This window comes from Nicotiana tabacum, chromosome 2 (genome assembly GCF_000715075.1).
Source record: "Nicotiana tabacum cultivar K326 chromosome 2, ASM71507v2, whole genome shotgun sequence".
Lineage (NCBI taxonomy): Eukaryota > Viridiplantae > Streptophyta > Magnoliopsida > Solanales > Solanaceae > Nicotiana > Nicotiana tabacum.
In genome coordinates this window covers 114,588,076-114,656,110 of record NC_134081.1, presented here as the reverse complement: position 1 = coordinate 114,656,110, position 68,035 = coordinate 114,588,076, and the positions used below count along the sequence as shown (strand labels likewise).

At 36.8% G+C, this 68,035-nt stretch overlaps 3 protein-coding genes across 3 annotated transcripts; 2 read left to right on the top strand and 1 right to left on the bottom strand.

Annotated features, from left to right (window-relative positions):
* The first annotated feature begins 30,957 nt into the window (after nt 1-30,957).
* On the top strand, nt 30,958-35,433 carry LOC107818683 (laccase-7-like). The gene is made up of 6 exons (XM_016644720.2): nt 30,958-31,129; nt 32,121-32,272; nt 32,692-32,936; nt 33,515-33,643; nt 33,744-34,700; nt 35,116-35,433. The coding sequence occupies exons 1-6, from the start codon at nt 31,031-31,033 to the stop codon at nt 35,244-35,246; spliced, it is 1,713 nt and encodes a 570-aa protein (XP_016500206.2). The 5' UTR covers nt 30,958-31,030; the 3' UTR covers nt 35,247-35,433.
* A 17-nt stretch (nt 35,434-35,450) lies between these two features.
* On the bottom strand, nt 35,451-46,291 carry LOC107818684 (uncharacterized). Its single transcript, XM_016644721.2, has 5 exons — nt 46,032-46,291; nt 45,839-45,911; nt 44,604-44,668; nt 36,310-36,416; nt 35,451-35,845 (listed from the first exon to the last, which is right to left on the bottom strand). The coding sequence occupies exons 1-5, from the start codon at nt 46,164-46,166 to the stop codon at nt 35,644-35,646; spliced, it is 582 nt and encodes a 193-aa protein (XP_016500207.1). The 5' UTR covers nt 46,167-46,291; the 3' UTR covers nt 35,451-35,643.
* A 1,778-nt stretch (nt 46,292-48,069) lies between these two features.
* On the top strand, nt 48,070-53,198 carry LOC107818685 (DNA-directed RNA polymerases II, IV and V subunit 11). The gene is made up of 5 exons (XM_016644722.2): nt 48,070-48,228; nt 48,301-48,390; nt 48,506-48,584; nt 50,519-50,614; nt 52,826-53,198. Exons 1-5 carry the CDS (start codon nt 48,176-48,178, stop codon nt 52,856-52,858), a joined length of 351 nt encoding a protein of 116 aa, XP_016500208.1. The 5' UTR covers nt 48,070-48,175; the 3' UTR covers nt 52,859-53,198.
* The last annotated feature ends 14,837 nt before the right edge of the window (nt 53,199-68,035 follow it).

Here is a 68,035-nt window from a genome sequence, read left to right as displayed (position 1 = left end):
CATGATATTGACTCATTTTGAAATGACTTTTTTTTTCTTCATTTTTTTCAAACATTTCGGTAGAGTTTCGGGACTTTTTCAAATATCGGGGTTTTTAGAACCGGGCAAATTTCCCTCTCCTACCTCACTCTTGGTTTTCTTTTGATTTTGATTTTTATTTTTATTTTTTAGAAGTCGGTGAACATGCACAAACTGAATCAAACATAATGTACATGTAGCACATAAGATGCATCAAGATAGTCTTGTAATTTTCAGGTACTCCTGTCCTAGACGGAGTCAACTCTTGTGTTGAGTCCCCAAAGTCAAATGCACGTGATACAAATAAACGTTCCTACTAGGGATCCGACATGAGGCTATGTTATTCTAGGTTTAAAATCCTTGGGGAGTGTAATAGACATGGCTTACTCAAGCGGACAGCTCGAGTCGAGGTGGGGGCAACGTACCGGGAGCACGAAAATCTACCCGGCCTAGTTACTGATTCAGCTTCGTTCTATTTGGTATGACATCTAACAGAAAAGTGGGCCACGCTCACGTGTGCACCATAAATTCAGAAGACTCAAAGGGGAGGCGTAAGAAGGCAGTTTATACAGTTCAAATAATATCAAAGCGGTAAATGAGCGGCAATTAACACATTAGGTTCACAAACACAATAATATCAACAATCAAGAAAGCCAAGTATAGATCACATTACAAGCTCGAATTCTGAACCCTGAACTAGAAGTTCTACGTTCTTGTCCCCAGCAGAGTTGCCAGAACTATCACACCTCCTTTTTTCCGAGGGATAGAGAGTTTTTCCAATTAAAGTGACATTAATCGAAATGAGATTATTTAATTTAGTTTAGAGTCGCCACTTGGAATAATTGTTATGGTGTCCCAAGTCACCAGTTTATTTTAGAATCCCAAATCGAGGAAGCTGACTTTATTTATTTTTTGGTCCACGAACACAGAAGACGGGTTAAGGAATTCTGTTAACCCGGGAGAAGGTGTGAGGCACTCCCGAGTTCCGTGGTTTTAGCACAATCGCTTTAATCATACTTGGCTTAATTAAATTGTTTAATTACTCATTTTTAAACCTATGTACATTTAATTTTTTACTCGCTTTTAATTATGGCGTTATAGATTTAATCTTTGAAACAGATCACGTGTGCGTAAATCCGTTTTATTTTGGGGCGCTTAAAATTATGTCACGCGTACGTGTACACAATTAATCACGCTCTATTAATCATCAAGATTTTTTTGGCCAAAGTCGCGTGAATACCTACTTTGATTTTATTTTTCGGGAATCGTAATCATGTCACGCGAACGTGTATATAATCACGATAGATTAATTAAAACGCCATAGGTTATGGAAATTATTATTATGGAAAATGTATTACTTTGCTATTATTACAGTTAAGAGAATTATCTTCACTGCAAGTCATGGATGGGCTAATAGTAGCGGAGTTTTGGAGTTAGGCCAGCTTTGTAGGCCCAAATCTGCTTTCTTTCCTAAGAATTGGAACCAAACCCACTTCCCATTGTTCTTCTTTATATACTTAAGGGATCAAATTTTTATTAAACAAATTAAAAAAATGATAGCTAAGATAATATTAATCACGATTCAAGAAATTAAAACAAAAGATCCAAACAACAAAACATCAATTAAAGGAACCAAACATCACGCCATTTTTTCAACCAAAAAAAAAAAAAAAATACAGAAAGGCCGAAAGAAACAAATCTTCCAAATAACAATATATATTATCCCGAACTTTAATGCTTAATCAAACAATTAATGATCTTTAAATTTCAATATGTCATAAAGACAAGATCTGAAAAATAAAATACCTCTAGCGAATCAACTTTATTCTCAGGACCGTGGTGACCTCGAACCAAACCGACCAAAAAAACCGATACTTTTTGGTTTGGTTTGGTTTTGGTTTTGAATTTTAAAAACTGATCAAATTTGGTTTGGTTTTGGTCTTAATCAAAAAATAACCGAAAAAAACCCAACCAAACTGACTATAAAATTCTCTCTCTCTATATATATATATATATATATATATATATATATATATATATATATATATATATATATATATATATATATATATATATATATATATATATATATATATATATATATATATATATATATATATATATATATATATATATATATATATATATATATATATATATATATATATATATATATATATATATATATAGTTCTTTACTATTATATTAATCTAATTCTTTGCCTTTACATTCTACTTTGATTGGTAATTTTATTTAGCTAAGTATAAGAATTTATTTCATGTTAAAAATAATCGAAATTTAATTGAGTACTTAAATTATTCATCACTATTTGATTCAATTGTCATCAATATATCTTGGTAAATGATAGATTTCTCAAAGAGCAATTGATTTTATAGTGTTACGTTGAAAATGTAGTCATTGGAATATGCGTTTGGTAGTGTGTCTCACATTTTTAAAAAAAACCCGATAAATTACCGAAAAAACAGAAAAACCGAACGATAAAAAACCGACTTAATTGGTTTTGGTTTGGTTACAATATTTGAAAAACTGACTTACTTGGTTTGGTTTCTTTTTCGGGAAAAACCGACCCAAACCGAATCATGAACACCCCTACCTCTAGCGAATCAACTTTATTCTCAGGACCGTGGTGATCTCGACGAAGACGGAGAGACGAAGTCGGAACCTTGTTGCGTTTATTAGGATACTTCAAATGTGTTTTTAAGCTTGAATTTGGGGCATTTTCGAGTCTTAAACGGGGTGATTAATTGCTGGATTTTGCGAAAGAAAGAGGAAGAAAGAATGACACGAGTAGAAATTCCCTTAGCGTAGAAGAAAACAATTTCGCTCAATTCCCTCCTCCCTTTTTTTTTTCTTTCTCTCCTCTTTCTCCTCACATTTCTCTTCTATTTATAGAAAAAAATAGGATTTATTTTCAGATTTTGTTTTATTATTTTATTACTTTTTAATTAAAAACAATTCCCACTTACCATTTTTCTTATTTTTTAAAAAAACTAAATTCCCCACTTTCCTTTACTTTTATTTTTTAATTTCCCACATTTTTTACTTTTCTTTTTTTATTTTCCACTTATTTTACTTTTCTTTTTTTTATTTCCACTTATTTTACTTTTCTTTTTTTAATTTCCACTTATTTTACTTTTCTTTTTTTTAATTTCCACATTCTTTTACTTTAAATTTTTTAAATTTTCCACTTTTTTTTTACTTTTTTATTAAATAATTTTCACGTACTTTTACTTTTACTTTTTTATTCAATAGTTTTAATTTTCCTATTGTTGTATTCCCATCCAAAAATTAAAAACAAATATTTTTTTATATTTTATTTTATTTAAAAATAAAGATAAAAAATAAAATTAATTCTAATAGTAATAATTTGACCTTTTAAATTATTTTTAATTATTACCCTATATAAAAAATGTAACAAAGCTAAAAAGAATATCTATTAAAGTTTTAAAAATATTTATATAGTAGAAGGTGGTAAAAATTCAAATATAGTCAAAAATTAGGTGTTCACGGCTGCCTCGCTTTGCTTGAAAACGTGAAGAGTTTTCAGGCAAAGACTAGGTGAGCCATGTGACTAATTTTTTGACCTAACCGTTATTCAAAAGGAAAAGAAATAAAAGATAGAGTGCAACCGAGTCTTGATTTTGGACAGTCTACATATCCCGGGTTATAAGGGAATCAAATTGCGTGTAGTTCAAGGAGAATGGTGGAATGATGAGTTGAGGAGTCGAGTGAGGTTCCGTCGAGGCTCCGGTCCGCAATCCTGCTATTATAAAAAAAAAAAAAAAACTAAACAAGCCTATTAGCTATGAGTTACAAGATTCCTATCTATGAGTCTTCTGAAAATTTGATCCTGAGCCTTAACTGGTTATTCATGCAGACTCTGATCTAAACCTTGATGCTCGCTAGTTGTAGGTGCAAGTTCATTGTTCTATAGATTTTTCTAATCAAAACATGACTCTAATGCTCATGGATTCAGTCATGTCTTGAGCATTCCACATCTTTTCAACTGTTTTTGCATTTTGGATTCACCTATTTTTTCTTTTCTTTTATTATGAATTGAGACTTCTTCTTTTGGTCATCTCAAACCCTGTGCCTCGAGGTAAAACCTACTCATACACCAAAATAAACAAACGAACGAAATTTTTCTGCCCCAGATTGTACTAGAAAACTTTCGTGAGTTATTGTAATAAAATTCTAAACTACTTCTTTATTGAAAGCAATAAAAGGTCGGGAATGGTGTACCCCGAAAAAAGTCAGAGACTAGGGAATGGAGACCCTATGTCTAAAATGAAAGAAACTAGGGAGTGGAGACCCTATATTGGAAAAGTGACTATGGATTGGTGTACCCTGATACTGGTTAGGAAATGTAACCATGGATTGATACCCTATATTACGAAAAAAGAATGTAATCAGGGGTTACTGAAAAAAATGTAGCAATGGGATAGCGTCCTGTATTACTGAAAGGAAATGTAATCAGGGGTTGGTACCCTGTATTACTGAAAATAATGTAGCCATGGGATGGCGTCCTATATTACTAAAAGAAAATGTAACCAGAGGATGGCACCCTGTATTACGGAAAGGAAATGTAAACAGGGGATAACACCTTGTATTACGGAAAAGAAATGTAACCAGAGGATGGTGCCCTGTATTACTGAAATGAAAATGAATCCCCTGGGCCAAAAGTTTCTACCTAGGTTAAACTGCGAAAACCGAGCCTGGGTGAAGAGTACTTCTACCCGGAACTATAAGTGGGATCCCCCTAGGCGAAAAGGTTCTACCTAGGTTAAGATACGTAAAACAACTTAAGCGAAGAGTACTTCTACCCGGAACTATGAGTTGGATCCCCCTAGGCAAAAAGGTTCTACCTGGGTTAAGTTACGAAAAAGAACCTGAGCGAAGAGTACTTCTACCCGGAACTATGAGCTGGATCCTCTAGGCGAAAAGGTTCTACCTGGGTTAAGCTACGAAAAACAGTCTGGGCGAAGAGTACTTCTACCCGGAACTATGAGCTGGATCCCCCTAGGCAAAAAGGTTTTACCTGGGTTAAGCTACGTAAAACATCTTGAGCGAAGAGTACTTCTACCCGGAACTATGAGCTGGATCCCCCTAGGAGAAAAGGTTCTACCTGGGTTAAGTTACAAAATACAGCCTCGGCGAAGAGTGCTTCTACCCAGAACTATGAGTTGGATCCCCCTAGGCGAAATGGATCTACCTGAGTTAAGATACTGTAAAACAACCTGAGTGAAGAGTACGTTTATCCGGAACTATGAGCTGGATCCCCCTAGGCGAAAGGATTCTACCTGGGTTAAGCTACGTAAAATAACCTGAGCGAAGAGTACTTCTACCCGGAACTATGAGATGGATCCCCCTAGGCGAAAAGGTTCTACCTGGGTTAAGCTACGTAAAACAACCTGGGCGAAAAGTACTTCTACTCGGAACTATGAGCTAGATCCCCCTAGGTGAAAAGGTTCTACCTGGGTTAAGCTACGTAAAATATCCTGGGCGAAGAGTACTTCTACCCGGAACTATGAGCTGGATCGCACTAGGCGAAAAGGTTCTATCTGGGTTAAGCTACGTAAAACATCTTGAGCGAAGAGTACTTTTACCCGGAACTATGAGCTGGATCCCCCTAGGCAAAAAGGTTCTACCTGGGTTAAGTTACGAAAAACAACTTGGGCGAATAGTACTTCTACCCGGAACTATGAGCTGGATCCCCCTAGGTGAAAAGGTTCTACTTGGGTTAAGCTACGTAAAACACTACGGGCGAAGAGTAATTCTACCCGGAACTATGAGCTGGATCCCCCTAGGCGAAAAGGTTCTACCTGGGTTAAGCTACGAATAACAGCCTGAGCAAAGAGTACTTCTACCCAGAACTATGAGTTGGATTCCCCAAGGCGAAAAGGTTCTACCTAGGTTAAGCTATGAAAATAATCTATAATAGTGATGCATGCTGAAAATAAAAGAAAATAGAGATTTTGCGAAACTCACTTTCGGTGACATTCGTCCTTTAGGAATTGTCATTCTGCACCGATTTATTCCTACTTCAAAACAAAGAAAAATTGTGAGTTTTAAAAGTGGTGGTCGGTTTGTGGACTTGATGTCTTTGGCAACTTGGCTTTGTGCCCATCTTCTTTTGATGATGATTTCAACCTGCCACTAGATGTTTTGTGAATACCACTTGCATTTCTGGCCCCGGAGAGCCTTTGACTTTTTAAACTTTTACATGATGGTTAGTCGTGTGGGACTTAACCTTTTCAGCTTTATTTTGCCTTTGTGGCATTTCACTTTCGACTTCTTTCCTCCAAAACGTTCAATTTTAGAGCATTGGGGAACTTTTGGCTTTTCAAACTTTGCCAAAATGGTTAGCCACTTGGGACTTAACCTATTCAACTTCATTGTTACCTTATATGCACTTTCAATTTGATTTCATCCTCACAAGAGTTTTTGATTTCTAAGCATCGACTGCCATGGCCAGTCGGGGTCGACTTGATGCCCCTACCGAGTGTGGGTGCCTTTTTTTCATATTAGCTTGTATCAAACAAGAGCCCTGTAAATCAGTCTTGACATCCCTTCTCTACCTTAATTTTTGGAATAGAGTTAGACCGAAAGGGATTCAAAGAACAACAAACAATAGAATGGACAATGAATTTAGATAACAGGTATCCCTTTTGGGGAAAGGAAAGGACTTATCTGAAGTAAATGCGGACTTCAATGAACATGACATGCCTTTGGACTGGATGCCTGATCTGTGTAAACCGTCCGACTCTCAAAATTCATCACAACTTTTGCCTCGAAATCGAGAAACCTTGCTCGGAACTGTGTCGATGCCAATGACTGTAAGGATCCTCTTTTCGATCAATGGCGCCCTTTGTGGGTTTTCACCAGTTGACCTCTCTCTTCTCACCATCGCCTTATAGTGTTCTTTGCGAGTTTTTACTAACAAGACTCTCTCATTTTAAATTCTCTGCTTACCATCGCCTTACAGTGCCCGTGAGGATTTTTACCAATAAGACCCTCTCATTTTATTTCTCTCATTTGATTGCATCAGATTCAAGTAACTGCATCCTCCCATTTTGAACCTCTTTGCCGATTGATCGGAAGGACTTGAACAAGATTTGGGGTAAAAAGAATTTGGATTGAATTACAACTTTGGAACCTTTCAGGCGAAACCATCGCCGAACCATCATAACATCTGCCCTAGTTTCACCTTTGGGGGAATTTGGATTTTTATTTTGGTGTGACTGAACCCCAGAGAGAGGCTGCCTACGTATCCTTTCGGAATCAAGTCGAACGTAGTTCAAGTACATGAACTGTTTTGATTTTTGTTTTGTTTTCTTTTCTCGTTATTTTTCCTTTCCTTTTCCTTTTTTTTCATTTTTCATTTCATTTTATTTTTGTCTTTTCTTCTTCTTTTTTTATTTTAATAACATATTCAGGTTCCAAAGAGAGTAATCAAAGGAAGGTAACCGGCACAAAGGGTTGGCAAAAGGGTCAATGGTGTTTGGGTAGCGAGAATGAAAGCCTTCTTCATCCCAATCGGAGAGCATTAATGCTATATAGAGGATCAAACATAGTACCTTTCGACTGCACCTACGTTGATAGTTGTTTTAGGGACATTTCCTTCGATGTTTCCCAGGTACAACGCTCTCTTTTGGCAGTATTTTCGTTACCATGTATGGATCTTTTTTATCTGGAGCCAATTTTCCTTTAGCTGCTATGAGTCTTTATTCTAATTCCTTAAACTTATCTTCATTACATCATGCGTCTTGATTCATTATTTCGAAGTCTGACAGCGTTTTAGGATCTGGGCATGAAGTCCGCAATCATGTCATATTATTAAACTTTGCATGAACAGAACTTAAAAGTGAATAAAAAATGACAAGATTAAGAAAAGAGACATTCGTGGACAATAAAATATTAATTTCATTTGGGTTTTTAAAAATATTGTTATAGATAGAAAGGTTTATATCAGAAATTAAGACAATAAAGTAAAATCCGGATCACACCCTGAAATAATCCGAATGTAGAAAGGACAGCAAGACCGGCTACCGGGACTCCCGTCTGAATGGGAACGTTCAGGTTTGGTGACAGTTTTTTGGATTTTCTTCTGCCGTGGCAATGGCTACTATGGCTTTCAATGTTGGATCAAATTCCTCATCATCACAGATCATTCCAATGATTGGCCCAGTGTTGTGAGCCGGTAACGAATTGTTCGTCACATCAGAAGCCTCTTCGTCCCGAAGTACGATTCTTTCGACTTCAATCAAGTCTTCAACTGCCCTCTTGAGGGTCCAAAAGTCCTTTGTATCATGTCCCATTTCTACAGAGTGGTATTCACATCTAGCATCAGCTTGGTGCGAGGGGGACTCGGGGTTTGGCCGGTTCGGGGCCACTGGATGCATCAAACCTAGCCTGATTAGCCTTTGGAACAAGCTCGAGTATGATTCATCAATAGGGGTGAACTGATTCCTTCTGGAAGGCACTCTTGGCGAGGAATATTTTGTTGGGGATTATAAAGAGCTTGGTATGGACGGGCATTTCTGTGAGGTGGAGCTCAATTTTGTAGATAATGTTATGGTTGTAGGTAAGGTTGCACGATCATTACCGCATAGTGAGGTGGTACCACGGCGTATACAGCATCATGATGAGGGTAATAATGTTACAGGGTTCTTGGCGGTACATATGATTGGTTGAAAGACCTGCGGGGCCCCTCGAGCTTGAAGCCATCATGGCTACCTCTTTTCTCTTGTTTCTGTTTATCAAACCCTCTGAACCATTCTGAACGGCCTGTGATGTGGCCTTAAAGGCATCATGACTCAAGATTCGGCCCGTTTTTAAACCATTTTCGACCATCTCCCCAATTTTGGTAGCCTCAGCGAATGACTTACCCATAGCAGACATCATGTTCTGGAAATAATCAGGCTCTTGAGCCTCTAGAAAAAAAGTAATCAACTCATGATTATCCATGGGTGGCTTAACTCTAGCCGTTTGCTCCCTCCACTTGATGGCATACTCCCTAAAGTTTTCCGTCAGCTTTTTCTTCATATTGGACAAGGAATTGCGATCTGGTGCAATATCAATGTTGTACTGGAATTGTTTGACGAAGACTTGGGCCATGTCGTCCCAGGCATACCAATGAGAGATATCTTGGTCAATGAACTATTCAGAGGCTACCCCCACAAGACTTTCCCCAAAATAAGCCATCAATAATTTTTCTTTTCCACTTGCACCCCTCAGCTGGTTGCAATACCTTTTCAAGTGGGTGATAAGGTCGTCGTGTCCATCATACTTCTCAAATTCTGGGGTCTTGAACCCTCGTGGCAAATGGATGTGAGGGAAAATGCATAGATCAATGAGCTAAACACTTTTGTGACCACCTAGTCCGTGTATGTTCTTTATGTTTTGTTCAAGACTTTTTATTTTCCTGGCCATCTGGCTCACCTATCTTGGCAGGCTTTTCATTTTCCACTGGTGACTCGTACTGAGGAGTCTGATTGTATGGAGCCAAGACCCTGAAATCCATATTTGGAGAGTTGTATTGGCCATCATAAGCCTGAGGTGGTGGCTCGTTATTTGGCCTCATCACAGGAAGGGGTGGTGGGATTGTATATACTGGTGCGCCAGACATGACGAGAGGTGTGTTCCTGATCGGTGCGATTCGAGGTCGCATATTAGAGGTACCAGGGGCAGCATGGAGGGTGTAGTTTGGCACATACCCTGGTGGTAGAATGTGATCGGTCACTGCATGGAGCGGTGGTTGAGTAGCACAGGGTACGGTGGAAGTTCCCTCTAAGGGACCCTGGGGTGGAGGCTGACCGAAAACCCAAGCTTGATATACATCAGACAGTTGTTGTCTCAATTTTCTTATTTCCTCCGACTCTTGCTCAACTGACGGACCTTGGGGATTGTCACTGACCAACTCGATTTCATCATTGTTATCCATTACTACTGTTCCCTTTGATATGGTGAAGTAATGATGTGTTGCCAGTTTCACCACAAACTAACCACCTTAAGCTTACTATATAAGAGAGAACAAAAGTGTTAGGGTTAGGCATTTTATAGATATGAATCACACGTAATATGCCACGCTCCTAACAGTATCACCATTTTTTTTCTTTTCACTCACGCCTCATTTTGATCCCTCATCTTAGAATCGTTGAAAAATATTTTGATCGAACCTTTTGGGGGTTGCCTACGTATCATGTCGCCGCATTATTCAGATCATTACGTAGTTCAGGGAGATCGGGAATAGACTGACCCATTTTTTTTTCTTTTTTTTATATAAAGACTTTTAAATATATATTTTTTGAGTTTTTTTTTCTTTTTATGGAATATTGAATTTTTTTTCAAAGAAGGAATTTTAAAGAAGGAAGAAAATATTTTGGATTTTGATTTGAAAATTGTTTTTGTTCTTTTTTTTTTCGAATGAAAGACTTCGAAAAAGAAGGAAAATATTTTTGGATTAATTTTTTTTTTTTTTGGATTTTCTAAGGAAAGAATTCTAAAGAAGGAATCAAGTAAAAGGGAAATATTTTTGAATTTTTCATTTTTTAAAAATTGGGGTCGGAAGCGATGAGATTTGCATACGTATCTCACATCCGGTGAGAATTAGACCTGCGTAGTTCGGTCAGTTTTGATATAACCGGGAAAACATGATATTGACTCATTTTGAAATGACTTTTTTTTCTTCATTTTTTTTTTCATTTTTTCCAAACATTTCGGTAGAGTTTCGGGACTTTTCCAAATACCGGGGTTTTCAGAACCGGGCAAATTTCCCTCTCCTACCTCACTCTTGGTTTTCTCTTGATTTGGATTTTTATTTTTTAGAAGCCGGTCAACATGCACAAACTGAATCAAACATAATGTACATGTAGCACATAAGATGCATCAGGATAGTCTTGTAATTTTCAAGTACACCTGTCCTAGACGGAGTTAAACCCTGTGTTGAGTTCCCAAAGTAAAATGCATGTGATGCAAATAAACGTTCCTACTAGGGATCCGACATGAGGCTATGTTATTCTAGGTTTAAAATCCTTGGGGAGTGTAATAGATATGGCTTACCCAAGCGGACAGCTCGAGTCGAGGTGGGGGCAACGTACCGGGAGCACGAAAGTCTACCCGGCCTAGTTACTGATCCAGCCTCGTTCTATTTGGTATGAAATCTAACAGAAAAGTGGGCCACGCGCATGTGTGCACCGTAAATTGAAGCAGTTTATACAGTTCAAATAATATCAAAACGGTAAATGAGCGGCAATTAACACATTAGGTTCACAAACACAGTAATATCAACAATCAAGAAAGCCAAGTATAGATCACATTACAAGCTCGAATTCTAAACCCTAAACTAGAAGTTCTAGGTTCTTATCTCCAGCAGAGTCGCCAGAGCTGTCACACCTCCTTTTTTCCGAGGGATATGAAGTTTTTCCAATTAAAGTGATATTAATTGAAATGAGATTATTTAATTTAGTTTAGAGTCACCACTTGGAATAATTGTTATGGTGTCCCAAGTCACAGGTTTATTTTAGAATCCCAAATCGAGGAAGTTGACTCTATTTTGTTTTGGTCCGCGAACACAGAAGACGGGGTAAGGAATTTTGTTAACCCGGGAGAAGGTGTGAGGCACTCCCGAGTTTCATAGTTTTAGCACAGTTACTTTAATCATACTTGGCTTAATTAAATTATTTAATTACTCATTTTTAAACCTATGTACATTTACTTTTTTAATCGCTTTTAATTATGGCGTTATGGATTTAATCTTTGAAACAGATCACGTGTGCGTAAATCCATTTTATTTTGGGGCGCTTAAAATTATGTCACGCGTACGTGTACACAATTAATCACGCTATATTAATTATCAGGATTGTTTTGGCCAAAGTCGCGTGAACGCCTACTTTGATTTTATTTTTCGGGAATCGTAATTATGTCACGTCGACGCGAACGTATACCTAATCACGATAGATTAATTAAAAGTGCCATAGGTTATGGAAATTATTATTATGGAAAGTGTATTACTTTGCTATTATTACAGTTAAGAGAATTATCTTCATTGCAAGTCATGGATGGAATAATAGTAGCGGAGTTTAGGAGTTGGGCCAACTCTGTAGGCCCAAATCTGCATTCTTTCCTAAAAATTGAAACCAAACCCACTTCCCATTGTTCTTCTTTATATACTTAAGGGATTAAATTTTTATTAAATAAATAAAAATAATGATAGCTAAGATAATATTAATCACGATTCAAGAAATTAAAACAAAAGATCCAAACAACAAAACATCAACTAAGGGAACCAAACATCACGCCGTTTTTTCAAAAAAAAAAAAAAATACAGAAAGGCCGAAAGAAACAAATCTTCCAAATAACAATATATATTATCCCGAACTTTAATGCTTAATCAAACAATTAATGATCTTTAAATTTCAATATGTCATAAAGACAAGATCTGAAAAATAAAATACCTCTAGCGAATCAACTTTATTCTCAGGACCGTGGTGACCTCGACGAAGACGGAGAGAGGAAGTCGGTACCTTGTTACGTTTATTAAGATACTTCAAATATGTTTTTAGGCTTGAATTTGGGGCATTTTTGAGTCTTAAATGGGGTGATGAATTGTTGGATTTTGCGAAAGAAAGAATGAGACGAGTAGAAATTCCCTTAGCGTAGAAGAAAACGATTTATCTCAATTCCCTCCTCCCTCTTTTTCTTATTTCTCTCCTCTTTCTCCTCACATTTCTCTTCTATTTATAGGGGAAAAAATCAGATTTTTTTTCAGATTTTGTTTTATTATTTTATTATTTTATTATATTTTAATTAAAAACAATTCCCACTTAAATGATGTGGGACCTTAAATGATGTCTCAAGGGCACTATTTGCTAAACTATGGTGGAGGTTTAGGACAACAAAATCTTTGTGGTCTAATTTCATGTAGAATAAGTATTGCAAGAAGGAGCCACCAACTGTGGTGCATTTTAGAGGAGGGTCTCATGTTTGGAGACAAATGCTGAATGCTAGGGAAGAAGTAGAACATGAGATCGTATGGGAATTGAAGAGTGGAACAACTAATATTTGGCATGAAAATTGGACTGGATTGGGTGCACTTTATCATGTATTACCTGAAGACTTTCCAATCAATGAAGGTCTTCAGGAGGTGGCAGAACTGCGGCAAGGGGAAACATGGGATGATCAGCTGCTAGATCAAACTTTCAATGAGGAAATTGCAGAACATATAAGGCTAAATGTGCACTATGAAGGCAGTGAAGGATATTGGGATAAGCCATAATGGATGCCAACTCCTTCAGGCAAATTCAGTGTTAGCAATGCTTGGCAAATATTAAGGCATAGGGCAGATCCTAATCAGGAATACAAGTTAATGTGGATTAAAGGTTTGCCATTCAAGATATCCTTCTTATTGTGGAGATTGTGGAGGCAGAAAATAGCCACCGATGACATGTGGAGGAGGCAAGGGCAAATGGTGATGTCTAGGTATTGGTGTTGTCAGCATCCCCAAGAGGAATCCATTGAGCATATATTTGTCACAAGTCCTACTGCCTCTAAGGTATGGAACTTGTTCATGGGGGCTGCTAGAATTTCTGTGCAATTGATTCAATTGAAGCAAATTATAAGGCATTGGTGGTATGTTCAGTGTTGTCCGTAATTAAAGCCACTATTTCAAGCAGTACCAGCTATCATCACTTGGGAGCTTTGAAAGAGAAGAAATTCAGGTAAACATGGTGGTTCAATGTCCACAAATAGGGTGATTCATGAGATAAATAGGACATTGCATCAACTGGCAAGGGTGAGGTATGATTGGATCCCTAATATTCCATTGTTATGGCCAGACATGATTCAATACTTTGAAGGATATAAACCTATATTGATCACTACAAGAGTAACATGGTAGCTTCCTTGTCATGGTTGGTACAAATGTAATACTGATGGAGCTTCAAAGGGCAATCCTGGACTTAGCTCCCTAGGCTTTTGTGTGAGGGATGATGAAGGTGATGTGATGTATGCTAGGGCAGTAGACCTGGGAGTGACAACTAATGTGGTGGCTGAAGCTAAGGCTATTCTTCAAGGGTTGAAATATTGTGTGGAGCATGATTTTCACCCTCTCATACTGGAGACTGATTCATTAGTGATGAAGAAGGTGATAGAAGGGGAATGGGATCCTCCTTGGGTAATTACACAGGATGTGAAGAAAATTATAGAGATGAAGGACAACTTCAATGTGATCTTTCAATATGTGTTCAGAGAAGGCAACTCAGTGGCGGATTTTATAGCTAACAGTGCGTTCTCTTTTGCAGGTATATCTGAGTTTCATTCATTCTCTGAACTGCCTAGTGCAGGGAGGGGGTTGATCAATCTAGACAAATCTCAATCACCTAACCTCGGGATTAGGATAGCAAAGAGAAGAACCTCAGGTATTAGCATGCTTTCAAGCTCAATCTGAGGATGGTTTAGTAATATTTTGAATGATGACTACACTAAAGGTTCTATTAGGGAAGGATCTGAGCTTACAAGATCACAAAAAGGCACATTCTCAAAGGCTGGCCTTTGCCTTGCAAAGTCTTCTTAAAGCCAGATCATTCCTGGCTTTTGCCTTGTAAAGCCAGCCTAAAGCCAGATCATGCCTGGCTTTTGCCTTGTAAAGCCTGCCTAAAGCCAGCTCAAGCCTGGCTTTTGCCTTGCAAAGCCTGCCTAAAGCCAGGATCCTCTTCTACACATTAATCTTGATGAGTGAGCACATGATTAATACTTGAACAAAATTAGTTCACTGCATATGGAGATCATATAGTAGCGAAACTTGGAGGACGATGCGGACTTCAACTCTGAGGTGGAGATGTTTGGAATTCATTTTAGCCTATGGACAATATACCCTGGCGCCTGGTGAGAGCTTGATAGGTGATGCTTGGTATTTGCCAATGACAATTGAATTCACATACACTAATAGGAGAAGGAAGCATTCAACTTATCATGTTGTAATAGTTAGTTTATTAGATTTTAGCTTTTCAAAACAAAAAAAAAATATTTCCACTTACCATTTTTCTTCTTTTTAAAAAGAAATAAATTCCCCACTTTCCTTTACTTTTATTTTTAAATTTCTCACTTTTTTTACTTTTATTTTTTTATTTTCCAGTTATTTTATTTTCTTTTTTTTTATTTCCACTTATTTTACTTTTCTTTTTTTTAATTTCCACTTTCTTTTACTTTTCATTTTTAATTCCAACTTTCTTTTTCTTTTCATTTTTAAAATTTCCACACTCTTTTACTTTTATTTTTTAAATTTTCCACTTTCTTTTACTTTTTTATTAAATAATTTCCACCTACTTTTACTTTTACTTTTTTATTCTGTATTTTTAATTTTTCTATTATTTTATTCCCATCCGAAAATTAAAAAAAATATTTAATTTTTTCGGTTTTGTTTTTTATTTTATTTTAAAATAAAGATAAAAAATAAAAATAATACTAATAGTAATAATTTGACCTTTTAAATTATTTTTAATTCTTACCCTATATATAAAAAAATATAACAAAGCTAAAAATATATATATTAAGTTTCTAAAAATATTTACATAGTAGAAGGTAGTAAAAATTCAAATATAGTCAAAATTTAGGTGCTCACACTTACGCTTCATGTTCCACTCCTCAGGGAATGGCATCTGCTCGGTCAGAATCAGATCGGAGGTCGTCACTCGAACGAACCTGCCCATACAACCCCAGTCTTTGTCCTCGTCTATGCTCGAGAAGAGCACTTTGTTAGCCCGGCGCTGGAGTTTTATTATCCCACCTCGATAGAGGCGGGGGCTGTACAGTATGATAAGATGGTCGAGGGTGAAAGTCATCCCCTCGATCTTGTTCACAAAAAAATGGATCAGAATAATGATCCTCCAAAAGGAAGGATGGATTTGGCCTAGGGTTATTTGGTATTGGTGGCAAAAATCGATAACGACAGGGTCGAGGGGGCCCAATGTGAAAGGGTAAGTATACACACTTAAAAAACCTTTCACATAAGTAGTAATATCTTCTTCGGGAGGCGTGATTATCACTTCTATTTTCTCCCAGTTACAATCTTTTCTCAGTTGCTTGAGGTGTCCCTTAATTATCGAGCACATATACCTCGATACTGATTCACATCGACCAGGAACCGACGAGGCTTTATCGACCTTAAAATCGAAGGTAAGAACACACGCCCTGTCACGATCCAATTTTACCTATTAGTTGTGATGGCGCCCAACACTACAGCTAGCCAAGCCAACTAGTAATTTAAACCCATATTAAATTCTTTAAAAATTAACTGAGTAATTAAACTCTTCTTACTCACAGGAATTTAGTAAATTAAAACAACCATGAACAAAATTTAAATCCAAACATTCTACTAGTGTGTGTACCAAGACCTGGTGTCACAAGTGTATGAGCATCTAGTAGATTATACAAAACTCCAAATACTGACTGAAGTAAAAATAGACAGAAAAAAAATACAAGGAGAGGCACTGGTAGCTGTAGAACGGTTCTGAAAGGAAGCTCACCACTACGCCTTTAGATAATGTGGATGTGCGATGATAGGTCCTCCACTAGTACCTGCCTCAGATCCTGCACAAAAAGTGCAGCAAGTATAGTATGAGTACGTAAACAACGTGTACCCAGTAAGTATCAAGCCTAATCTCGAAGGGGTAGAGACGAGATAGTCGACTTTGACACTCACTAATGGTCAACAATAATAAATAGAATAAAATAGAATTATTTAATTCAGCATGATTAACAGAGTTAACAATAATTTTATTCAATTAGAAGAAATAATAAAAAATCCTTCAAATGCAACAATTTCTAACATATTAATTAAATCCACAAACTGCAATTAAAATGGCAAGGTATCGTGTAATTATTATTATTAGGCACGATTTCTGTCGAGGTCGTACGGCCCGATCCAGAGTGTCGTGTACACTGCTGAGGGACATGCAATGCGATCCATAAATGCATCTATCCTGCCGAGGCATTCGGCCCTCTCCACAAGAAAGGAGGATATTTTCTTATGTACCTCCGGAAGGAGAGTATATTTATTATAAGATCAATTCGAGAGGATGAACAATTTCTTTTAACAATTAATTAATTTAAACAGAAAATTAAGCATATTAGATTTTCATCTTTTAATATTTTTCCCTAATAATTCACAATATATACCAAATAATTTAATTAAATAGCGGATACAATTTACATAAGTAATTCATGCTTTGAGTCCTAAACTACCCGGACTTTAGCATTAATAGTTGCTATGCATGGACTCTCGTCTCCTCGTGCATACGTAGCCCCCCGCCCCCACAATTAGCAACAATTATTAATTTAATTACCTATGGGGTAATTTTCCCCTCACAAGATTAGACAAGAGACTTACCTTGTCTGAAAGTCCGCTCTCCGATCACCACATTGTGTTAAATTCTCAATTCAATGCTGAAAAATCTGAAACTATCCAAATGTTCTACAAAATAATTAATACATGTTCAATAATCCGAATTTAGGTTGTTAAATAAATTACCCTAACCAAAACGGTAAAAATCCTAAAATTTACCTCGGGCCCATGTGCCCGAATTCCGAAAATATTTGGATGAAAACATTACCCATAATCTCAAGAACTCAAATATATAATTTCTATCCAATTTCATAATCATTTTCTTGGTTAAAATCTTATTTTTATAAGAATCTAAGTTTTTCATCTAACCTATGATTTCTAAGATTTTCTAGTTATAATCTACCCATGATCTATGTATTTAACTCAAAGTGTGTAGACTTAACTTATCTTCAAGTTGCTAGTTGAACTCCCCTCTCAAAAAGCTCCAAAATCGCCCAACAATGGAAGAAATGGGGTTAAAAATGGTGAAACCCCATTTTTAAGACATTCTGCCCGGAACAGTAGGCTCCTTCTTCGCGAACGCGACAGGGGTCTCGCGAACGTGAAGGCCTACGCTGACTGAGCATCGCGAACGCGACAGCTCTTTCGCAAATGCGAAGAGTAAAGCTCACTAGCCCTCCATGACCTCATTTCCCTTACGCGAACGCGAGTGGGTTTTGCGAAGGCCTAGGCTCATAAGGCTTCACGAACGCAAAGGGAAATCTGCCATTGCCCCAAATCCTTCTTAGTGAACGCGATTTCCCTCTCGCGAACGCAAAGAAGGAAAGCAGAACTGGAAAATCCGGTTTCTCAGATTTAGCTCCAGGCGGTCCGAAACACACCCGAGCCCCTCGGGACCCCGTCCAAAGGCACCAACAAGTCTGTAAGCATAATGCATACCTACTTGAACTCTCGAAACACGTAAAACAACAACAAATCAAAGAATCACGCCCCAAAACGAAATTGGATCAAACTTTGAACTTCAAGTTTCTAACTTCCTTCGAACGCGTCGAATCATATTTATACTACTCGAAATGACACAAATTTTTGCGTGCAAATCTTAAATGATATAACGGAACTATAAAAAATTTTGGAATTGGATTCCGACCCCGATATCGAATAGTCAACTCCCCGGTCAAACTTTCAAACTTAAATTCTTGTTTTAGCCATTTCAAGCCTATTTTAACTACGGACTTCCAAATAAAATTCTGAACATGCTCCTAAATCTAAAATCACCATACGGAGCTATTGGAACCATCAAATCTCGATTCTGGGGTCGTTTTCTTAAAATGTTGACCAAAGTCAAACTTGGCCCTGTTAAGGCTAACTTAAGGAACCAAGTATTCCGATTCCAACCCAAACACTTCCAAATTCCGAACCGACCATCCCCGCAAGTCATAAATCATTAAAAGTACATACAGGGAGTTTTATTTTAAGGAACGGGGTTCTAAAAGTTAAAATGACCGTTAGGGTCATTACATTCTTCACCTCTTAAACAAACATCTGTCCTCGAACGGGTTTAGAATAATACTGGAGTGCTAAATAAGTGTGGATATTTGCTCCGCATATCCTCCTCGGCCTCCTAAGTCACTTCCTCAACTGGTTGGCCCCTCCACTGCACTTTTACTGCCGAGATCCTCTTGGACCTCAACTAGTGAACCTGTCTATCAACAATGGCAACTCGCTCCTCTTCATAACCCAAACTCTTATCTAGTTGAACTGTGCTGAAGTCCAACACATGTGACTTGTCGGCATGATACTTCTGGAGCATAGATACATGGAACACTAGATGAACTCCCGATAGACTGGGAGGCAATGCAACCTCATAAGCAACCTCCCCAACTCGTCTCCACACCTCAAATGGGCCTATAAACCTTGGGCTCAACTTGCCCTTCTTCCCGAATCTCATGATTCCCTTCATCGGTGAAACCTTTAAGAGAACTTTTTCACCCATCATAAACGATAAATCACGCACTTTTTGATCTGCGTAACTCTTCTGTCTGGACTATGCTGTACGAAGTCGCTCCTGAATCAACTTTACCTTTTCCAAGGCATCCTTCACCAAATCAGTACCATATAACTTAGCCTCACTAGGTTCAAACCATCCGATGGGCGAACGACATCGCCGACCATATAAAGCCTCAAATGGATCCATATCGATGTTGGATTGGTAACTGTTATTATAAGCAAACTCGGCCAAAGGCAAGAAACGATTCCATTGACTTCCAAAGTCAATCACACATGCCCTGAGCATATCCTCCAAAATCTGAATTGTCCGCTCTAACTGCCCGTCGGTCTGCGGATGAAAGGCTGTGTTGAGCTCTACACGGGTCCCCAATTCACTCTGTACTACTCTCCAGAAATGTGAAGTAAACTAAAGGCCTCTATCTGATATAACTGGAAATTGGCACACCGTGCAACTAAACTATATCCTAAACATAAATCTGGGCCAATCTCTCTGAAGTATATGTAGTCACAACGGGAATAAAGTGTGCCGACTTGGTCAACCTGTCAACAATGACCCAAACTGCATCAAACTTTCGCAAGGTCCGTGGCAACCCAACTACAAAGTCCATAGTAATGTGTTCCCATTTCCACTCCGGTATAATCATCTGCTGAACTAGGCCACCTGGCCTCTGGTGTTCATATTTAACTTGTTGGCAATTTAGACACCTAGATACATACTCAACTATGTCCTTTTTCATTCGTCGCCACCAATAATGCTGACTCAGGTCATGATACATCTTCGTAGCACCTGGATGAATAGAATACCGAGAACTGTGTGCTTCCTCTAGGATCTTTTTCCTTAGTCCATCTACATTCGGAACACATAGACGATTCTGGAGTCCCAGAATACCATCCGCACCAATAGTAACTTCGTGGGCACCACCCCGTAGTACCGTTTCTCGAAGAACCATTAAGTATGGATCATCATACTGGCGAGCCTTGATCTGTTCAAATAGTGAAGACTGAGCTACAACACATGCAAGAACTCGGTTGGGCTCTGAAATATCCAGCCTCATAGTTCTGTTAGCCAAGGACTGAATATCCCAAGCTAATGGCCTCTCCTCTGCTGAAATGAAAGCCAAACTACCCATACTCTCCGCCTTTCTACTCAAGGCACCACATTTTCTTTGCCCGGATGATATAGGATAGTAATATCATAATCTTTCAATAACTCAAGCCATCTGCGTTGTCTCAAATTTAGGTCCCTCTGCTTGAATAAATGCTGTAAACTACGATGATCAATGTAAACTTCACAAGACACCCCATAAAGATAATGCCTCCAAATCTTAAGAGCGTGAACAATCGCAGCTACCTCCAAATCATGTACCGAATAATTCTTCTCATGGGGCTTCAGCTGACGTGAAGCATATGTAATAACTCACTCTTCCTGCATCAATACACAACCCAAGCCAATGCGTGGAGCGTCATAATACACTGTATACATTCCCGAACCGAAAGGCAACAATAACACTGGTGTTGTAGTCAATGTTGTCTTGAGCTTCTGAAAACTCACCTCACAATCATTAGACCATCGGAACGGAGCACCCTTCTGGGTTAATTTGGTCAAAGGTGTTGCAATAGATGAAAAGCCTTTCACGAACCGACGATAATAACCCGCTAAACCTAGGAAGCTCCTGATCTCAGTCGCCAAAGTGGGACGATGCCAATTTTGAACTGCCTCAATCTTTTTGGGATCAACCTTAATGCCCTCGCCCGATACAATATGCCCCAAAAATGCTACAGACTCTAGCTAGAACTCATATTTGGAGAACTTAGCATAGAGCTTTTGTTCCCGCTATGTCTGAAGCACTACTCTCATATGTTGTTCGTGCTCCTCCTTACTGCGCGAATAAATCAAAATGTCATCAATAAAGACAATGACAAACGAAAAAATATATGGTCTGAATACCCTATTCATCAAGTCCATAAACGATGTCGGAGCGTTAGTTAAACCGAAAGACATCACCAAAAACTCATAATGACCCTATCTAGTCCAGTAAGTAGTCTTCAGAACATCCGAATCCCGAATCTTCAACTGAATGTACCCCAACCTCAAGTCGATCTTAGAGAACACCCTAGCACCATGCAACTGGTCAAATAGGTCATCAATACACGGCAATGGGTATTTGTTCTTAATAGTGACTTTGTTCAATTGACGATAATCAATACACATTCACATCGTTCCATCCTTCTTCTTCACAAATAATACCGGTGTACCCCAAGGCGATACACTCGGTCTGACGAACCCTTTGGCTAGTAACTCCTCAAGCTGTTCTTTTAATTCTTTCGTAGCCATGCGATACGGTGGGATAAGTATAGTCTGGGTATCTGGAGCCAAGTCAATACAGAAATCAATATCACGATCAGGTGGCATGCCTGGAAGATCTGAAGAAAATACATCAGAGAACTCCCGAACTACAGGCACTGAATTAATAGCCGGAGTCTCTGCATTAGTATCCCGCACATAGGCTAGATAAGCTAAACAACCCTTCTCAACCATGTGTTGAGCCTTCATAAAAGAAATAACCAGATTAAATGCACTAATAGACGAACCCTTCCACTCCAGCCTAGGCAATACTGGAATAGCTAAGGTAACAGTCTTGGCATGGCAATCTAGGATGGCGTGATATAGAGATAACTAGTTCATGCCCAGGATAATTTCAAAATCGGTTATCTCAAGCAATAGGAGATGTGCTCAAGTTTCATAACCACAGAATGTAATAATACAGGACTGGTAGATCTGATTCATAATAACAGAATCGCGAACAGGAGTGGACACATAAACAGGAGTACTCAAGGACTCACGAGAAATACCTAGAAATTGAGCAAATAGAGATGACACATCGGAATATGTAGATCCTGGATCAAATAATACTGAGGCATCTTTGCCGCAAACAGAAATAATACCTGTAATCATGACATCTGAGGCCTCTACATCCGGTCTAGCCGAAAAGGCATAGAACCGAGCTAGAGCACCAACTGGATGGCCTCCGTCTGGCTGACCTCCACCTCTAGGGTGGCCTCTACCCACTTGTCCTCCACCTCTTGGTGGTCGAACTACTAGTGGAGCAACTGGTGCGGTAATCATAGGCTGCTGACCCTGCTGCACTGGCCTACCCCGAAGCCTGGGGCAGAATCTCTGTATGTGACTGGGATCCCCGTACTCATAATAACTCTTCGGTACAATGGGCTGCTGACTAAGAATCTGGCCCTGGTGACCTGAATACCCACTGGAAGAACCCTGAATAGTCGGTGGGCGATAAGAAATCTCTGGTATAACACTGAAATAAGGTCGCACTAGAGGACCCCGAGAAGGCGGTGATGCAGGATATGGGGGCCTACTGGACTGCCCTCTCACGAACTAACCTCTACCCCCAGACGGAGCACCTCTGAACTCTCCAAAATACCTGAATCGCTTATCTCTTTTAACATGCTCTCGGCTACGCTGACGCACACCCTCAATCCTCCGGGCTATCTCCATGACTAACTCATAAGAAGTCCCCATCTCAACCTCTCGGGCCATAGTTGCTTGAATACCAGTATGTAAACCCACAACAAACCTCTGTACTCTCTATGTCTCAGTTGGGAGTATCATAAGTGCATGGCGAGATAACTCAGAATACCTCGCCTCATAATCAGTCACTGACATCTGACCATGCTGGAGTTGTTCAAACAGAAATCGCAACTCTTCCCTCTGGGAGGGTGGAATATACCTATCCAGGAAGATACGGATGAACCCATCCCAAGTCATGAGAGGAGAATCTACTGGTCTTCCAAGAATATAAAACTTCCACCACCTACGTGCTCTGCCCTCTAGCTGAAAAGTAGCAAAGTTAACCCCATGAGACTCCAATATACTCATGTTGTGCAGTCTGTCCTTGCACCGATCAATGAAGTCCTGTGGATCCTCAAGTCGCTCACCCCTAAAGATAAGAGGATGTAGTCTAGTCCATCTGTCCAATAGTTTCTGCGGATCAGCGGTTGCAGCTGGCCTGGGCTCAGGTGTAGCTGCTGCCACTAGCTGGGCTCCACCCACGGGTAGTGCACCCTGGGTCTGATATACAGCAGTTGCCTGCCCATGAGCTTGTGCGGTAGGGGTTTGCGCTCCCCCGCCCGCCTGAGATGTGGTTGGGTCTGCCGGAAATAAACTGGCATGAGTCATAGTGTCCATGAACTGCAGCATACGACCCATGACATCCTGGAATCCCGGGGTAGATGTGAAATCCACCGGAGCTGGCTCGGCCAAAGGCACCTCACCCTGTTGCTAAATAATGGGATTCTCTACTGGACCCACTGGCGGCATAACTGGAATAGTCCTCGGACGTCCTCGTCCCCTACCACGAGCTGGAGCCCTCCTTCGGCCTCTGCCTCGACCTCTAGCAACTGGGGGAGTAGCTCTTCCTTGGTCTGGAACCTTATTAGAGCGCGTTCTCACCATTTGTGAGAGAATAAGAGAAAGATATTTAATACTACATCAATTGCACGATGGAATATGAAAAAGGTAGTTTCCTAACACCCTATAGCCTCTCGAAGATAAGTATAGGCGTCTCCGTACCGATCCGCAAGACTCTATTAGGCCTGCTCATAACTTGTGAGACCTACATGAACCTAGTGCTCTAATACCATGTTGTCATGGCCCAATTTCACCTATAGATCGTGATGGCGCCCAACACTACAGCTAGGCAAGCCAACTAGTAATTTAAGCCCATATTCAATTCTTTATAAATTAACCGAGTAATTAAACTCAACTTACTTGCAGGAATTTAGTAAATTAAAACAACCAAAAATAAAATTTAAATCCAAACATTCTACTAGTGTGTGTACCAAGACCTAGTGTCACAAGTGTATGAGCATCTAGTAGATTATACAAACTCCAAATATTATCTGAAATAAAAATAGACAGAATGAAAATACAAGGAGAGGCACTGGTAGCTACAGAACGGTTCTGAAAGGCAGCTCACCACTACGCCTCTAGATAACGTGGATGTGCGATGATAGGTCCTCCACTAGTACCTGCCTCAGATCCTGCACAAAAAGTGCAGCAAGTGTAGTATGAGTACGTAAACAACGTGTACCCAGTAAATATCAAGCCTAATCTCGAAGGGGTAGAGACGAGATAGTCGACTTTGACACTCACTAAGGGTCAACAATAATAAATAGAATAAAATAGAATTATTTAATTCAGCATGATTAACAGAGTTAACAATAATTTTATTCAATTAGCAAAAATAATAAAAATCCTTCAAATGCAACAATTTTCAACCTATTAATTAAATCCACAAACTGCAATTAAAATAGCAAGGTATTGTGTAATTATTATTATTATTAGGCACGATTTCTGCCGAGGTCGTACGGCCCAATCCAGAGTGTCATGTAGACTGCCGAGGGACATGCGGCGTAATCCATAGATGCATCTATCCTGCCGAGACGTTAGGCCCACTCCCCAAGAAAGGAGGATATTTTCTTATGTTCCTCCGGAAGGGGAGTATATTTATTATAAGATCAATTCGAGATGATGAACAATTTTTTTTAATAATTAATTAATTTAAACAGAAAATTAAGCATATGAGATTTTCATCTTTTAATATTTTTCCCTAACAATTCACAATATATACCAAATAATTTAATTAAATAACAGATACAATTTACACAAGTAATTCATGCTTTGAGTTCTAAACTATCCGGACTTTAACATTAATAGTTGCTACGCACGGACTCTCATCACCTCGTGCGTACGTAGCCCCCACAATTAGCAATAATTATTAATTTAATTACCTATGGGGTAATTTCCCCCTCACAAGATTAGACAAGAGACTTACTTGTCTCAAAGTTCGCTCTCCGATCACCACGTTGCGTTAAATTCTCAATTCGATGCCGAAAAATCATAAACTATCTAAATGTTATACAAAATAATTAATACCTGTTCAATAATCCAAATTTAGGCTGTTAAATAAATTACCCTAACCAAAACGGTAAATTTTTTAAAATTCACCCCAGGCCCACGTGCCCGGATTCTGGAGGTTTTCGGACGAAAACATTACCCATAATCTCAAGAATTCAAATATATAATTTCTATCCAATTTCATAACCATTTTCGTGGTTAAAATCTTATTTTTATAAGAATCTAAGTTTTTCATCTAACTTTTGATTTCTAAGATTTACTAGTTATAATCTACCAATGATCTATGTATTTAACTCAAAGAGTGTAGAATTAACTTACCTTCAAGTTGCTAGTTGAAATTCCCTCACAAAAAGCTCCAAAATCGCCCAACAATGGAAGAAATGGGGTTAAAAATGGTGAAACCCCGTTTTTAAGACATTCTGCCCGGAACAGTAGGCTCCTTCTTCGCGAACGCGATCAAGGCTTCGCGTTCGCGAAGGCAAAATTCCATAGCCTAAAATTTACCCTTCGTGAAAGCGACAGGGGTCTCGTGAAGGCCTACGCTGACTGAACATCGGGAACGCGACATCTCTCTCGCGAACGCGAAGAGTAAAGCTCGCTGGCCCTCCATGACCTCATTTCCCTTACGCGAACGCCAGTGGGTTTCGCGAATGCGAAGGCCTAGGCTCATAAGGCTTCGCGAATGTGTGAGTTTGTTCGCGAATGCGAAGGGCAATCTGCCACTGCCCCAAATCCTTCTTCGCGAACGCGATTTCCATCTCGCGAACGCGAAGAAGGAAACAAGAACTGGAAAATCTGGTTTCTTCGACTTAGCTCCGGATGGTTCAAAACACACCCGAGCCCCTCGGGACCCCGTCCAAAGGCACCAACAAGTCTGTAAACATAATACGGACTTGCTCGAACTCTCAAAACGCGAAATTCAACAACAAATCCAAGAATCACACCCCAAAACCAAATTGGATCAAACTTTGAACTTCAAGTTTCTAACTTCCTCCGAACGCGCCGAATCATATTTATACTACTTTGAATGATACCAAATTTTGCGTGCAAGTCTTAAATGACATAAAGGAACTATAAAAAATTTTGGAACTGGATTCCGACCCCGATATCGAAAAGTCAACTCCCCGGTCAAACTTCCAAACTTATATTCTTGTTTTAGCCATTTCAAGCCTATTTTAACTACAGATTTCTAAATAAAATTTCGAACACGCTCCTAAGTCCAAAATTACCATACAGAGCTATTGGAACCGTCAAATCCCAATTCTGGGGTCTCAAAATATTTATCAAAGTCAAACTTGGCCCTTTTAAGGCTAACTTAAGGAACCAAGTATTCCAATTTCAACCCAAACACTTTCAAATCCCGAGCCAACCATCCCCGCAAGTCATTAATTATTAAAAGCACATACAGGGAGTTTTATTTTAGGGAATGGGGTTCTAAAAGTTAAAATGACCGTTTGGGTCATTACACGCCCCGGGAACACACTCCTCAGGCCGTGGTTCCACCGGTGTTTTGACGGCGACAGACTGTGAAGAAGAAGCCTTTTGTTTGTGAGGAATGGTTTTTTATGTTTTCACCATTTTGGATTTAAAGATCGAATAGGAAGGAGATAACAAATATCTGATATTTTAAAGAAAGATTTTGCAGTGAAATATCTTATGTAAAAGTGATAAATGGTAAAGAAATGGGCTATTTATAGATTGAGCAACGTCAGTTCTGTATCAACAGTGGCCGGCCATCGTCTGACATGCATTAAATGCCTTGGTAAACTAAACCGACGGGACATCTATCACGTACGTCATGATCGAGCTCAATGCAAACGTCAGTATATATCTAATCGTACCATTGGAAAATCATATTGTTTCTCGCTACATCCTTCCCGAGAAATGAGGGAACTATCTGTATGCGGTCAAAATCGAGTTCGGCCTTCGAACGACTGGTCGAGATGGGAATATAATGGACCGAAGAGCATCTTCATAATATCGGGATGAGATCTGAAGCCGGGTTACCGAGCTTCGAGTTTCAGGGACCGATCAATATCGAGCTCGAAGCCATTATCGAGCTCGAATCCAAAATCGAACTATGATGCGAAGCGACGTTATGGAGCTTAAGAGTCAAAGGCCGACCAATACTGAGCCTGAATTAATACCGGGCCCCGATTCAAAATCGAGCTCGAGTCAATATCGAGCTCGAGTCAAAATCGAGCTTGAGTCAAAATCGAGCTCGGGTCAATATCGAGCTCATAGACAAGAGCTGTTATAGCCGCACTAAGAAAGGGAATCTCGGCGGAAACTAGGGAAAAACTGATTTATCATGGGTTCCCCACTATGTATTTTTAATTATATCCAAAGTAGGATCCCTCCACTATAAGAGGGATGGCTATTATTCCTGACTTCCTGTAAAGGGGATCCATCAAGTGATTCATACACTGTAACTTAAATACTGTTGAGACATTCCCATATTAAGAGATTATCCTTTTGAGCTTCACACATAATTTCATTTTACTTGTTCATAAATCATCTTCCTTTCAACTCAGTTTGTATCTTTTCTTTATAGTCAATATTCGATATTTCTACTTGCTCTTACGATTTGTATCAAGTTATACCATGTACCCTTAGAACTACGTACAAATTCAACTCTATCCATTTTTCGGGTAAACACAGTCAATATTTGATATTTTTATTTTCCTTTACGATTCATGTCAAGTTATACCACGTATCCTTAGAACTACATACAAATTCAACTCTATTCGTTTTTCGGGTAAATAAATATACAAGTGAAAATTAAAGAATTCTAAAATCAATGACATGTTCTAGAACCTCACAGTTATGTAATATGCTCACAGTCTAGCTATTTTTATTATCATGAGTACATTAGTTGTTGTCGAATTTATTCTCTGAGTTGTACCAGCTAGGGGTGTACATAGGTCGGGTTTATTCGAATTTCCAATTACCAAACCAAACCAATTGTGTCGAGTTATTAAATCTAAAGACCAAACCAAACCAATAAAAGCCAGATTTTTGAATCGCGGGTTTTTCGGATTTTCGGATTTTTTTTCATAAAGTCTTCATAGCACAAAACATAGAATTTGTGTTCCAAATATTTCTTTAATCCTAGTAAGACAGAACTATATAAGATGTTTTTCAATAAAATAACATAAATATGAGATGAGTCATGACATTGTAATAAAAAATTCAACAATAAATATAATAAAATTGCATAAATATATTATTAATAAGCCATAATAAAAACAAACATAATTTAAAATTAATAAGTTGCTAAAAAAAAGTACGACTAATAAGTACTACTATTATTTACTTAACTAAACACTAAAAGAAAAATAAGTTATGCATTTTATCTAAACCATGAAAAAACTAAAAATAGATATCCAACACTATTTTCATTCATAGTACAATTGAATAGCATGTCTTTTATTAGCATTAGTATTGATTTGATTTTGGTTTAGGATTTATTTGAGTAACTAACATTTATGGACTATAAAACTTATTGGAGCATCCAAAAATTATAAGTTCAAGCTTGAGATAATACGCTAAAAGATAAAACTATGAAATATCATAAGAAATATTTATAAACTACACTACAATAAATATTTTTATGTATTAAATATATTTAAAACTTTCATACATATAATGTCGGGTTGGTTTGGTTTCGGTTTGACTTTTTTTAGTTAAAATCAAACCAAGCCAATAATGGTCGGATTTCTTTCCCCAGCACCAAACCAAGTCAAATCAAGCCATAGTCGGGGGGCTTTTTCTCGGTTTGACTCGGATTGTCGGGTTGGTGTGGTTTGTCGGTTTCGTTTGTACACCCCTAGTACCAGCAATGAAGGATGTATTCATGTTATCCTTGAATTTCCTAAGAAATATTGTGAAAATGATGATAGAAATTACAACCACGAGATAAAAAATCTGAAAAAAAGAAGAAGAAGAGGAAATCATAATTTGATCCAATGAACTCCATATATCAAAGTTATGTTCGCACTCCGTAAATCTGCACGGTTTTTCCTACTTTTAAGATTACCAGGATATTGGATCGAAATGGATTTAAACGCAATGAAATGAAACATGTAACTATATCAGTTTGATTGATGTATAGTTGTTACTATTTGTTTATCTTGCAAGATTATGTTGAAACTCTTCCAAAAGGATCAAATTAACATATTCTTTTACCAATTAATAATTTGACAGAACATAGAAATTGTCTTAATTGAACTGGATATAACATTAATTGCATGAAAAGCAGGATACAGGATTTGTTAGCGGTTGGATTAACATTCTTTTTACAGCTATTGTATATAAATCACTTAATTACTCAGAGGACAGCTTTGTCATTAAGGGCTTTAGAAGTATATTGAAAGCATTGTGTTAAGAACATGGTAAAAATTTGCCCATATCCGGTTTTCACGATTAACTAATATATATTCTCACTATAATTTGTAACTGCTAAAGTTAAATTGTTTGATTTCGTGTAAATATTAAATACGGATAAATATTCCAATATAATGTCATCTCTCCTTTGGCGGAGAAAAGCAAAAGAAAACGCAGAATGTGAAATATTGCTAACACAAATTGTCAAATGTATTTGCCAAAAAAAAAAAAAAAAAAAGACCGGTTTAGTCTTTGACCAAGCAAGCTAAGTATTAAGTAGGTTGTAACTAGTAAACCCCATGGTAACAAAGTCCTATATTCCAATTAATAATTAAAGATTGTGATTAGTTGGTTGGTACGTGTGAAATGAGATAAATTCATACAACAGTTTGATTACCTTAATCAAGAAAATTGCCATATTCATACGAGGATGAAGAATGTACTTTAACACACACACACACACATATATATATATATATATATATATATATATATATATATATATATCAAATGACGCAGACTAAGCATAATGAAGCATTTGTAAGCAGCAGAGTGAATAACACTTACTTAAAAAAAAAAAGGTATATTAAGTTAGTCTGGACCGAGTAAAAGTCATAACAGAAAAAAATACGTAGAATGCTAGCTAGTTACAAATGTCAATAAAACCTCAACTACTTAAACGACAATTGAAGCTACCTAATCTAAATAAAAGAAGCCTAGGAAACGATTGAGGGGGGGAAAAAAAAACTTAGAAAAACAAAATAGACGAAACAGTCAAATTGAACGAAGATGTTACTCAATACAGCAAACGTAACGTCCTTTAAATTATATGGCTATCAGCTAGAAAGTCATATTCAGTTTAGTACTTATTTGATGGCCAACTCAAGCTGTTCTATAACGAACCTTTGCTAAATTATTATCTACAAATAATTTTCAAAACTCATTATTCAAATGCCCTAGCTTTGCCTTAAACAAAGTCTTTCACGCAATTGTGGAAAAGTTTGGCAAATAATTAGATATATCAAGACCACATATGGAAAGCGAGATTAGGAAACTAAGATGAAATACGTAAAATTAACCTAGCTATGACATAAGATAAACAATCCCACAAAAAGAAGAAGAAATAATGAAGAAGAAAACAAATAATTGTATTACGTACATTTCTTAATTAGAAAATACTGCCGCCTGTTGCTTTTGTAGGTGTACAAACTCCTCCTTATATAAAGGCATTCATTTCTCATTTTCTCTTCACCAAATTCTTCAAGTTCTAGCCTTACAATTGAATTGTAGTATACTTCTTTTTTTTTATATATCAAATGGGGCATCAGGTTTTCTTGTTTGCTTGCACCATAATAGCTCTTCTAGCTTCTTACTCCTCATTGGCTTCAGCTGCAGTTGTTGAGCATTCTTTTCATGTACGTAGTAATTATCTTCTTTATTTCCCATGCAAAATAGTTTAGCTCGTCAACTCTTCATAGAATAGTAACTTGATCCTGGGGCGGATCTAGAGGGTTGGTTATGGGTTCATATGAACTTAATAGCTTTTTCCTAGACCATATACATAAAAAAAAAATAAAGGATAGCCCGGTGCACAAAGTAACTCGCGTTCAACGCAGAATCCCGGAAAATGCTCACACCAAAGGAGTGTAATGTAGGCAGCCTACCCTGGTGGAAGCATCAGTGACTGATTCCACGGCTTGAATCGGTGACCAATAGGTCACACGGAAATAACTTCACCATTGTTCCAAGGTTCCCTTTGATCTCGATCCCCCATATATATATATATATATATATATATATATAGAGAGAGAGAGAGAGAGAGAGAGAGAGGTTACCGTAGGAACCCATAAATTTCAAATTCTGGATTCATCACTGCCTTGTTTCACAGAAATATAGCAATTCATTTTCTCTTGAACTCTTAGCTTAAACCCTACTTCAAACTATATATACCCGATTGCATTTTCAATATACACACACACACACACACACACACACACACACACACACACACACACACATATATATATATATATATATATATATATATATCTCGAATGGAACTATTTGTTCTACTTGTTGCACCTCGTCTAATTTGAATAGTTATGAAAAATGGCAAACGACACTTACATTTGCTAGAACTTCTGTTGTAATTTGTAATTAATTGTATTTTTTAATTGATATTGGTTTTCTATATATAGGTGCAAAACCGTACTATAACGAGACTTTGCCGTAGACAATTGATCACTGCTGTAAATGTCTCGAATGGAACTATTTGTTCTACTTGTTGCACCTCGTCTAATTTGAATAGTTATGAAAAATGGCAAACGACACTTACATTTGCTAGAACTTCTGTTGTAATTTGTAATTAATTGTATTTTTTAATTGATATTGGTTTTCTATATATAGGTGCAAAACCGTACTATAACGAGACTTTGCCGTAGACAATTGATCACTGCTGTAAATGGAAGTCTTCCTGGTCCAACCATACGTGTAAACGAAGGAGACACCCTTGTTGTTCATGTCTTCAACCTTTCACCTTATAATCTCACTATTCATTGGTAAGTTCTTCAATATTTTAAAAGGAAAAAAAGAAGTAAACACGTAGTTTGTTAAAAAAAAATGAGAGAAAGAAATCAAACCAATAAAATCAACCATTTTTTTTTTTGTTTCATAATGTTATACTCGTGCAAAGTTAGTTGATTATCTTGTCTAAACAATCTCAGAAATGCCGTTACGTTAACATTAAGAAATCGATTCAAATATTCAATAATAGTAGTATAATATATAGAGAGTCAGTGATATTTATTTAACATATCTATGGCAACTATCGCTATCAGCCTATCACCCTCCAATTAGTTAAAAAAAAAAATAGTTTAACAAAATTAGTAAAAGCAAAGGGGAGTTGAACGCTTATTAAATAATGTCATTACATATTCATGGAATGATGTGAAAAATAAAAATTAATTGATTAATGCAGGCATGGAGTTTTTCAGCTACTGAGTGGGTGGGCTGATGGACCCGAATTTGCGACCCAGTGCCCGATCCGACCCGGACATAGCTACACTTACAAGTTTAACGTAACGGGTCAAGAAGGGACACTTTGGTGGCATGCACATGTTTCATGGCTTAGAGCCACGGTTCATGGTGCACTCATTATTCGACCCAAAAAAGGAAACTCTTATCCTTTCCCTAAACCTTACAGAGAAGTCCCTATCCTTTTAGGTAACTTCACCTTCTTCAAATTAATTCCTCAATTTCTTAATATCTTATAGAAATATGAGACTAGATATATTAATAATTATGAGTTTACTATGTTCCACTTTATGTGATGCAATTACTATTTGGAGAGTCAAAGGAGTTTTTCTTTGACCACCTTTTTGGTGTCTTTCAATTATTATGAATGGTTAATTATTGTGACCTATAGTGTTTTTTATATAGTTTTCAAATATATAAATTTTATTTAAAAAAATTTAAAAATTCTGAATTTTTTTCTAAAATTAGCTAGATATGTTTGACTTTTGCACTACGAATCGCATCACATAAAGTGGGACGGATGGAATAAGTATAACTAGTAACTTATAGAGATGTTTTTGCTAAGTATTGAGTTATGTACAGCTACAAGAATTGATGTGTATATATATATATATATATATGGAGTAACTTATAGAGATGTTTTTGCTAAGTATTGAGTTATGTACAGCTACAAGAATTGATGTATATATATATATATATATATGGAGTGAAATTTACCTATAGATAAAACTAGCAAATGAAGAAGTATGTTTGAAATGTTAATGCAGGAGAATGGTGGAATGCAAATGTTGTGGACGTGGAGAATCAAGGGCTAGCTAGTGGTGCTGCACCTAATAACTCTGATGCTTACACTATTAATGGATGGCCAGGCGATCTTTACCCTTGCTCTTCTAATAGTGAGAATTACATAATAATCAGATTTTCTTAAGTATTTTTAATTTGTGATTTTGTTCTATTTTCTCCTCTTGCTAACTTGGACTTCCTTTTTCTTATTAGAAACATACAAGTTGACAGTGAAACATGGGAAAACATATCTCCTTCGTATTATCAACGCTGCACTCAATAACCAGCTCTTTTTTAAGATCGCCAACCATAAGATGAAAGTTGTCGCGGTTGATGCAGCTTACACTGATCCTTATGTTACCGACGTAGTCGTCATCGGACCGGGCCAGACGACCGATGTCCTCTTGACGGCCGATCAGGCGCCGGCGTCATACTACATGGCGGCTAACCCCTACGCTAGTGCAGCCGGGGTACCATTTGACAACACAACCACAAGAGGAATTATAATATATGAAGGTGCACAAACATCAACTCCAATAATGCCAATTTTACCAGCCTTTAATGACACACCAACAGCCCATAAATTCTTCACCAATTTAACTGGGCTTGTAACTGGGCCGTTTTGGACACCTCCACCTCGTAAAGTGGATGAACATATGTTTATTACTATTGGGCTGGGCCTAACTGCTTGTAATAGACCAGGAAATGCAACATGTGGAGGCCCAAATGGACAAAGATTTGCTGCTAGTATGAACAATGCATCTTTCCAATTTCCTAACAAGATTTCAATGTTGGAGGCATTTTTCTACAATGTGAATGGAGTTTACACCACTGATTTCCCAAACCAACCACCACTGAAATTTGACTACACAAATGCTAATAATAGCATGAATCCTGCTATTATAATGACTACAAAGTCTACTAAAGTGAAGAAAGTTAAGTTCAATGCAACAGTTGAGATTGTGTTCCAAAATACTGCTTTGATTGGGATTGAAAATCATCCTATTCACTTGCATGGATTTAACTTCTATGTCTTGGCTCAAGGATTTGGAAATTATAATCCCGCGGTTGATCGGAAAAAATTTAACCTTTTCAATCCACAAGAACGTAACACTATTGGTGTTCCTGTTGGAGGATGGGCTGTCATTAGATTCCGAGCAAATAATCCAGGTACATATATAACGATTCATTAACTTGATACTGAAACTATATTCTTGAGCCAATGGTCTATTGAAAATATCATCTCTAACCACACAAGGTAGCAGTAAAATCTCTGTAAACCCTATATTCCCCGGACCCCACTTGTAGGCAGAGGCGGACCTATGATTTAAAGGTTGGGGGTACACTTCTGGATTCAACTAAAAGTTGTTTTGTATATAGAATGCTAACTACTAGTATATCACTATTTTCTAAAGATATATACATGAATACATGGAATTTTTACTGAACTTTACGGGTGCCGATGACCCCTCTCGGTATAGCATAGGCTCGCCTCTGCTTGTGGGATCATATTGGGTATGTTGTTGTTGTAGTTGATTTTTTAGGTGATGATTGATTGTTTTAATTGTTAATTTGAAAATTACAGGTGTATGGTTGATGCATTGTCATTTGGATGTTCACTTGCCTTGGGGATTAGCCACATCTTTTGTTGTTGAGAATGGGCCAACACCATCAACTAGGCTACCTCCTCCTCCACCAGATCTACCTAAATGCTAGATTATTTCCTTAATTTTTTATTTAATTACGATTACTGAGTGTGATTATATGATTCTTGTTTTGTTTCATTCATCCAATTGTATAAGCGAGTCATTTGTTTTTCTGGTCATTCTTTGACTTGTTAAACAAACATGGTTGTATTTAGTTATCATTCTTTTAAGATTTATGTCAAGTGTAATGTATCATCCTTGTCTGAGATTGCTCTTTGATTATGAATAAAGTTACTGTGAGCCTGGTTGATAATAAAAAAAGAGAAATCCCAACAGAAGTTGTAAATAAGAATAGTTATGAACATTTGGCAATACTATACAAGCTAATCTGTACTCGTAATTACATCGGTAGGACCAAAAACTTTGCCATTGTGACTCATTTTGTCAGCAAAGGTAGGAACTTCTCCTCAACGGTGGGAAACAGATGCATCATTTGGCAATGCTTCTGATCCAGTTAATAGATTTTCTGGTGATTTAGGCTTTATTAGTGATCGTCGTAAAAACCTGAGTGGCCATCTTTTAGGTTTTATTTGTCCCAACAGTTTCATCTGCTCCCTTCTAAACTTTCTGTTCGCGTACCATTTTCCACCTCGCCAACCCAAGCCATACCTGAAAGCAAAGGCACAAAAAGCAAATCAAAGGGCGTATTGAAGCAGGTTTTGAGCTCTTAGCATTCAGCAAGTAAAAATTGGGTAATATGATGGCTAATAAAACCAAATGTACAGGAAGTAGACCAAGAAATTCAACAGTTTACCATCATAAGACAAGAAATTAACACAAATTCTGTCTTCTTTTCCCCAGGTAAGTTCTTTTGCTCTCATTAAAGGACATTCAGAAAGCGATTCTGTTTGTCAGACTATTGAATTTGACAGTTTTCCGAAAACAATAAGAAAGTAACGACAGCTTTTCATCAACGAAAAAAAGTAGAAAAAAATAGAAGTAGAATGAGGCAATGAAAACTACATGAAGCATAGCTATTTTATTTGTAATTAACCAGCTGCGTATAGGGAAGAAAAAAAAGAACAAAGCAAAGCAAGAACAAGGTAACTGCAACAGAAGAAAAATTCACAAACCCGATAATCAGTGTGGTTCCAGCAGTTGCAACACAAGCTGGTACAGTAATTGAACCAGACACAAGCTTCTTAAATTCAGGATCTTCAATTTGATAATTATTATTCATCTGCCAGATAGAAAAGGTCATATCATAAAGTATGCAATAAACAACAGAAGGATTAACGAAATTCAAAAGAATTGCTCGTGGCACGTAAGAAAACCAACGTGCTCTACAGAAGCTACTAAAATAAGACCGAACACGTGAGAGGACCCAAATGACTTCAGCTCATATCAGCCGCTTCAAACACGTGAGAGGACCCATTGACTTCTGCTCATATCCTCCCACCAGCTGAAGCTTCTGTAACCTATCCCATTACCCCCTTTAAGTGTCACCCAGCCTCGATCCCCAAATTCTCTTTTGTTAGGACTTCTTTGCCCTTTTCCATGTTATTTAAAATTAGTCACATGAAATATTAATATCTCGGTACTCTATTGCCATTTGCAGAACACAATGCCAGACCTTCGGAGTCCAGAAAATGAAACTTCTTAAGCTAACCTATTAGAAAGAACATTATCTAGCCAAGCAACAAGGAATCACTGATTGTTTTGGAGCTGAATAATATGTTGACAAGGATACTCAGGAAAATGACGTATATATTGATGTTCAACTACTCAAAAATCTATGCTAACTTTTTAAGTTGGGATAATAAAGAAACCCATGTGGGTTAGCCGGCCAATCTCAAGTTGGTGCACAGATTTTGGAACTCGTAGGAGCATGGGCCCGCCCCTCTAACCTCCTACTTTTAGTCAGCAGAGTCAAATTCATGACGTCTACCTACCATTTCCGTGGTGCACTTCCTTTACCATGAACCAAAGCAATGGGGGAAATAATCTATGATAATTAGTTCGTGGATTTTTGTTTTTATTTTTCATAGATAAGTACAACCAATTTGTAGAAATTGAAAGCAAACAAGTGGGGATGGTGGAGGATGTGGGAGAACGAGTGAGTGACCAAGAAAGGTACGAGAACAAACTAGAAACAGATGAATGGAGAAATAATAGTTGCAGGGAGACAGAGAACAAGATTAGCGATGAAGCAGCAAGAAGAAGTGATTAATGGAAGAAAAATAGATAGTCTTGATGGGTCAAATCTTTGACATTTGTAATCTTCAGATTACTTTGCCAGCCCAGCCCTCACTTAGTACTTCTGCTGTTCTGCATGCCCACTCATTGACAATCCTATAAAAAGCACTGAGTTACTTATGCTAGGTATTCTAGGAGGTAGGTTGCACCATAGGCCGCTAGGGAGGTGAGTACACAAGCTGGGGAACATAAAAAATACTAATTCACTCCAGTCCGTACTCCACGCCATGCTTAATAATAATTGAATCTTAAAGAATGGAGTCCATATCAAATTCCAATTCTTGTCTCTATTTACACATTATCCAAAGAAGACACAACTGCGCCACATCTTCCCATTGTCCTGGGCTATAAAAGAACGACTTTGAAGTTTAACAAGATATTCGATTATCAATTAATTCTAGGTGGTAATAATTTTTATTTTCAAACTTCACGTCTTTAACTACATTAATTTGTAAGGGCATGTTATCGAAGAATTATTCTCAACCCACATTTGCAACTAATCCTACTCTATTCTAAACCAAGTTACATCTTTGTTTGCAGATGACATCTTTGTATTTGTGATGCTGAGATGTCTTAACTAACATATCTGCAGCAGGTGTTTTTGTGGTTCCAACTTCCAAGCAATATCAGGAATAGAGACTTAATTTAAAGAAGAGTGAGATTATTCCAGTAGGAAAAGTAGACAGCATTGCACAATTAGCACCTCTGTTTAATTGCAAAATGGGACACCTTTGGTGACTTATTAGGGTTGCCCTTAGAGCATAACATAAAGACTGCAAATTTGAGAACAATAACAGAAAAAATTGAGACAAGGTTAACAAGGTAGCAAAAGAGGTACTTGTCATCAAAGAGAATCCCAACATATCACATGTCTCTTATGCATGCACTGTTTATTAAAATCTAAAAGTTTGAGAGGCTTTAAAGGAAGTTAATTTGGAACAACATGGGGGATAAGAAGACTTCAGTAGAAACATCAGTGCATCTTTTGGTGTCTTGACCTATTCAAGAAGATTGGAAAAATCTGTGAGGGTTTTATTGATGTCACTTGCAGCCTACACGATCTCTCGTGAGTGAGGATTGTGGTGAGGAAAGGGGGCCACTGTGGTGGAGGATGGCTACTTGAGTTATAGGGTTTGGTTGAGCCCTGAATTTCGCCCTATCTTTATGCCTGTGATAGTGGCGAGAGAAAAGGGAAGGTCAAATAGAAGGGAGGGGAGGGGAAATCAGTCTCTGAAGGGAGGGGAGGGCTCACCAGATCAGTGGACTAAGCCGGAATCAGACGTTAGATCGAGAAGAGACGGGGGGTTTGAATTTGGGAGAAGAAGACAAAATTTTATCAAGAGAAAAAGACGTAAATGCCCCTGGGTTAGTGATGTGGGCTGGAAAGGCAGAATGGGCCGGTATTATCATAGGGTCGGGCAAGTTTTCAGCAAGTATAGGCCTGGGCCTCCACACATAGGCCCAGCAACTTTTCCCAATTCTATTAGAATTGATCCTAAGGGGCCCAGATTATTTCAAGCTGCGTCTGATAAGGCTCCTAAGCATATGGGATCAGTCACTCCTTCTTCTTCTGCCAATGGTGCTTCACACGGTGGTATTTCTTCACCGAGATCTAGTGACCTACACCCCTCTTCGATGGCCGCTGCTTCAGGGGCAGCACCGGCTAAAGCTGGTGGTGTTATTCCACGGCCTCCCGCCTCTGATGGACCCAGCTTCATCGCCCCCTCATCTTCTCCTGTGCTTAGCTGTGCTGAGGTTACACTTCAGGCTCCTTCTTCTTCTGGGGAGATTGTTGCGCCTGCCCCAATTGATGTTAGTGCCGGACCAGTAATATGCCGCCAAGGGTTCCATGCTCTCTTCCTTCCCGCTACCCTGCTGGCGTTTCTGGTCATTCCTATAGCAGCGGGATGTTAATTTCAGAGGTTGGTGCCTCTCAAAGAAATGGTGAGATCCTTCCGGCACCTAAAGTTCCTATTGCTAGCAATGCTATAGTCTTGTATTCCTCCGGTAGGAGCAAGGAAAGGGTTCATACAGAAGATGCATGTCCAATTTCGTCACGGATTGGAGGAGGGGATATGTCCTTCTGGATAGAGGATAAACTATTAAACTTTGGGAAGTTCTTAGGTGTTTCTTTTGAAGGGAAGGAAGATAGGGTGCTAGAACTGTTGAGGGAGATTGAGCAACAGTTTTTTTATGATGGTGCAGGGAGGGAGTTAGTCTTTTTATGATGGTGCAGGGAGGGAGTTGGGTCAAGGTATTAAGCAAAATAATTTAGGCGATATAGTGGTGTACCAGAGAAGGGGCCGGGTGTGTGACAGGAATGAAGGAAGCTTGGCTGGGGGGGTGCGGAAAAGGGGGATATTGTTACTTATGGAAGTTAAGATTCTTTCATGGAATGTGAGGGGGATGAATGACCCAAACAAAAGGGTCATCATCAAAGTGGGAGTTAGAGAGTGGGGTGCCAACCTAGTTTGTTTTCAGGAGACCAAAATGGAAGTTTTGTCGGATGCGATTGTGAAGAGTGTCTGGGGAGGTAGTTGGGTGAAATATGATTGGGTCCCAGCAGCGGGAAGTGTCGGGGGCATTCTTCTTATGTGGGATGATAGAAGCTTGGAGGTAAAGGAGATTAAGAAGGCAGTTTTTTCATTAGCAGCTCTTGTCAAAGATAGAGTGAGTGGGGTGGAGTGGGGATTTGGGGGAGTGTACGGACCGGTAGGAGAAGGGTCCAAGGTGTCTTTCTGGGAGGAACTGGCCAATGTTATGGGGGAATGGGACATTCCATGGGCTTTAGGGGGAGACTTTAATACTATTAGATTCCCGAAGGAGAGATTAGTGTGTAGTCTGATTTCGAGGGCCATGAAGGAGTTTTCTGACTTCATCAATGATCACTTTCTCATTGATCTTCCTCTGTCAGGGGAAAGGTTTACTTGGGCCAGGGCGGAGGATTCCAACTCAAGGTCTAGACTTGATAGATTTCTGGTATCGCCCTCCTGGGATGAGCTGGTGCCGAATGTGCTGCAGATTCCATTACCTCGGCTGACTTCGGATCATTTGCCTATCTTGCTAGATGGATGCAGAGGGAGGGGGTGCGTGCTCCTTTCCGATTCGAGAACATGTGGTTGAAAGTGCTAGGATTTGGTGACAAAGTGAAAGAATGGTGGACAAGCTACAGGGTATCAGGTCACCTTCATTCCGTCTTTTCGAAGAAACTTAAATTGCTCAAGGGAGATATTATTAGGTGGAATAAGGAGATTTTTGGGAGGGTAGAGGTTAAAATGAGGGAGCTTATGCATGAATTGGGGGAATTAGAGAGGGGAAGGGGCGAGGGAGCTAGATAAATTTGAGAAAGCGAGATTGGGAGAGGTTAAGAGAGAAATAGTCGAATCAGCAATAGCTCAGGAGACTAGTTGGCGGCAAAAATCGAGGGCGCTCTGGTTAAAGGAGGGGGATTCGAATACCAAGTTTTTTCACAGGGTTGCGGTCGCAAATCGAAGGAGAAACTTCATAAATTCCTTAGTTGTGGATGGGTGAGGATTGAGGGAGAGAAGGAGGTAAAACGGGTGATAGTGGGGTTTTATGAGAACTTACACGAAGAGGAAGTTAGTTGGAGGCCTAATTTGGGGAGAATAGAGTTCAACCACATAGGGGAGGGAGACAGTGAGTGGCTAGAAAGGGCTTTCGAGGAGGAGGAGGTGCACGAGGCTGTGTCGAGTTGTGCTGGTGATAAGGCCCCCGGGACTGACGGTTTCTCCTTGACCTTCTTCCAGCTCTGTTGGGACACCATTAAGGGAGAGTTGATGGAAGCCATTGAATACTTCCATGTGAATGGTGTTTTCGAGAGAAGTATCAATGCTTCTTTTATTACTATTGTGCCTAAGAAAGAAGGTGCATCTTGTATCAGAGACTACAGGCCTATTGTCTCGTGGGGAGCATTTACAAGATTATTTCTAAAGTGCTCTCCAACGGACTCAAGAAGGTTCTTGACGTGTCTGTTTCGTCCCCCAGAATGCGTTTGTGGGAGGTAGGCAGATCTTGGACGCTGCTTTGGTGGCAAATGAACTTGTAGACTCTAGAAGGAAAAATAGAGAACTCGGCTTACTGTGCAAGTTGGACCTTGAGAAGGCTTTCGACCATATCAATTGGGAGTTCCTGGATTTCATTATGATGCGGATGGGGTTTAGGGTAAGATGGAGGGGATGGATCAAGTTCTGCATTTCCTCAGTCAGATTCTCTATCCTGGTTAATAATAGTCCGTGTGGTTTCTTTGGCAGCTCCAGAGGTCTCAAGTAAGGTGACCCCCTATCCCCCATGCTATTCATTCTAGTGATGGATGCTCTGAGTAAAATGATGGATCTTGCAGGGGGCGGAGGCTTCTTGAGAGGATTCTCAGCTCCGATCGGGGTGCTCAGTGCCCGAAAAGTCTCTCATTTGCTTTTTGCGGATGACACCCTGTTTTTCTTTGATGCCGATATGGATCAGTTGACCTACCTGAAGCAGGTCCTGCAGTGGTTTTAGATAGTATCAGGACTCAAAATTAACCTCGGCAAGTGTGAGATTTTCCCGGTGGGTGAGGTTGCCAATATCGATGCTTTGTCTCATGTTCTCATATGTAAGGTGGGCTCTCTTCCCACTACTTACCTGGGTCTCCCATTGGGCGCTTCGCATAAGGATACTACGGTTTGGAATCCAGTGATTGAAATGGTTGAAAAAAGATTAGCAGGCTGGCAGAAACAATACTTGTCAAAAGGCGGTAAGGAAGTGCTTATTAAAAGCACTTTATCGAGTATGCCCACCTATTACTTGTCCCTGTTGCAAGCTCCTGTGAGCGTGAGAGTAACTGGAGCGGCTTCAAAGGAATTTTCTTTGGGATGCGGCAGATGGAACTAGAAAGTTCCATCTAGTGAATTGGCAGACAGTCACTTCATCAAAGATGTAGGGTGGACTTGGAGTAAAAGATCTTAGGGTAATCAACAGACTTTGTTGGGGAAGTGGCTGTGGAGATTCGGGGTGGAAGAGCATGCTCTATGGAGGGAGGTCATAGTAGAAAAGTACGATTCCACGAGAGGGGGTTGGAGGACCAAGGCAATCACAGCACCTTTCGGGTGTGGCATGTGGAGGAGTATCATGAAGAATTGGGAAGCCTTCAATGGCAACATCACTTACAGGGTAGGAGATGGAAGGAGAATCAACTTTTGGAATCACAGGTGGTGTGGAGAGGATACTCTGAGGGTCTTTTTCCCCCACGTCTTCAGAGTTTCAAACCAGAAGGAATTGATGGTCCAACAGATTCGCAATGAGCATGAAGGGGGGTAGTATGAGACCTCTCATTTAGAAGGAACATGCAAGATTGGGAGATTGCAGAGCTTCAAGATTTGCTGGCACGGCTATATGTGCAAAACAGGTCCCATCCATCTTGTGATTCTTAGAGAGGGGGTTGCGTGGCGATGGTTTGTTCACCGTAAAGTCCTTTTACCATTGGTGAGAGAGGAGGCTACTTTTCCATACTCCTCGATCTGGATTCCTAAGGCACCTACGAAGGCTTTGCATGGCTAGCGGCGAGGGGAGTGATCTTGACTGCTGAAAATCTGCGAAAGAGAGGAATTACACTTGTTAGTTGGTGCTACATGTGTAAAAGCTCAGGGGAAGAAGTTGATCATCTTTTTGTTGCATTGCCATGTGTCCTCGGATTTGTGGAGGGCAATCCTGAATCTTTTTGGTGTTCAATGGGTGATGCCAAGCACTGTAAAGGAAATGTTATATAGCTGGGCCGGTTTCCGTAGAAGAAGCAAGCAAAAGGCGTGGAAATTCGCCCCGTTAGCTCTCATGTGGATAGTTTGGGGGAGAGAAATAGGAGAGCTTTTGAGGGGATTGAGTCTCCTTTTTCACATCTTAAGAATAGTCTTTTATCTTTGATCGCTTTTTGGTGCACTCATATAGCCCCTACTTGTGTAGAAGATTGGGCGTCTTTTGTAGAGAATCATGTTTTGATGTAAATTCTCTACTTTTTGGTATACTTCTTGTACACGCGAGTTTTTTCTCCCTTTTTATTAATACAATTTACCTTATCAAAAAAACATCAATTTTAATGTTGAATGGGAAATTTAATTAGTTTTTTTGGAAGCACAAGCAATGTGGCAACGACAAACTGAGAGTTGTCTTCGCAAGTATCTATAACATATGGAGCCAGAAGGAGATGACTACATCTATCATATCTACAGAGCAGACCATGCCTGAGTTCTTTGGAACTTGAGGTTCAAAAGGAATTTATAAGACGGAAGACAGTTATATTCTTAAACTTGATGGAATCATTCTATAAGCATGACATAAGACATGCATAGTAGGACACTTGGAACATGGAAGTGAACAGAAAGGCAAGCGGATCTTTTCTGGTAAAGTTCTATTAGGACGACAGTTCTTAAATCTATCAATTTGGATTCACAGAATATTGATAGAAGTATGTTTTTTCACGTGGATAACAACAAAGAAGGGCGTGATTCTAAATGGGAAGGAAGACAACATGTGTCAACTGGTGCTTCATGTGCAAACGATCAGGAGAAGATGTGGATCACTTGCAACTGGACTGTGAGGTAGTAAGTAGGCCGTGGTGAACAGAGTTGAACTGGTTAGAATACGGTGATGCATAGCTAGGTTTTCATAGCTACAATAAACAGTCAAGAACTTGATACATAGCTGTTTTCAGAAGAAGGAAGGAGGCGCAGAGCATGGGATGTCAACTCATTTGGCTCTTATGTGGGTACTCAGAGGGAAAGGAATTCTGAAGGGGTAGAAAATCAATCTGTACGGTTGAGAGCTGGTTTTCGTGTTTTGCCTAACTTTTGGTGCACCCACGAGATTTCTGTCAGTTTAGTAATTTGGTAGCTTTCTTAGAGAATTATACTTGTGTATGTTCTTTACTTTTTCGTATAAAGGGCGTTTTCCCACATTAATAAATTATTGCTTTATCTAAAAGAACTTACTCCATTCTAAAGTCTAGACTGGATCATTCCTCTCTACACAACCTATGAACACAAGTTAACCCCCCCACCCCACCCACCCTTCCTGTATAGCACTCCAAACAAATCCCCTTTGTGTAGTACGCAGCTTATTCTTTCGAACAGAAAAGGCTAGAAAAATAACCGTGGGACAACATTGTTCTGCAATGAGAACTTACAGCTTTCTCTATAGATTCAAGACGATGGTCAACTCTTGATTGATGAACGTGTCGTAAAGTATAACCTGCAAAAGTTTGAGATCCGCTTGAATATTGCATTCCAAAAGTATCTAGGGAAAGGAAAGTAGCCAATATAAATATACAATGAACAAGAGATTAAATGCATGCACTTCTAGCATGTTTTCACCAGATAATCCTAAAGAAAAATCCAATTTTTGCACCAAACAATTCACAATATAGAAAGGGTTCAAACCCAGATAGCATACCATATAAGCAGACGAGGGAGAAACTCTTGCAAAAAAACAAACTTGACACCTTTAATGAAATGGTGCTCTGTGAATATATATACGAGAAGCAACAAGCCATCAAAGAATTGCAAAGCCAGACACGGTGATGTTAGAGTGAAAAAGTTACTTTACACATTCTAGCAGATAGGTCATATGAGCATGTCTGATAACCAACCTTTAATATCTCATTCACTCAACTGTCAGCTGATCAATTAATGTGAAATAACATTATCCCACATCGGCAGGATATCAAAACTTATTATTAAGCCATATTCAATGGATCAGCACTTCTCGCATATTGGAGAAAACACTCAAGTATGCTCGCACTCAGCTCGATTTATTAAAAATCAAAATTTTAACAGTGTTTATACAGTCAATAGACATATATTCATTTGTCAGGAAATGGAGAAATTATATGAGTTAATTAAAAGATGAGCACGTTGGAAAGCAGAATGCATTTCAAGTTGCAAGCATGATGGTGACATTATGCTTGCAACTTTACATTGGACGGTTAGCATTTACTGTTTAAAATTAATAAGACATTGTAGTTGATACTATTAAGTAGCTGAAGTTCTTCTCGTTAATCAATCCGTTCCGGTAGGTAGATTAGTAAAGTAGATAATTTTGGCCACAAAAACAGTTAGTTATGCTGCATTGCAAGTGGCACCACTTCCTATATAACGAGGCTCGAGCAGTGTATATTATGAATAGAATGAATTAGACTCTCCAAACATCCCTCTAGTTCAAAAGAATTTTGTCAGTAACACCATATAAGATAAAGAATAACTATTCTCTTACACATCAAAACCTTTTCGGGTGGCTATTCATAATACAAAAAATGAAAAACGACATAAAATTTCATAACTGAAATACCCAAATCTTCAACAAGAGAATTGGCAAGCAAGGTAATGAAAAATCGGTGAGGACAAAACCATACAATAAACTTACCGAACCATGCTGTAGCAACTGATGCTATAGACGTCGAGATTGTAAACACCACCTTATGCCTCTCGAATATATCCTATTCCCCAATAACATCATATACCCACACAAAAAAACGAAATTATATTTCCACGATTAAATGTGTTTGTGAAAAAAGAAACAACTTCAATAAAAGTCAAAAAAAAGTAAAAGATTGTACCTTTGTTGAATAATAAGTGTCCTGGATAGCAGACCAAGAATTAGAAGCTTTTCTTTTCAACTGAGGTACAGTAAAACGGTTAATAATTGAGGAGCCAGAGGTTCTAAACCGCTGCAGACCTCTGTACATATACATGGCTCCCACCAAATTTTGCAATTTTAGATTGCAAATTTTAGGAGAAATGGGTTTTGTTTCTTCGTACTAACTTTGGCGGGTGGGAATTTGGGATACAGTTAAGTTTGAGGTTATTAATGTTAATTGCCTAGAGTTGTCTTCACTCTACAGCAACTTGTGGAAAGGGCAAAGTCCACTTGAATAGGAGCCGTCAATTTAGGGTTCGGCTAAGAATAATGCATCTGGGCCGTATATTTCAACTTTTCAGATTTGGCTTCATCTTTTTCGCATATTTTTCTTCTTTTAAATTAGGATTGTGGGAAAAATAACAAAAATGGGATTGTTTATTAGTGAAAATTGTACTCATGCCACTAAGATTTATTGATTTCTCACTAAGAAGGATTTCATTTGCGTATAATTAACAATAAAATTTTGCATATAATTAACAAACTTTTGCCTATTTGCGATTAGCTTGGAGTCATTTGTAATATTAATAAACGATATGTTCAATTATTGATAAGTATAATATCTTGAAAAGGCTCAATATATACTTTATACCCCAACTTGTATCCAGCCCCTTTGATACATTCTCCTCCATGTAAAAAATATGACACACAAATATTTCTCCAATTGTTCTTTGCGCATTTCGTTAGTGCTTGATTAATTTTTCGAATAATATATCAGCATATCCAGTGTGACTTGTTTTATTAACTTAAAGAAATAAAAATATATAAAATTATAGTTATAATCCCGATTGCTAATTTTTTTTAATTTAAACGATAAAGGGCCAAATATACCCCTCTATTTTCGAAAATGGTCTAAGAATACCTCTCGTTATACTATTGGGTTATCTATACCCCTGCAGTCATACTTTGGGTTTAAATATACCCCTCATTTAAACGGGGGATACGTGTCACAGTCCTGTTGGTCAATTCTAAATATCTTCTAATTAATTAAAAAGACTCATTAATCATACCCAAAAAGTAATTTTTTAAAGCAATTTTTTTTGTAAAAACTGAAAAAAACTAAAACTATTTTTACTAAAAACTAAAAAAAAGGAAAATATTTTTTTTCAGTTTTTACAAAAAAACTGCTTTAGAAAAAACTGAAAAATATTTTCTAAAACAATATTTTTGAAAAAACTGGAAAAAAAAGTGCTGAAAATTAATTTTCTGAAGCAATTTTTTTTGTAAAAACTGAAAAAAAATTCTAAAAACTGAAAAAACGAAAATATTTTTTTTTCAGTTTGTACAAAAAGATTTCTTTAAAAAAAACTGAAAAATATTTTCTAAAATAATATTTTTATAAAAACTGAAAAAAAAATTAAAAAATAATTTTCTAAAGCAATTAAAAACTAAAAAAAACAGTTTTTTGTTTAAAATATTTTATTTTTTTCAGTTTTTAATTACTTTAGAAAATTACTTTTCAGTTTTTACAAATATATTATTTTAGAAAATATTTTTCAGTTTTTTAAAAGCAGATTTTTGTAAAAACTGAAAAAAAAAATTATTTTCATTTTTTTTCAGTTTTTAGTAAAAATATTTTTTAGTTTTTTCCATTTTTATAAAAAAAATATTTTTCGGGTATGGATAATGGATCTTTTTAATTAATTGGGAGATATTTAGAATTGACTGACAAGACAATGACACGTGTCCCTCCATTTAAATGAAGGGTATATTTAAATCCAAAGTATGAATGCAGGGGTATAGATAATCCAATAGTATAACGAGAATTATTATTAGACCATTTTCGAAAATAGAGGGGTATATTTGGCCATTTGCCATAATTTAAAACAGTTAAAGTTTGTTAAATATTTAATGGGTATCAAAACTATTCACTTTCGGTAAAAATAAAGAACCAAAATTATTCAAGCGGATATTTAGGGGACTATTTTTAACTTACTCCAAAACATAAGTGATCATTTTTGTCATTTTACTTTTTAGTTTCTCCAACATGTTGTTTCCCCACATATTCAGGTGCCGCTGAAATTGAATTGTATTGTTGAAGACGAAGAAGAATAGGAGGGAAAGATGAATGCTCCAGATCGTTACGAACGATTTGTCGTTCCTGAGGGCGTTAAGAAGTAACTACTCTGTTTTCTCACTTTATAGTGTTAGTTGCAAAATGGGTTAACAATTTTCTTTAATTTATTTAGGGTTTCGTACGAGAGAGACACAAAGATTATAAATGCAGCTACTTTCACCATTGAAAGAGAGGAACACACTATCGGCAACATTCTTCGCATGTAAATTACACAACTTTTGATTGCTCTTTTTTTTCTCTATTTCTATTAAAGTTTCATTCTTTCTGTAAAGACCCTGATTTTTTGGTAATATTCACATGATTATTGAACGTAACAGGCAACTGCATAGGGATGAGAATGTATTATTTGCTGGGTACAAGTTGCCTCATCCTCTTCAGTACAAAATCTTGCTCAGGGTTAGTAATATATTCTCTTGTTTGTGCCCCTTTCTTCAGCTTTTTGTGTGTTTTTTTGCTCGTATAATTGCATTGCGTTTAAGTGCTCGTTTGGTTGGTTCGTATGGGAATTAATCACGCTATAAAACTCTGCATTGTTTAGTACATTGATTAATTACTAGTTTGTTTTCCCTCATAAATAAATAATACTTGTAGAAGCTATGCGGGAATGTATGTATTATTTAGGATGTGGAATAACAATGCGGGTATTAGCAATATATCTTAAACATTCAACAAAATCTCAACATAACTAATCCCTACATAACTTCTCTTTGAACCAAATAACCCCTTAAAGTAAGACAACTGTGTATAGTTTTTTATGTGATAATTGTGAGTACGACAACAAAAAAAAAAGATGGCTTGGAGCAACTAGGAAATGGCATAGCTTGTTGTATTGCTCACAAAGGATAGCAAGATGCACAAGTCAAGCTAGTTATTTTCTAAGGCGTACCTAACGGGAAGAAGGGCAGTGAGTATTCACAAACAAGAATGAATACGAGAAAGATAGGATTGTATTCACTAGATAAAAACACACTCCTATTACTTATAAGAGTAGTTGAAGAAGCTGAATTGATTGGGGTGGGAAAATAAAGCTATGGAAGCTGGAAAGATGTGTCATGCATTTAGTATAGTAAATTGGAAGGGCAATTTCAGTGCCCCGAAAGGAAAGTAATACGGTTACATTTTCAGTGCTTGCTAAGTGCAAATACCTAGTGTATGGTTTTCCAGCTAGTTGATCGCTTTGGTGGATATTCCTCTGCAGAAATGCCCAATTTAGATTTCAAACTGAGAAGTGAGTAGCAAAAAAAAAAAATACAATTATTGACAGTTAAAAAGATTCTTTGACTCCTTTTCCTCATTCCTGTAGAAGCTTTCACGCCTCAAGACTTTCCTTGTGCTATCTTGCACCTTGAATATGACTTTAACAACTAATAAAAGAGGAGTTAAATTCAAATGGAATATTTTGAGCGGGTCTTAGATGACTGCGAATAGACTACAAAAATCATGTATTACATGTGACAAGACAAGATTTAAGGTTGTAGGTCGGTCATAAGTCAAACGAAAATAATGATTTGTTGGTTTTTGAATTACTCACATAAACAACGATGAGTAAAAGAGTTGTAAAGCTACAATCTGGTGAAATATACAAAAGAAACAGAAAAAGAAAATCACTAGAATGTCCCTATATATATAAAAAAAAAAATCAATATAATGTCTCCTATTGCGTAGGAAGTCTACTAGAGCCAACCAGCAAAGCCATTCCTGATAGACCATACAAAATCCGGGCAAATCACTTCCCCCCACACCAAATCATATATAACATGCAACTGCTTCTTTTGCTAGAGGGCGACTAGAGCAGTTACCTTAGAGAATTAACCACCTCCATTTATTACAGTGTGCTGTCCGCTATTTGTTTAATTTTAAGCATATTAATGGAATAGTAGGAAATAGTTGTCAGTTGATTAGATAATAGGTTGTTAGTCTTGCAGTCCTGGTGGTTGAGTTTTTCATTTGTTAGTTTATATAGTTTCTGTTAGTAGCTTATTTGATTTGTTAGGTCTTCACTATATACTCATCTTTCAGAGTTTCTGAGTTATAAGATTTCAAGGTTGTATTTTCTTTCGTAGTGTAGGAAGAATAGAATCTTTCTTTTTTGAGAATGAAAAAAAATTGTGAATATTTTCCCTGTTCAGGGGTGTATGTCCTGAAATGGTTGCTGCCAAAGCAATCATGTCTTCTGCATTATTGTTTCCGCTGTATTTCTTGTGGACTTGTATAGAATCTCTTTAGGTTCTAATTTGTCTGTTGGATACTATGATGTTTTACTGCAATCTTGTTTGTTTAATGCACTTTGATCTCTGTGGATTTGACCTATTGCTTTGTTTGATTTGTAGATTCAAACAACAAGCCAGTCCTCACCTATGCAGGCATATAACCAGGCTATAAACGATCTTGATAAGGAACTTGATCATCTAAAGAATCAGTTCGAGGTACAGTTATCTTTTAATTTCTCTAGCTTGTTTCAAGTAGATATTGTCTATGTACTATAATATGTTACCAGCATCAATGCAGGCATCATTTCTGGCTTCGGATTTCAAGATGTTCAATAATGTTTGATTGTCATATGAAGAAAAAAATCAAAAGAGTTAAAATGTGTACTTAGGAAGTTTTAAATATTTGGAAAATCTAAGATAATCCAGTTTTATTTTTGCAAGGTTACCTTTTACTTGAAAAAGTGTATGGTTCTTTAGTACTTATTTCCTTTTCATTTTTTGGTTGGATTAGTTATGGTTCTCATTCTTCAGTACTTAAGATGAAGCATTAATTAAAAATCTTTTATGTAGTGTTTTCTTTATTTTTTATATGAAATACTATGGTTCTACACGGGATGGACGCAAAGTGTTGAAAGCATCTAGAGTTTAAGCTTCTTTACCTTCTTCTTGAGATACAATAAATGGTAGGGAAGATAACCTGTTAGATATGCTCTTATACTGAAGCTCTTACAGTTTCTTGCCTCGAACTTGACACTGATTTAAAACTGAATTTAAAAACTGAAATGAGAGATTGTAAAGTGATGGCTATTCTTCTAGAGTTCCTTAATACTTCTCAAAATGGACAGCTAGGTCCTATGACAATTCTCCTGGTTGAAAATTCTTGAGGGGACAGCTTGCACTCAAAGAATCTCCCTACTTTTTCCTTTCCTTTTCAAGCACCGTCATGCTCAGTTTAGTCTCGCCATGATTGTCTTCTCTTTTGCCACCTAATGATCCAAAAAGTTATAAACCCTTGAGCAAAAAAAACATACCAGTTACCTTTTTCTCCTTTCCGCATTGCTATTAAAGGGGGACTCCACTTATTTGCTAACAGTGAGCCTGTCCATAAGCTGCTCAATTACCCCTGGGAAAAGCCCCATAGGTCTTGAAACTTTGAGAACTGAAAAGCGGTGACCATGGACTGGATTGTCGTTCTCCAACCACTTGCTTTACTTGTTGGTCATTGATGTCATAGGAAAGACAAACAATATTTATAGACTCCATTGCAGAACATACGAAAAGGTCAAAATGATGAAAGAGGAGAGGTAAAAAATCCTCTTTGTTGGCCACCTTTTTTTCTTCTACAACATTTAACTATGAGAATCTTCAAAATCTAGCCATATAAACAGGAAGATTGAACAAAACGATAATTTATCTCTAGATCTACCATGACAATAGTTAGACAGAAGAGAGCTTATTGAATCTAGTTGCAGGAGAGAGCTGAAATAGAGAGTGAATGGGAGCTGTCGCCAGGGGAAGATGCACTGGCTAGTCTGATACTAACCTAAGCCTTCTAACTCGGGGGAGTTTCTAGAGAGAGAAAGTAGAGAGAGGTGATTTAAGATGTGTCCTTGGCTATTAAGCTATAATTCAACCATGTGAGAGGTTCTTGACATGCGATTTGAGAGGATCAATGAAGAATTTGTTTTGTGAAGTTTGGATATTAGAAGAAAGAAAACAAAAGTGAAATTAGTTCTTTACCTTTTATCTTTGATTCTCTAATCACAAACTGTTTGTTGATTAAAAAAACATGAGCAGGGTGAAAGCTAAATAGTGAACATGAGTGAACCCTAACCCTGCTATCACTAATTAGAATAGGAATCTCATCCACAAACAATCCTAGGGAAGCTTAAAAACAAGCCAAAAATTATCTTTAGATATGGTCTAGTCTCCTCAGTTCAGTTATGGAGAGGGGTTGCTTATTCACTTCTCTAGCTGATTCACTTCTCTACCTTCCCCGGACCCCGCGCATAGTGCACCGGGTTGCCCGTTTAGCTGATGCTATTGTTGCAGAATCAGACACCATCGTCAGGGGACGCTATCTTCATTTTCCTTTTTCTTTTTTTCTTTGTGTTTTTTCCATATCACCCTTTTGCTTTTGTAATAGCCTGGTCTATCTGGTCATTGTATGGGAAAATATTGTTTCATATATTTGACCTACTTAATATTTGGAGAGTCTGAATTCTTCGGGAAGAAGAAGCTTTATAAATGGGCTGAAAAGAGCGTCCAGCTCATAAGTTTTGAAGTCACTCTATTGGCTTGTATCAGGTTTTGTCCATGCATCAGATTTTGCATTTTCATTTTTGCATGGTGACATGTGAAATTTTTACTTGAAACATTTCTGTGCTCGTTCATATTATGATGCTTAGTTTGTTCTCTTGATTGTAGGGCGAATTGGCCAAGCACTCGAATAACTTTTAAGCCATTCGACAGTGATGTTTGGTTCTAAACAATGGTGCCTCGTACAGTTTCCTAGTTCAAGTCTTCATCTGTATGTATGTTCAACCAGCAACTACAGTTTGGCTTGGGCAGTAGCTCAGGCTTCGATTTAAACTATTTGCTTTCAATATTGGCAAGTTGACTTGTACTTTGAAGGTCTACTGTATGCCTCAAGTTTATTTCTGGTGGTCTTGAGAAGTACCCTCTTTGTCTTGGATCTTTTCTTCAACATTATCTTTTGCATCAGACTCAATGTTTATGTCGTAATAGAGATGGAAATATGTAGAAATTATATCGATATACAAAGTACAGGTAAAGTCAAGTTGCTTCTCTTCGTCTTCATTTTTTTTCCTCTCTAATCTTTTGTTTAGAGTAAACCAATAAGGTTCTCTTATAGGTGATCAGCAAAGCTGATATCAGGACCTTTGGCACGCATTTAGTATCTTTTTGGTTTAGTTTGATTTTTAATTATCTTACAACTATTACCTTTTAATCAAGTTTCAACGTTTTACAATCCAAAAAATAAAAGTGCTCCTACATAAGAGGACAGAAAATAATGTTAGAGAAAAGCAAAAAAAAAGAAAGAAAAAAGAGGTATTTTTGAATACCTCATTTTCTTCTCTTTCTCCTTCTCCTACCAGCCTTGAACTCTCGACCTAGTGGAATTGAGAGGACTATCTCAACCACTATGTACAAGAATGACCGGTGTCTTCCTACCAACAAGCAAAACTATTTATCTGCCTTGTAACATAAAATGGGCTAAAGCTAACAAGTTTGAGAATGGTTCATGTTCATGAAAAAAAAGTCCAATATTGAGTGAGCAGTGTCTTTGCGTCATTGGGCAAATTATTAAGGCCCAAACAGCTAGGCCCACAAATTTGTGAACACCTCATGTTTTGGGTGATTTGCACAAATAGGACACTCCGAGCCAATATTGATTTTTGGATTCCGCTTGTCCTATAGGCGAAACTTCAAGTTTAACAAGTGTTGCTCTTCGCTTGACCCATGGGAAATACTTTTGACCACATTAAAGATTTGACGGGGTCAAAAAATCAAGATCTTTCATTTTCATCGTTGGGTGTAATTTCTTGTCAAGTTTATCTAAACAATATTTCAAATGAAGTAGATGTCATCGTTATATCTTATCTTTTTGGTTCGTAGTTAGCATGTAATTTGTTTGAATATATAGGTACTTGGTAGTCTATAAATTAAAGAGTTATGAAATCATCTTATTTGATGAAAAGAAAAAAAAGGAAATCATCTTAGTTGGTAGTTTTTCAAAAATTAACCCTTCTTGCTAATGTAGCCATCTTATAGTCCATAGTCCACACTCAACTCAAACTTGGAGAAATTTGAAATTTATTGCACAGCCTTTTCTTATAACCAAGATCTTTATTTGACTAGTAAATTCCAAAACTTTAGTGTTAATTCTTTCTATTCATGTACTCTATAGTAGGGGTGTACAAACCGAACCGGAAAATTGCACCAAACCGAAAAGTCAAACCAAACAAATTAAAAAACCCGACTAAGTTTGGTTTGATTTGGGTTGGTATTGAGTAAAAAAACCCAAACCAAACCGACATATAAATAAATAATTTTTATATATATTTTTAAGATTTTATATAGAATTTTCTTTAAAAATATCTAGAAATATTTGGGATTCTCTTACGTGATATGATATTTAATAGAATATGAAGTGCTCCATATTTATTAGGGCGATGTGCACAGATAGCCAGTAATAACACATGTATTTATTTTTAAGCCATTGTTTTAAATATATTTAGTCTTTAGCCACTGCTTTAATAAACTTTTACTCGCCTGGACGAAAATACCCTTCTGCTATATAGGATTTCGCTAATACATACGCTCCTTATTCACGATCAGCAGCAGCTCAAACTTACGTGCAAACTTACGTGCAGAGAATTGTTGTGATCGTCCAAAATTGCAGCAGCTTCTCTTCCGATTTCAAACTTTTTGTCTAAGTTCAGAATTCAACTTTCTCGTCCAAAATTCACCATAAAATTACAGTAAGTTCTAAAGTTTCAGATATCTCTATATGCTTTTGTGAGTTTGTGTAGATTTTTATTTCGTTACTAAAGAATAAGATGCTAGGAATTTGATTTTTTTTTCTTTTTTGTATTGATAACGTTAAGGACATCGCGTCCTTAACTCTGTGATTGTTCTGTAAATATTGAGGACATAATGTTAAGGATTTGGTGTCCTTAACATGACTGTTATTCTAAAAAATATTAAGGATAAAGTGTCCTGTATTTTGCAACTTGTATTAATAAAGTTAAGGACACGATGTCCTTAACTTCATGACTGTTGTTCTAAATATTAAGGACATAGTGTCATGTATTTACAAATTGTATTAATAAAGTTTAGGACACCATGTCCTTAACATTTTCACTGCACACAGCAAAGTTAAGGACACAATGTCCTTAACTTTTTCACTGCACACATCAAAGTAACTTTTACAATGCACACATCAAAATTAAGGATAGCTTGTCCTTAACTTTTACAATGCACACATCGAAGTTAAGGACATCATGTCCTTAACTTTTACAATGCACACATCCAAGTTAAGGACACCATGTTCTTAATATTTTGACTGCACACATCAAAGTTAAGGACATAGTATCCTATTTTTGCAACTTGTACTGATAAAGTTAGGACATGATGTCCTTAACTTCATGACTACTATGTAAAAATTAAGGACATAGTGTCCTGTTTTTGCAACCTATACTAATAAATTTTAGGACACCATGTCCTTAACATTTTCACTGCACACAGCAAAGTTAAGGACACAATGTCCTTAACTTTTTCATTGCACACATCAAAGTTAAGGATAGCTTGTCCTTAACTTTTACAATGCACACATCAAAGTTAAGGACAGCTTGTCCTTAACTTTTACAATGCACACATCGAAGTTAAGGACACCATGTCCTTAACATTTTGACTGCACACATCAAAGTTAAGGACATAGTGTCCTGTTTTTGCAACTTGTACTGATAAAGTTTAGGACATGATGTCCTTAACTTCATGACTACTGTATAAAAATTAAGGACATAGTATCCTGTTTTTGCAACCTATACTAATAAAATTTAGGACACCATGTCCTTAACATTTTCACTGCACACATCAAAGTTAATGACAACTTGTCCTTAACTTTTACAATGCACACATCCAAGTTAAGGACACTATGTCCTTAATATTTTGACTGCACATATCAAAGTTAAGGATATAGTGTCCTGTTTTTGCAACTTGTACGAATAAAGTTTAGGACATGATGTCCTTAACTTCATGACTACTGTGTAAAAGTTAAGGACATAGTGTCCTGTTTTTGCAACCTATACTAATAAAGTTTAGGACATGATGTCCTTGACTTCATGACTACTGTGTAAATATTAAGGACATAGTGTCCTGTATTTGCAACTTGTATTGATAAAGTTTAGGATATGATATCCTTAACTTCATGACTATTGTTCTAAATATTAAGGACATAGTGTCCTGTGTTTTGCAACTTGTATTGATAAAGTTTAGGACATCTTGTCCTTAACTTCACGATTGTTGTATAAATATGTCCTGAATTTTCCATTTTCTTGACTTGCAGGATGGATACAATATGTACTATAGTTGCTTTTAATGGTAGATGGACTGCAGACTATAAGTATCTTGATCATCAAACAAAGCTTGTTCTAGTACCTGAGGCAATTCGATTTGAAGATTTCATTAACCAGGTATTTGAAGTTATTGAATTGGATAGAGACAAGTTTGAAGCAATGATATGGTTTGATATCAATCTGGGAACAAGCAAGGGAATGCTTGTATCCAAAGATTTAGATCTTCACACATGCATAAAATTACTAAAAAGTCATTCACTCTTCAAGGGCTGTCGTTTCATTGTTGATATTTCGGAAAGAGTTTTTGATTCTACAAGCACCTTTGAACATATCAATACAGAAACTCAACAAGACAATCAAGATAAATACCAACAGATAATGGAAATAGATGTGGTTGAAACTCAACCAATAACTGAAGAGGTGCTTCAAACATTTGATTCTATTCAAGTAGAAGGACAAAGCATTATAGAGATTGACAACGAACAAGTTTTGGGTATTCAAGTCTTAGAGAGTGCACCGGTAATAGAAGAAGTTGCTGAAAAAACCTTTACTCAACTAACTAGACAAAGCTCAAATTCGAAACAAAAAGAATCCCCAACTACAATATTAAGAGAAAATGCTTCGTTGGATGAAATAAAAGTGGGATCAATATTTGACAAAAAGAAGAGTATAATTAACTATTTTTCCAATATAGCAATTAAAGGACATTTTGAATTCAAGGTTGTTAGATCAAGCTCAACAAGATATTCGTTGAAATGCAATGATGATAGGTGTGGGTGGTGTATGCGTGCTTTCAGAATTAAAGATTCAACACTATTCAAGATGGTAAAGATTGAGAAAAATCATGACTGCTCAGTTAACACTATGAAAACTGATCAAAGGCATGCAACTTCAAAGTTGATTAGTGGTTACATTATCGACAATCTTCGAGACCCAAGGTTTGAAGTTACACCAGCCTTTGTCATGGCAGAAATGCAAAAATTGCATGGACTAGACATTGGTTATCACAAGGCGTGGCGTGCTATTCAACGTGCTTCAGCTTTAATAAGAGGAACTCCTGAAGAGAATTATGAATTATTGTCTTCATACTTGTATATGATGAAAAGTAAAAATCCGGGAACATACACTAACATAAAGATAGACGACAACAACAGGTAAACAATCAAAAAAAGAGTTTATTAGTCTGTTTTATAAACTTTAGGACATGGTGTCCTTAACTTGAATATGTGCAATGAAAAGGTTAAGGATATGGTGTCCTTAACTTTGATGTGTGCAGTAAAAATATTAAAGACATGGTGTCCTTAACTTTGATGTGTGCAGTGAAAATGTTAAGGACATGGTGTCTTTAACTTAGATATATGTAGTGAAAAACTTAAGGACACGGTGTCCTTAACTTTGATGTGTGCATTGTAAAAGTTAAGGACATGTAGTCCTGAACTTAGAGCTACAAGTTAAAAAGTTATGGACAGGTAGTCCTGAACTTAGAGTTACAAGTTAAAAAGTTAAGGACATGTAGTCCTGAACTTAGAGTTACAAGTTAAAAAGTTAAGGACATGTAGTCCTGAACTTAGAGCTACAAGTTAAAAAGTTAAGGACAGGTAGTCCTGAACTTAGAGTTACAAGTTAGAAAGTTAAGGACATGTAGTCCTGAACTTAGAGCTACAAGTTAAAAAGTTAAGGACATGTAGTCCTGAACTAAGAGTTACAATTTAAAAAGTTAAGGACAGGTAGTCCTGAACTTAAAGTTACAAGTTAAAAAGTTAAAGACATGTAGTCCTGAACTTAGAGCTACAAGTTAAAAAGTTAAGGACAGGTAGTCCTGAACTTAGAGTTACAAGTTAAAAAGTTAAGGACATGTAGTCCTGAACTTAGAGCTACAAGTTTAAAAGTAAAGGACAGGTAGTCCTGAACTTAGAGTTACAAGTTAAAAAGTTAAGGACATGTAGTCCTTAACTTGGATGTGTGCAATGAAAAAGTTAAGGATATGGTGTCCTTAACTTTGATGTGTGCAGTAAAAATGTTAAGGACATGGTGTCCTTAACTTTGATGTGTGCAATGAAAATATTAAGGACATGGTGTTCTTAACTTGGATGTGTGTAGTGAAAAACTTAAGGACATGGTGTCCTTAACTTTGATGTGTGCATTGTAAAAGTTAAGGACATGGTGTCCTTAACTTTGATGTGTGCAGTGAAAAAGTTAAGGACATTGTGTCCTTAACTTTGCTGTGTGCAGTGAAAATATTAAGGACATGGTGTCCTTAACTTTGATGTGTGCAGTGAAAAAGTTAACGAGATGGTGTCCTTAACTTTGATGTGTGCAGTGAAAATGTTAAGGACGTGGTGTCCTTAACTTTGATGTGTGCACTGAAAATGTTAAGGACATGGTGTCCTTAACTTTGATGTGTGCATTGTAAAAGTTAAGGACATGGTGTCCTTAACTATGATGTGTGCATTCTAAAAGTTAAGGACAAGTTCTCCTTAACTTTGATGTGTGCACTAAAAATGTTAAGGACATTGTATCCTTAACTTTGATATGTGCAGTGAAAATATTAAGGATTTGGTGTCCTGTATTTTTAACCTTCTGTTAAACTGTATTTTCAGGTTTCTTTATATGTTTTATGCATATGCATCATCAATAGCTGGTTGGAATCATTGTAGACCAGTGATTGCTGTTGATGCAACTTTTTTGAAGTCAAAATATCGTGGTGTTTTAATGATTTGAGTTTCAAAGGATGCAAATAACCAAATATTCCCACTAGCCTTTGGAATTGCAGAATTTGAAAATAACAATTCCTATGAGTGGTATTTAGTGAGCTTTGCAATGCAATTGGGATCCGTGACAATTTAATTTTTTATCGGACAGGCATCAATCTATTGCACATGGCATTGCAAAGGTATATCCTGAAAGCCACCATGGGATTTGTATCTATCATTTGGAGCAGAACTTAAAGCGAAGGAAAGTGAAAAGTGAGGTCATAAAAAATTTTCAAAGTGCTGCAAGAGTATACAGGCGCAAAGAATTTGATCTATACATGTCAGATATAGCAAAAGTTGATAAGAAGACTTTTGACTACTTGATGGAAGAACCACCGGAAAGGTGGGCACGTTCTTGTAGTCCACGACGAAGATATGACATGCTCACAACAAACATAGTTGAGTCAATGAATTCTGTGCTATTAGAAGTAAGGAAGTTGCCTATATTAAGAATGATGGGTTTCATCCAAGTGAAGCTACAACGTTGGTTTTATGAAAGAAGAAATGAAGCAGAAGGAACTTTTTATGACGTTTCTTGTTGGGTAGAAGAGGAATTGAAGAAAAAGATAGATTTAGCTTTTAATTTAAATGTAAGTATTATGTTCTTACTTTAGCTTATTATTTTAATGATAATTTAACATAATGTACTAACTTATAGTTTTTCAACTTTGAAGGTCTTCCCTGTTGATTCATGGCGTTCTAGAGTTGAGGAAGAAGGAATTACTTTCTTGGTGGACTTAAACAAAAGAACATGTGATTGTTTTCAGTTTCAATTTGATGAATTGCCATGTATACATGCAATTGCAGCTATTGAGAAGAGAAACATCAAGACGTCCAATTTCTGCTCGGACTGGTACTTAAAGGAATCTTGGCTGAAAACATATGAAAGATAAATACATCCTGTAGGAAATACGAATTCTTGGATTGTACCAAAGAGTGTTAAGTCACAAATTATTAAACCTCCAGATTTCAAAGTCCCGCCAGGTAGAAGGCAAAAGAAAAGGCATATTCCAGCTACCGAATCATCAAAAATAACATTCAAATGTGGTCGTTGCAGAAGAATTGGTCATAATAGAACATCTTGTATATTCTCCGGCAGTCCATCCATTTTCAAGGAAGCATAGAGAATAATAGATATATCCACTTATATTTATCTACTCTTTTAAGTTTTTGCTATAAATTGGATTCATTTAGATTGTTTTTATTTGAGCAAGTAAACATTAGCAGATGGTTATATAAAAGATGTCCTGAATTTTCAAAGTTTCTTTGCACTTACTTATTCTTTTTTTTTTTTTTGGGAGTTCAATTTACCTTTGTCGGACCAATTATTGTTTATGAGATTTTATTCTTGACGTAAGTAAACAAGAAAGTCCTTTTCTTTATATAATTTGACGCCTGCAACTTGCTACATCTTTATTTTTAAAATGAGATTGGTACAAGTAAAACTTAAGGACGTAATCTTTTACAAGTCCTGAAAATTTCAAGTATGAATCTAATATTAAGGATATAAATTTCTAAAATGTCCTTAACTTCTGGATTATTATCTAGATTTCCAGAAGTTCAGGACATTTCAGAAAAATATGTCCTGAATATTATTTTCATCCTTCAACAAATCAGGACGTTTATGAACATAATGTTTTGAAGTTCTACAACAATCAATGTATCTTTTGCTATATCTCTATAGATTTAATAAAAAACTGGCAATTTAAAATGGACAAATCAGTAGTTATAAAATTGACATCTGCAACTTGCTAAACACAACTTGCTACATCTTATTTTTAAAATGAGATTGGTACAAGTGGACTTCAGGACATAATTTTTTGAAACGTCCTAAACATTTGAAGTATGAATCTAATATATAGGACATAAATTTCTAAAATGTCCTTAACTTCTGGAAATCTCAGTTTATTGTCTATATTCCAGAAGTTTAGCACATTTAAAAAAATATGTCTTGAATATTATTTTCATCCTTCAACAAATAAGGATGTAGTTAACAGATTCTGAAGTTCTACAACAATCAATGTGTGTTGCTTTGAATTTCTAAAAACTTCAAGACAATTTAATCAAAGATTGGCCCTTTAAAACTGTAAAAAAAAAATGGACAAATCAATAGTTAACAGAAAGAAAGAAATTAATAACACGATGCCTTCATATTACTGTTGAAACTGTAATTTAGCATAGCTGTGACCAAAAAATCATGCTATGCAAACAAAATAAAGTGCCTTGTGACAATTTACAGGATATTTCAGAATTCATATGGATTCTTTACAGCAATTTTATACTAATTTCACTACAACTGACTTTCTTTACAACTACACTACATCTCCTTTGGGCAGGAAGTTTCATTTTCACTATCATAGTCGTCGCCGACATTTTCTGGTGGTGTATCATAACCAGAATTTCTTTTTCACTCTCCATGTGCCCAAAGATTTGCTGCAAGTTCTTTTCTGAAGTTTGATATGTCCTCAGGTTGGAATTTCTCCACATCTTTTCCCATCATCAACAACTCCACATACTTAATTAGGAATGCACCACAATCAGTCCTAAGAAAAATATGGAGTCAATTAAACAATATCTTTAATAAAATAAATCTAAAGTACATATAAATTATATAGCAAATGACAACACGTAAGATCCAGTTTGGTGTGATGATCTTTACTACTGAATATCAAATTTGTTGAATGCATTTCCAAAAGACTTGTGATTTTTCTCAAACTGTGAGAACTTTAGCAAGTGGGGGATCATGCGTGCATACATTTCAATGTGTTTCATTCCTTACTCATATGGCTCACTATATATGGAATCGTACACATCAATCTTTCTCTCATTCAAGTCCAATACCCCCAAAAGAAAATGTGTCACAACATCATTATTTTCTGAAGGAAGCCGACATGGAAAAAAGATTTTGTCAACCTCTGTCCAAGCAATTCCACATCTACGATTGTCACCCCACACATATGGTGTGAGAACCAACTTATTATCATCACACCAAAACAAATCTGAAGCATCTTCATTGAAATCCTTATACACAATTAGCATATAGTTATCAAAAAGTATATCTATAGTTGTGCAACGAAAAGGATGGGCGCAAGGGTGGTAGCATTCCTTCTTTCTCAAATAATACAGGGCAATGTCAATATGCTTCATAAAAAGGCAAAAAAGAAAAAAAAATCCATCAGTCATAAATAAATAAAAAATAATAAATTAAGAAGAAAGAAAACAAATGCCTTGTGAATTATCAAACCTTATCATCAAGTACAAAGCTACTATCTGCAAGCTCAAGGAAGAACATTTTTCTACTGATTTTTTTATGGTACAATTTATATGGATTCTTTCTCACACCATTATCCTCAGCATATATATCAGTTTGTCCCCTGAAAATTTTGAAAATATCAAAGTTAGAAAGTTTATAAGTTAGTTCTCAATTCCTAATTTAGGACTCTTGGTCCTGAAGTTAGAGTTGCAAATTCAAAAGTTAAGGATATGATGTCCTTAACTTACAGTTACAAGTTCAAAAGTTAAGGACACTTGGTCCTGAACTTAGACTTACTAGCTCATAAATTAAAGGACAATTAGTCATGAACTTAGAGTAACAAGCGCATAAGTTAAGGACAATTGGTCCTGAACTTAGAGTGAAAGTTCAAAAATTAAGGACACTTGGTCCTGAAGTTAGAGTTGCAAATTCAAAAGTTAAGGACATGTAGTCCTTAACTTACAGTTACAAGTTCAAAAGTTAAGGACACTTGGTCCTGAACTTAGACTTACTAGCTCATAAATTAAAGGACAATTAGTCATGAACTTAGAGTAACAAGCGCATAAGTTAAGGACAATTGGTCCTGAACTTAGAGTGAAAGTTCAAAAATTAAGGACACTTGGTCCTGAAGTTAGAGTTGCAAATTCAAAAGTTAAGGACATGTAGTTCTTAACTTACAGTTATAAGTTCAAAAGTTAAGGACAAATGTAAGCAATTAAAAAATAATGAATACATTTAGGGACTTACACTTTTTTGCGACCTTTCCATTTCTCCTTGCCCAACCACCCAATGAATTTCTTCAATAAGTTTTTATCATCTTTGGCATAATGAAAAATACATGTACGAGTATATTTTGATTTTATTCAGCCTGTATACTTAGGAGTATTTTCATTGTGTGCCATCGATGTTCCTCTTTTTCTTTTCTGTTCAAAAGGAGATTTCAATTGCCAACTAAGCTTCTTATTCCTTTTCCCTCGACCAAGCTCTTCTTCAACATTTCCTTCAACCTCCATAGATAAACCCTCATCAATGCTCATTTGTGTAGTCAGAGGAGTAGGAGTAAGAATAGCAAATGATGGACCATCAAAATCAATACTATCTCTCTTCCTTTTCCTAGTATATTGGTTAACGGCTTCATTTTTGTTTTGCTCTGCAAGCAACACTACATATACATTAGTTTGCTGCAAGTCATCAATTCTATGAATTGTCAAATGAAGAGACAAAAACTAAGGACATAATTTTTGAAATGTCCTGACAATTTGAATTATGAATACAATATTAAGGACAGAATCAATACTTGTGTTGGCCACGCTGCCTTCTTGTATTTCTTTAACAGACAATAGTGTTGACATATTGCTTGCATTTTTTTTTTATCTTGCAACTGTTCTCCATGTTCTTCGAATGCAAGTTCACAAGATTCTGCAAAATATTTACAGGAGCTAACACAATTAGTACTTGTTACTAATCTTTTATTAAAACAAACATGTATGAGATGAAAAAAAACTCCGTCTAACCTTTTGTAACTGTCAAGATCATGCCAGTTAAATCATTATCTTGACTAGCATTTTTTTGGCTTCCAATATTGTCTGTAAGAGAGAGAGGTGTAGAGATATCATACGTTCCTTCTATACATTTGCAAACAATCTCACTTATGCTTGTTTCTTGGGTATTTTCTATGTCTTGAGATTGTCCTCCACTTCTCTCTTTTGAAATTTCATCATCATGATAGTCCACTCCATCTTCTTTCCTTGCAGTTTCAAACAATTCTGTAACATTTATAATTAATACTTGTTACTAATAGTTTACTAAAACTAACATTCAACATGTCATGAAAATTCCATCTAACCTTGATTGGCATCATTTTGATTTTCAAATTTCTCTTTAAGTGAGAGAGGTGTAGATAGATCATATATTTTTTCAACACACTTGCATACAATCTCACTTATACTTGTTCCCAATGAATTTTCTAAATCCTGAAATTGCACTCCAGATTTACAAATTATGTTTGTTACACTTGTCTCTTTTGGATTGTCCTAGTCTTGACATTCCATTTCATCTTGAACTTGCACTCCATCAAAAGATTCTACATACATTTGTAATCACAAAAAAGTCTATATGTATTATACTATTGAATATAAATTTCAATGATAACAAATTCAAAAACTGTATCTAACCTTTCCCAATTTCGATGCCAATATCAGTTTCATCTTCTAGATGCGCATCTCTATAATCGCTTTCATAATGATCTTCTACATGCACATCGATATCATCACATTGATCATCAACTGCATCTTTGCTAATTGGAATACTAAGTTCTCTCTCTATGGTCCTTTCATGAGGTTTGTCAAGAAGCTTCAATAAAGTATCAATCTTTGATCCTAGGTTTTTCTTTAAAGCCTGTGAGATAGTATTTAAAATAAGAATCAGAATGTTAGCTGCTTATAAGTTAAGGACATGTAGTCCTGAACTTAGAGCTACAAGTTAAAAAGTTAAGGACATGTAGTCCTGAACTTAGAGTTACAAGTTAAAAAGTTAAGGACATGTAGTTCTGAACTTAGAGCTACAAGTTAAAAAGTTAAGGACATGTAGTCCTGAACTTAGAGCTACAAGTTAAAAAGTTAAGGACAGGTAGTCCTGAACTTAGAGTTACAAGTTAAAAAGTTAAGGATATGTAGTCCTGAACTTAGAGTTACAAGTTAAAAAGTTAACGACATGTAGTCCTAAACTTAGAGCTACAAGTTAAAAAGTTAAGGACATGTAGTCCTGAACTAAGAGCTACAAGTTAAAAAGTTAAGGACATGTAGTCCTGAACTTAGAGTTACAAGTTAAAAAGTTAAGGACATGTAGTCCTGAACTTAGAGCTACAAGTTAAAAAGTTAAGGACAGGTAGTCCTGAACTTAGAGTTACAAGTTAAAAAGTTAAGGACATGTAGTCCTGAACTTAGAGCTACAAGTTAAAAAGTTAAGGACATGTAGTCCTGAACTTAGAGCTACAAGTTAAAAAGTTATTGACAGGTAGTCCTGAACTTAGAGCTACAAGTTAAAAAGTTAAGAACATGTAGTCCTGAACTTAGAGTTACAAGTTAAAAAGTTAAGGACATGTAGTCCTGAACTTAGAGCTACAAGTTAAAAAGTTAAGGACAGGTAGTCCTGAACTTAGAGCTACAAGTTAAAAAGTTAAGGATAGGTAGTCTTGAACTTAAAGTTACAAGTTAAAAAGTTAAGGACATGTAGTCCTGAACTTAGAGTTACAAGTTCAAAAGTTAAGAATATGAAGTCCTAAACTGAGAGTTACAAGCTCAAAAATTAAGGACATAGTGTCTTTAACTTAGAGTTACAAGCACAGAAATTAAGGATATTACCTTGATGTTATTTTGAATCCTTTTTTCTGATAAAGTTATTTTTTGATGTATTCTAGTACATTCTACCTCCATATCCTTTTTGAACTTCTCCGATAATCTCTGAATCAAAAACCATAAAAATAAAAAAAGTCTCTTAAGCAAAAATAAGCAAATAAAAAACTAATGATATTCAAAGACAGAAAACCTACGTTAACAATTTCCTTAAGCAAGACTTCATCAAATTGTGTTGAAGGCATTGAATTTTGATCTTGAGACAATGGCACATGCACACTAGTGGGCTCCGCATCTACTTCAGAAGAAAGAAATGGTACCATCTCGAGCAACTGATACAACTATTATATAAGAAAAAAAACGTAAGTATTCAGAACTAAAACACATAATAAAAAAATAGCTAGTAATCGTGTTAACTTACTTTTTCATTATGGAAGTACTTTTTACATAGGGTGTCATAATGTGGAGATTTCATATCTGAATAACATAGCATCCGGGGGAACCCACATTCTCTGAAATTCACAAATTATTTTTCCTGAAAAATTGGGAATACTTCCATAATCCAAACACAGAAGGCGAAAGGGAAGCCAAGTATAGTATAATTGCCCTTCTCTTTATCTTTCTCTTTCTCTTTCTCATTCTCATTCTCATTCTCTGAAGTATTTTGTTTGGGCTTCAAGCAGCTCTTCAATAATTTTAGTAACTTTTCATAACAAAGAGAGCCCCAACTGAAAGAAGAGCAGAGTTCATCGCCATCTACAATTTTCATTACCCGCTCAGACACATTCCGATTCTTGCGCTTCCCCATCAACACAGATTCAACAAAATAAATTATTGCCAACTTCACCGCATCGTCATGGCTGCCTACAAATGATGCAGTTGTACCATATGGGTGACTAGTAATAAAATGCCACAAATCGCCTAACTCGATTCTATCCTTTCCAGGGAAGTAGACTTTCAAAAGCCTATTCTCTCTTTCATCTAAAACTTTGAAGTCCACTGAAGAAGAACATTTCAACCCAGTAATTATCTGGAACGCTTCACGTGTAAACTTCACTTCATGATCAAAAACCTTGAATGTCATTGAATGCGAGTCATTGCTTATAATTTCTGAAAGGAACACACAATGAATAAGTCTACCACAGAACTTCACACCTTGTAATCGGAAAAAGTTTCCGAAAACACAATCCCTCAACTTCTTCCATTGCGTATTCGACAAGAAACTTTTTATTGTTTCCTTATACTGAAAATCTCCTTTCCAATAGCTCATCAAATTACGCCAATCATCAAACTCGAAAATACGATCTCCTTCCATTAGCACACTACAAAGAAGGAAATAGAACGTAAACATTAGGACTATTTTTCTGAAATGTCCTTAATATTTAAACTAAAAAACTAAAATCCAGGACCTAAGTAGATGCATCTTTAATAGAAGAACAGTAAACTAAACTTAGCTTACAAATTCTTAGGACTATTTTTCTGAAATGTTCTTAATATTTAAACTAAAAAAACTAAAATCCAGGACCTAAGTAGATGCATCTTTAATAGAAGAACAGTAAACTAAAATTAGCTTACAAATTCTTAGGACTATTTTTCTGAAATGTCCTTAATATTTAAATTAAAAACTAAAATCCAGGACCTAATTAGATGCATCTTTAATAGAAGAACAATAAACTAAAATTAGCTTACAAATTCTTAGGACTATTTTTCTGAAATGTCCTTAATATTTAAACTTAAAAACTAAAATCCAGGACCTAATTAGATGCATCTTTAATAGAAGCACAATTAACTAAACTTAGCTTACAAATTCGTAGGACTATTTTTCTAAAATGTCCTTAATATTTAAACTAAAAAACTAAAATCCAGGACCTAATTAGATGCATCTTTAATAGAAGCACAGTTAACTAAAATTTTTAAACACAGCTAGCTTACAAATTCCTAGGACTATTTTTTTGAAATGTCCTTACATAATCAATATATTGATTGAACCACAAACACATTTCAATACCAAAAGGTTCTCAATAACTTTCTCACAAAAATCTGTATCTTATTCCTCAAGCGAATCAAGTTATAATCATTATTTTGGACATTTCACACATACTTGATGACAAATACAACATTGATCACGATTAGAGATATACAAAAAGAAAAATGCATAAAAGCAAAATCGAAAACAT

Bases quoted from the DNA above. Each gene is read 5' to 3' on its own strand.
- LOC107818683 (XM_016644720.2), top strand. From the start codon at position 31,031: ATGGGGCATCAGGTTTTCTTGTTTGCTTGCACCATAATAGCTCTTCTA. The intron at 32,937-33,514 runs GTAACTTCACCT...ATGTTAATGCAG, and splicing joins AGAAGTCCCTATCCTTTTAG to GAGAATGGTGGAATGCAAAT. The intron at 34,701-35,115 runs GTACATATATAA...TGAAAATTACAG, and splicing joins ATTCCGAGCAAATAATCCAG to GTGTATGGTTGATGCATTGT.
- LOC107818684 (XM_016644721.2), bottom strand. From the start codon at position 46,166: ATGTATATGTACAGAGGTCTGCAGCGGTTTAGAACCTCTGGCTCCTCA. The intron at 45,912-46,031 runs GTACAATCTTTT...ATTGGGGAATAG, and splicing joins ACACTTATTATTCAACAAAG to GATATATTCGAGAGGCATAA. The intron at 35,846-36,309 runs GTTTGTGAATTT...CTTTGCTTTCAG, and splicing joins GGAACCACACTGATTATCGG to GTATGGCTTGGGTTGGCGAG.
- LOC107818685 (XM_016644722.2), top strand. From the start codon at position 48,176: ATGAATGCTCCAGATCGTTACGAACGATTTGTCGTTCCTGAGGGCGTT. The intron at 48,229-48,300 runs GTAACTACTCTG...TAATTTATTTAG, and splicing joins GTTCCTGAGGGCGTTAAGAA to GGTTTCGTACGAGAGAGACA. The intron at 48,585-50,518 runs GTTAGTAATATA...TTTGATTTGTAG, and splicing joins AGTACAAAATCTTGCTCAGG to ATTCAAACAACAAGCCAGTC.